This window comes from Entelurus aequoreus, linkage group LG18, assembly GCF_033978785.1.
Source record: "Entelurus aequoreus isolate RoL-2023_Sb linkage group LG18, RoL_Eaeq_v1.1, whole genome shotgun sequence".
Lineage (NCBI taxonomy): Eukaryota > Metazoa > Chordata > Actinopteri > Syngnathiformes > Syngnathidae > Entelurus > Entelurus aequoreus.
In genome coordinates, this window is record NC_084748.1 from 15,402,465 (window position 1) to 15,454,466 (window position 52,002).

Genomic DNA, 52,002 nt, shown 5'->3' on the forward strand with positions numbered 1-52,002 from the left:
TAGAGGACTGCGGCCAGGGTGACGGTGCAACATGTGCATTATTGCACGGGAGGGGGCTCCTGAGGAGGACAGCGTGGCCCCTAACAGGATTTGGGAGCGGTACCCACCAGCTGGAGGCGGGCATGCGGGGAGGGGTGACCGACGGCCGGGGGAGGAGTGAGTGATCACTTTAGGGCGGGGTTTAAAGTTGCGCTGGCTTTCAGAATGCATCATCAAACGCCGGCGACTCAGCAGGGGGCCTTGGGGTGCGCCCGTCTGAAGAGGGTGGCGCCGTATGTTAGTACGTGTCCATCTGCGGGCGGAGGATAACCAGCGGATGTGGCGAGTAAGGGAGGCTTGACTTGGTGGGTTGTGTTGAGGGGGTAGGGGGGGGGGGCTCCTTATGCTCCATATTTCCGCCCCCTTTCAAACGCAGGCATCCTCAGTGGTCCAGCCCAGAGGTCCTTTGATGCTCCTCGACACCGCTGCGTGATGATGTCATACGGCGAGAGAGCCCGGGGAGGCGAGGGAGGCATGATCAAAGCCGAGAAAGGGGAGGGATGGTAGATGGGGAGGAGAGGATATCCAAGACAACAACGGGACAAAGATGGCGCCTGTGACGGGACGTCCGCCCGCGTACCAAAACGTCCGGATCGCCCGGCGGTGGCCAGGGCGCTCGACGGTCCCCATTCATCCACCCTCCCCCCCTTTGTCCCTGCAGGATGACCGCCGACATGACACGCCGGAACCACCAGGCCTACCGCCGCCGCCACCGCCATCGCCGCCAGGCTAGCACGGTAAGCCTCTCCTCTTCTACCGTCGCGTGGAACCATCAAACAACCACTTCCAAGCGTCCCCGTCTTTCTAATAACACATTTTCTCTCCTTTTCTTTTGCCAATCTCTTTCATGCGGCTCTTTGGCCGCTAATATCGGCCTCTCTGTGCCATCAAAGGCAGCACATCAATTGCCTTGACTCCCAAGTGTATGTGTGAGGGCGAAGGAGAGGAAGGGGGGGGGATAAGAAAAAAACCCAGATCAACGCCATGTTATCAAAGATCAAGGCTCGCTTTCATGCCCGGCCTCGCTCGGGTTCTGCTTTCCGTCATATCCCGTCCAGAGGCGGCGCGGTGCGGCGCTCCTTGCCATCCCGCGCCGTCCCTGGACGAAAACCTCCAGAATTAGCTCGGACACCTTTGTCTGGTTTCGTTTCTTTTCTGATTTTCCCCTGGAATATTTCCCGTGCAGGCCCCGCCGGGCCCGATGATGACAATACGTGAAACAATATTTGAATAAGCAGCAGGAGGGCGGCCGGCTAATCCAGTGTGGCTAATCCAGCATTGGTGCCGGCCATATTGGTGGCTGCGGTATTCAGCGGCGTCACAATGCACATCAGCGGGACGCCATAGCAGATATACTGACACTCTCAGTGGTGGTCCGCGCTGGGAACGGCCCAGCGGACGGACGCCACGACAGCGGAGAAATAGACGGGCGGATCGTCGTCGGAATCGTCGTAGGATTCCCGGGGATCGACTCGTGTGTTTCTAGTCAAGCCTTCCACCGACTAAATGTCAACGTCGACAATTGGGCACATCCTCCCGGTCTTTTGTGGAGGCTAAAGCAAAGCAAATACTGAAGGAGCCAGAGGTCCGCTGCTCTTTTAAGCACCATATAATGAAGATTTTACTCTAAATGGCTCTTTGTGCCGGGGAGGGCCCCAAAGAGATAAGCCTGCTTCTGACAGGCCTCCGTACGGACGGCCCAAATCTGCAGTGGCAGCTGGAACAAAGGAGCCCCCCACCCCAACGCCGCAGCCATCTCCGCACTTTTCGGGCTGCCTGACTCAATTCCAGGATTCCGACGTCTGTCTTCATCGGGACGTGTCGCTTGTGCTCTCGCTTAATTCACGGGGGTTGAAAAACACCAACAAACTAGTTCGAAGGCGACACCTTTATGAGTCCAGTTCTTCTCAAATAGTGGCGCCGCGCGATACCGCGTGGTAAACATGCTTTATCAGTATCATACATCGAAAAGCTGTGCACTGCAAAAACTTGCTCATTGTAGCCATTAATCTGGACTTCCTCATTTGGATTTAAAAAAAAATCAACAAACAGTTTTATTCATTTTTGTTCTGTTGGTTAAAGTGTTTTATATATTGTGCTCCTGAATTAATCATTTTGAATTTGTTATTATTTATTGAGTTTTTACAAATTATTTTTTCAGTCAAAAATGAGTCCAAAAATGTTAATAGTTAAAATAAGGATTTTTTTTTTGGTAATTTCAGGTAAATTGATGCACTTTAAACATTTTATTATTATTATTAAAATAATAATAATAATAATACAGTTATTAATTGTTGTAAGTTGATTTATATTTCTCTCGTCTTTTATTATTTTCTTTAATGTTAATAAAGGATACAATGTGATGCAGAGGTGTACTCATAACAATTTTGCAGACACATGATACTATTTATAGTCGCGGCAAACAGTGGGGGTGGGGCACAAAATGTTTTCTTCTTTCTGGAAGTGGGGTGGGGGGTAACAGAAACTAATTGAGAAGCATTGGCTTAGTCCGTGATTAGATATTAAAGCAGCGGAAACCGCTTAAGTCGGCTGTTTTTAGTCTTCATGTGAAGAGACTCGCCTCCCAGGCACCCGCAGTCATCGTCATGTGCACTTGTTAAATCATTGATAAGTTCAAGTTAAAGTACCAATGATTGTCACACACACACTAGGTGTGGCAAAATTATTCTCTGCATTTGACCCATCACCCTTGATCACCCCCTGGGAGGTGAGGGGAGCAGTGGGCAGCAGCGGTGGCCACGCCCGGGAATCATTTTTGGTGATTTAACCCCCAATTCCAACCCTTGATGCTGAGTGCCAAGCAGGGAGGTAATGGGTCCCATTTTTATAGTCTTTGGTATGGCTCGGCCGGGGTTGGAACTCACAACCTACCGATCTCACATTGTAACACTTCAGGGTTTAGAGTGCTTCCAATTAGAGATTGGCGACAGGGCCTAAAATATATATTGCGATATACATTGCAGCCACCTGCGATAACGATGTATCATTTGGCATACAGTGCAGCTGTGCTTCATTTTTGCCACATTTTGTTATGTTACAGCCTTATTCCAAAATGGAATACGTTTAAATTTTGTCCTAAGAATTATACACTCAATAACCCATGATGACAATGTGAAAAAGTTTATTTATTTATTTTTTCCAATTTAAAAAAATAAAAAATAAAAAATCACATATACATAAGGACATTAACGTAATTGTCCTGAAGCCATTCCTTTGTTGTCCTGCTGAAAGATGAACTGTCGCCCCAGTCTCAGTTCAAGTGCGCTCTGGAGCAAGTTTTCATCCAGGATGTCTCCGTATATTGCTGCATTCATCTTTCCCTCTGTCCCGACTAGTCTCCCAGTTCCGAAAAACCATCTCCACAGCATGATGCTGCCACCACCATGCTTCACTGTAGGGGTGGTATTGGCCTGGTTTCCTCCAAACATGACGCCTGGCATTGACGCTAAAGACTTCAAACCTTGTCTCATCAGACAAGAGAATTTAGCTTCTCATTGTCTGAGAGTCTTCCAGATGCATTTTGGCCAACTTTGTCTCTCTGGAAGGTTCTCTTCTCTCCACAGGGGAATGCTGTAGCTCTGACAGAGTGACCATCGGGTTTTGGGTCACGTCCTTGACTAGGGCCCTTCTTCCCCGATCGCTCAGTTTACTAGGAAGAATCCTGGCTATTCCAAACATCTTCCATTTACGGATGATGGAGGCCATTGTGCTCATTGGGACCTTCAAGGCAGCAGATATTTTTCTGTACCCATCCTCAGGTGTGTACCTCGAGACATCCTGTCTCAGAGGCCTACAGACAATTCCCTGGACTTCCTTCTTGGTTTGTGCTCTGTCATGCACTGTCAAGTGTGGGACCTTACATATAGACAGGTTTTAGCCTTTCCAAATCATGTCCAAACAACTGAATTCATCTCAGGTGAACTCCAGTTAGGCTGTAAGAACATCTGAAGGGATGATTTGTTAAAACAGGATGCACCTGTACTCACTTTTGAGCTTCATGGCAAAGGCTGTGAATACTTATGTGATTTCTTAGTTTTTTATATCTAATACATTTGCAACATTTTCTAAAAATATTTTTTTTACATTGTCATTATGGGGGGGTTTGGTAATGTAATAATTTCCGGACCCGTATAAATGATAATAAAATCATTACGAAAGCTGATATGCAGTAACATCGTGGTAATATTTTCTTAAAACTGTTAAACTACTTGTTAATTTACTCTTAATGCTTTATGTTTTCATGTGGTTCTATCTACACTTTAGTTAAAATCTAATAAGCAGATATTCTTCTGTTGTTTGGATATTTGACATAAGTTTTGTGCGATACTACAAATGTAGGTATCGATCCAATACCAAGTAGTTACAGGGACAGTCTTGATCATACCAGTACTGATACTGACAAGTTCATTAAATTATTACATTTTTTAACACAGTTATAATCAGACAAAAAAATTATTATTTCATGATTATAAACAATTTTAGTAAAAAAATATCTATCTATAGTAGTATCGACCATATGCTGATACTATACTCGCTATCGTTACTGTCGATTTTTATATCGATCCACCCACCCACCATCCATCCACCTAGTTCAAGATCTCTAGCTCAGTAATTAGCATATCTGTCACTGTTACTTTGCTGAGTAACTAATTACGCTCACAATGAGATAACTGAGTTACTAACTCAGTTACTTTTTGGGAGAAGTAATTTGTAACTGTAACTAATTACATTTAAAGGCCTACTGAAATGAATTATTTTTATTTAAACGGGGAGAGCAGATCCATTCTATGTGTCATACTTGATCATTTTGCGATATTGCCATATTTTTGCTGAAAGGATTTAGTAGAGAACATTGACAATAAAGTTTTGGTCGCTGATAAAAAAACCCTTGCCTGTACCAGAAGTAGCGTGACGTCACAGGTTGAAGGGCTCCTCACATTTCCCCATTGTTTACACCAGCAGCGAGAGCGATTCGGACCGAGAAAGCGACGATTACCCCATTAATTTGAGCGAGGATGAAAGATTCGTGGATGAGGAACGTCAGAGTGAAGGACTAGATTGCAGTGCAGGACGTATCTTTTTTCGCTCTGACCTTAACTTAGGTACAAGGGTTCATTGGATTCCACACTCTCTCCTTTTTCTATTGTGGATCACGGATTTGTATTTTAAACCACCTCGGATACTATATCCTCTTGAAAATGAGAGTCGAGAACGCGAAATGGACATTCACAGTGACTTTTATCTCCACGACAATACATCGGCGAAGCACTTTAGCCATGGAGCTAACGTGATAGCATCGGGCTTAACTGCATATAGAAACAAAAGAAATGAACCCCTGACTGGAAGGATGGACAGAAAATCAACAATACTATTAAACCATGGACCTGTAACCACACGGTTAATGCTTTCCAGCCTGGCGAAGCTTAACAATGCTGTTGCTAACGACGCCATTGAAGCTAACTTAGTTACGGGACCTCACAGAGCTGTGCTAAAAACATTAGCTATCCACCTACGCCAGCCAGCCCTCATCTGCTCATCAACACCCGTGCTCACCTGCGTTCCAGCGATCGACGGAGCGACGAAGGACTTCACCCGATCATCGATGCGGTCGGCGGCTAGCGTCGGATAGCGTCGGATAGCGCCTCTGCTATCCATCTCAAAGTCCTCCTGGTTGTGTTGCTGCAGCCAGCCGCTAATACACTGATCCCACCTACAGCTTTCTTCTTTGCAGTCTTCATTGTTCATTAAACAAATTGCAAAAGATTCACCAACACAGATGTCCAGAATACTGTGGAATTTTGCGATGAAAACAGAGCTTTTTGTATTGGATACAATGGTGTCCGAATACTTCGGTTTCAACGATTGACGTCACGCACATACGTCATCATACATAGACGTTTTCAACCGGAAGTTTCGCGGGAAATCTAAAATTGCACTTTATAAGTTAACCCGGCCGTATTGGCATGTGTTGCAATGTTAAGATTTCATCATTGATATATAAACTATCAGACTGCGTGGTCGGTAGTAGTGGCTTTCAGTAGGCCTTTAATAACTAATATTACCAAAAAAAACATAAACAAGTGGAATAAAAGAGCAAACAGGTGTAATGTAATTAGAAAATGTTGCACTATTGACTCTAATAACACAAAGCTGCCATGTAAGAAGGTTTTACTTTAAAACTGTCATTGCTATAAAAAAAAAAAGTATAAAAACCTGTTATCGACGGATAGCTCTGAACGTGATCTCGAGATTTCAGCGCTGAATGTGAAAATTATATACTGTATTTTGGGAAAGGGACAAGCGGTAGAAAATGGAATGATGGATATATGACTTATTTTTAACATGTTTACAAGTGGGAGCCTTTTCGATCCCCGAGACCTTTAGTCTGATTTTTTTTCTAAAATAATCAACCAAAAGCAATGTTGGAATGAAATATTTTTCCATTTAAGGATCGAAATACTTCACGACAAACATTACACTTTGGACATTTTTCGGGGGAAATGTTGCATGTTTTGTGTTTTTTTCTATTAATATATTAATAATAATAATGAATGGATGGATGGATAATAAATAACAGTAATAATAATGATATGGTGGTTTTATTTTTAAGATAGGGACAGTGCACAATAATGAACATCGATATTTATATAATTTTGTAAACATGCCAGATTATAGCAATGCTGCTCATTTGCAACCGTAGTTCCTAATTGATCATTAAAAAAGATTTTAAAAATTTAAAAAGACAGCAAATAAATAGATAAATACAAATACAGAGGTTATTGATAAAAAGGGCAAAAAACATAAAAGTAATTGAACATCCGAAGTTGATCTGTTTAAGCACTGATAGTACAAAACCCAAAACCTGTGAAGTTGGCACGTTGTGTAAATTGTAAATAAAAACAGAATACAATGATTTGCAAATCCCTTTCAACTTATATTCAATTGAATAGACTGCAAAGAAAATATATTTAATGTTCAAACTGAGAAACTTAATTAACTTAGAATTTAATGGCAGCAACACATTGCAAAAAAGTTGGCAGGGGGGCATTTTACCACTGTGTTACATGGCCTTTCCTTTTAACAACACTCAGTAAATGTACTTTTCAGCATTAATGGTGCCTTCACAGATGTGTAAGTTACCCATATCTTGGGCACTAATACACCCCCATACCATCACAGATGCTGGCTTTTCAACTTTGCGCCTATAACAGTACGGATGATTCTCTTCCTCTTTGGTCCGGAGGACACAACGTCCACGGTTTGCAAAAACAATTTGAAATGTGGACTCGTCAGACCGCAGAACACTTTTCCACTTTGCATCAGTCCATCTTAGATGGGCTCGGGCCCAGCAAAGCCGGTTGTGTTTCTGGGTGTTGTTGATAAATGGCTTTAGCTTTGCATAGTAGAGTTTTAACTTGCACTTACAGATGTAGCGACCAACTGTAGTTGCTGACAGTGGTTTTCTGAAGTGTTTATGAGCCCATGTGGTGATATCCTTTACACACGATGTCGCTTTTTGATGCAGTACTACCTGAGGGATCAAAGGTCACGGGCCTTGCCGCTTACGTGCATTGATTTCTCCAGATTGTCTGAACCTTTTGAAGATATTACTGACTGTAGATGGTGAAATCCCTAAGTTCCATGCAATAGATGGTTGAGAAATGTTGTTCTTAAACTTTTGGACAATTTGCTCACGCATTTGTTCACAAAGTGGTGACCCTCACCCCATCCTTGTTTGTGAATGACTGAGCATTTCATGGAAGCTGATTTTATACCCAATCATGGCACCCACCTGTTCCCAATTAGCCCGCTCACCTGTGGGATGTTACAAATAAGTGTTTGATGAGCATTCCTCAACTTTCTCAGTCTGTTTTGCCACTTGTGCCAGCTTTTTTGAAACATGTTGCAGGCATCAAATCCCAAATGAGCTAATATTTGCAAAAAATAACTAAGTTTTCCTTAGTTAGTTCAATTGAATATAGGTTGAAAAGGATTTGCAAATCATTGTATTCTGTTTTTATTTACCATTTACACAACGTGCCAACTTCACTGGTTTTGGGTTTTGTAAAAAAAACAAAAAACAAATATGAATTTTAACATTTTAATGACTGGGTCCGTTTTGTGTCCCCGGTACCTGTAACGTTCACCAAAACTGAGGGAAGCATAAGGTGTATTGGTTTTGAAAATGATAAGCATCCAAATGGCCCCCGCATGCGTTCATTTTTCAGTGTGCGGCCCACATAGGGAAAAGTTTGGATACCCCTGGACTAGACAATATCGAAAGACGAGAATGGTCCGTTACAGGGCCAAGCTGTGGCCATTGTATAAAACCTTTATTCGGGAGAAAGTTGAAGTCGCATTTTAACATTCCTACCTGTCATACAGGTGTAAAAAGAAGCCAAGTGACCTAGTTGTCACCGCCCCTTGTGCCGCAATAAAAAAGAGACAAAGTGGCGTTACAACATCATGGCCATTCAAATGGGAGGTTCCACTTCATTGTATGTATATATGGATGTATGGATGGTTGCCAGGTGTGTTCATGCCCCCTCGTGCGATGACCTTTCTTCAGCTGAGAGCTCAGACATCTACAGAACACACACACACACACACACACACACGGAGGAGGCTCATTATAGATTCATAAGTAGCAACATGCCCTCAACCCTTCCTCACCAAGACATCATAAAGGTCAAGTTCACCCTCCTCAGTATTCTGCCTTTGTCTTCTCTTCCCTCTCTCCTCCTTGTCTCCAGGGGCAACTGCAGCAAACAATAACAACACCAGCAACAGCCTGTTGCAGCCTGTGCGTGTGTGTGTGTGCGCGCGTGTGTGTGTGTGCGTGTGTGTGTGTGTAACCTCTGCCATCATTATGCGTAATATGTAAATGGAAATATTCATGTGCCTGATGAGTAACCTAATGCAATGTTGTTTTCCATATTCTAGGCTATGCTTGGACCAGATGGAGCAGCCGTCGGTCCAGGACTGGACCAGGACTCGGACTGGTGTGTGGACCTCACCTGAGCCACCGCCGCACTCTGCCTCCTCCACATACCAACAGGGAGGCATGGTGAGCGATTTGGTATTTTGATGGTTCCGTATTATAGTGGGTTTTATCCATTTTAAATAAGTCCCAGAGGTGCCACAACAGTGTATTGGAAAGGTGTTGTTTAAAAGTGGGAACTACTGGGAACTCGTGTGTGTGCGTGTGTGTATGTGTGTGTGTGTGTGTGTGTGTGGCTTTAATGCTAATGAGCTGAATGTGTGTGTTATTGTGCGCTATTGTGCACTTTCACACTGCAACTCTTCTTCAATGTAATAGATGTCATATATCACATACAACAGAACAATAAGGAGTTGGACAAAGGTTAGCAACACTAGCATAGCTATGTGATGCTAAAGTGCTGACATTACACTCACATTTTAACAGCAATGATAATGCTACCCTAAATACGCCATATGTCAAATACAACATTGTAACATTAAGGAATTGGACAGGCGCACACAAACATTAGCAACACTGGCATGGATATATGATGCTAAAGTGCTAACATTACACTCACATTTTATCAGCAATGATAATACTACCCTAAATACTCCATGAATCAAATACAACATTGTAACATTAAGGAATAGGACAGGCGCACACAAACATTAGCAACACTAGCATAGATATGTGATGGTAAAGTGCTAACATTACACTCACATTTTAACAGCAATGCTAATACTACCCTAAATACGCCATATATCAAATACAACAACGTCACATTAAGGAGTAGGACAGGAGCACACAAACGTTAGCAACACTAGCATAGATATGTGATGGTAAAGTGCTAACATTACACTTACTTTTTAACAGCAATGATAATAATAATACCCTAGATGCGGCATATACGACATACAACAATGTAACATTAAGGAGTAGGACAGGAGCACACAAATGTTAGCAACGCTAGCATAGATATGTGGTGCTAAAGTGCTATCATTACACTCACATTTTAACAGCAATGATAATAATAATACCCTAGATGCGGCATATACGACATACAACAATGTAACATTAAGGAGTAGGACAGGAGTACACAATTGTTAGCAACACTAGCATAGATATGTGATGCTAAAGTGCTAACATTACACTCCCATTTTAACAGCAATGATGACACCCTAAATACGCTATCTATCAAATACAACAACGTAACATTAAGGAGTAGGACAGGAGCATGCAAACATTAGAAACACTAGCATAGATATGTGATGCTAAAGTGCTAACATTACACTCACATTTTAACAGTAATGATTATAATAATACCCTAGAAGCGGCATATACGACATACAACAACGTAACATTAAGGAGTAGGACAGGAGCATGCAAACATTAGGAACACTAGCATAGATATGTGATGCTAAAGTGCCAACATTACACTCACATTTTACCAGCAATGATAATAATAATACCCTAGATGCGGCATATACGACATACAACAATGTAACATTAAGGAGTAGGATAGGAGTACACAAATGTTAGCAACACTAGCATAGCTAAGTGATGCTAAAGTGCTAACATTACACTCACATTTTAACAGCAATGATAATAATAATACCCTAGATGCTGCATATACGACATACAACAATGTAACATTAAGGAGTAGGATAGGAGTACACAAATGTTAGCAACACTAGCATAAATATGTGATGGTAAAGTGCCAACATTACACTCACATTTTAACAGCAATGATAATACTACCCTAAATACGCCATATATCAAATACAACATTTTAACATTAAGGAGTAAGACAGGAGCACACAAACATTAGCAACACTAGCATAGATATGTGATGCTAAAGTGCTAACATTACACTCCCATTTTAACAGCAATGATAACACCCTAAATGCGCCATATATCAAATACAACAACGTAACATTTAGGAGTAAGACAGGAGCACACAAACGTTAGCAACACTAGCATAGGTATGTGATGGTAAAGTGCCAACATTACACTCACATTTTAACAGCAATGATAATACTACCCTAAATGCGCCATATATCAGATACAACAACTTCACATTAAAAAATAGGACAGGAGCACACAAACGTTAGCAACACTAGCATAGACATGTGATGGTAAAGTGCTAACATTACACTCACATTTTAACAGCAAAGCTAATACTACCCTAAATACGCCATATATCAAATGCAACAACGTCACATTAAGGAGTAGGACAGGAGCACACAAACGTTAGCAACACTAGCATAGATATGTGATGCTAAAGTGCTAACATTACACTCACATTTTATCAGCAATGATAATACTACCCTAAATACGCCATATATCAAATACAACAACGTCACATTAAGGAGTAGGACAGGAGCACACAAACGTTAGCAACACTAGCATAGATATGTGATGCTAAAGTGCTAACATTATACTCACATTTTAACAGCTATGATGATGATAATACAGTAGATGCCATATATCACATACATATAACATGAAGAAGTAGGACAAAGAAGGCAAATGTGAGCAATGCTAGTGTAGCTATGTGAGCTACATGCTAACAATAAACCCACATTTTAAAAATCAATGATAATACAATACTATAGATGTCATATATCACATACAACAACGTAACATTAAGGGATGGGACAGGAGGAAACAAATGTTAGCAACATTACCATAGCTATGTAAGTTACATGCTAACATTATGCTCACATTTGAGGAGCAATGACAATAATAATTCAATAGATGTCATACATTATCACATACAACAACGTAACATTAAGGAGTGGAACAAGAGGTCACAAACGTTAACAACAATAGCATTGCTATGTGAGCTACATGCTAACATTAGACTCACATTTTAAGAGCAATGTTAATTATAATACAATCAATGACATACATCACATACAACACCGTAATATTTACGAGTAGGACTACACAAAAGTTAATATTACTGGCAAAGCCATGTAAGCTACAAGCTAACATCATACTCGCATTTATACAGAAAGTATACCAAAAATATAATAAATGCCTTATATCACATACAACAACGTAACATAGAGGAGTAGGACAGGAGCACACAAACGTTAGCAACACTGGCATAGCTATGTGATGCTAAATCGCTAACATTACACTCACATTTTAAAAGCAAGGATGTAATAATACAACAGATGTCATGTATAACATACAACAACGTCACGTTATGGGTGGGACAGGAGCACACAAACATTAGCAACACTGGCATAGCTATGTGATGCTAAATTGCTAACATTGCACTCACATTTTAAAAGCAAGGATATAATAATATAACAGATGTCATATATAACATACAACAACGTCACATTATGGGGTGGGACAGGAGGACACAAACGTTAAACACTAGCATAGCAGTGTTAGCTAAATGTTTACATTATACTCACATTGGAGAAGCAATGATAATAATAATACACAAAATGCCATACATCACATACAATTTGATTGAAACTTTTATTAGTAGATTGCACAGTACAGTACATATTCCGTACAATTGACCACTAAATGGTAACACCCGAATAAGTTTTTCAACTTGTTTAAGTCGGGGCCCACGTTAATCAGTTCATGGTACAAATATATACTATCAGCATAATACAGTCATCACACAAGTTCATCATCAGAGTATATACATTGAATTATTTACATTGTTTACAATCCGGGGGGTGGGATGTGGAGGGGGTTGGGGCGGGGGGGGGGGGGGGGGTTAGGTTTGGTTTATATCAGCACTTCAGTCATCAACAATAATATCATCTGAGAAATGGACATTGAAACAGTGTAGGTCTGACTTGGTAGGATATGTACAGCGAGCAGTGAACATAGAGAGATCAGAAAGCATAAGAACAAGTATATACATTTGATTATTTACAATCCGGGGAGGTGGGATGTGGTGGGGGGAGGGTGTTAGTCTAGGGTTGTAGTTGACTGGAGGTGTTCTTTTAGTGCGGTTTTGAAGGAGGATAGAGATGCACTTTCTTTTACACCTGTTGGGAGTGCATTCCATATTGATGTGGCATAGAAGGAGAATGAGTTAAGACCTTTGTTAGATCGGAATCTGGGTTTAACGTGGTTAGTGGAGCTCCCCCTGGTGTTGTGGTTATGGCGGTCATTTACGTTATGGAAGTAGTTTGACATGTACTTCGGTATCAGGGAGGTGTAGCGGATTTTATAGACTAGGAACTTTTTTCATTCAAGATGTCATGAAAAGCCTCAGCGAGAGATTGGGCACCTTTTGTACTATTAATGAAGGTTTTTTTGAAGGCCATTGTTTGACTTCGAAACAGATGATTTTGATTCGTATAATTTCTGTGAGAAACATAGTTAAAATAAATAAGTTTCAATCAGCACAATGAATAGAGTATCTGCAAAGCAGGTAACATGCATTTTATTCTAATCTCACACTCGCTCTCCTCGCCACACACACACTCTCTCTCTCTCTCTCTCTCTCTCTCTCTCTCTCTCTCTCTCTCTCTCTCTCTCTCTCTCTTTCTCTCTCTCTCTTTTTTTTTTTTGCTTACCGGTGAAGGCTGGGTGCTCCCGACTGACTGACAGCCGGCTGGAGGAGGAGGGTCACAGGCGGGACGCTCGGGCGCTGCTGCTGGTGAAGTGGACATGTGAACCACTTGACTGCAGGTTAGACACCTGAGGTAAGACTATTATCTTGCTGGATTTATTTTCATCAGAATGTATTTTTCCTTCGCTCAGCAGGCGCGCATTTAGTCCGTGTCACCGATCCTTTCTCTGTGCACTTCCAAAAAGTACTAGCAGATTGGTGAGAAGTACTCATTTATTATATCAATGCAGTGTTTTCACATCATTATCAAGCTGTCAACGGTGTAATGACCAGCATCCACCAACAGGGGCGCCATTAGGGCGTAACTTTGCTACGGGAACATAGAAATGCAACACACAGACAAAAACATTTGTATTCTTTTTAAACTAAACACAGTTTCCCTCATGATTATACATCATTTTAGGTATTGATTGCATAAGGTTTTTACGTGACAGTGACTTTTCCTGACTCGTATTAGTTATTCAAAGGAAACACTTAATTAAAACAAGTAATTTATTGTAAAATCACATTAATAATCATTGTTTTGAAAATGATGTTCAAACCTTGTTGGAATTATTTAAATGATTAGATAGTTGAAATACATTTAAAAATATGAATTCCATCCATCCATCCATCCATCCATCTTCTACCGCTTGTCCCTTTCTGGGTCGCGGTGGGTATGAATTCTATACGGTTAAATAATGATAAATAAGTATTTGTTTAAAATATATTTAATCTTACCAACCATTCAAAAATGCAATTTTTAAATGTATTTCTATTCAAAGATTTACATATTAATGTTATCAGACCAATAAAAACGTTAGAAATTACACTAAATTTTGTTTTTATTTTCTATCCTACAGAATTGTATCTTTTACTACAAATGTTACTCAAACCTATTGATAGAATTGTTTTATTATTATTATTGTTGTTGTTATTATTATTTATTTACTGCTCAATTGATCCACAAACTGTAATAATGATAAAATATTTAAAAACTTCCTGTTTTTAAAATTAAGCTAAAGCTACGTCAGAAACATTTAATGAATTATTTGTTTATTTAATTTTAAATATACATATGAATTATATACTGTACATTTTAATGATGATAAAAAAATATTTGTTTAAAATGTATTTAAATTTTACTAACCATTCAAAATGTATTTTTTCAAACATATTTATATTCAAGGATTTACATGTTTTCATACCAATAAAAATGGTAAAATTACATCCAATTTAGTGTAGATTTATTTTGATCTACAAACTGTACATTAATAATAATAACATGTTCAAAACTTCCTTTTTTGAAAATTGTATTTAAACTATTTTAGAATTATTTAATGAATTATTTAATTTCAATTAATACATTTTTTTAAATTTCATACATTTTAATATTGATAAATTAGTATGTGTTTAAAATGTATTCAAATCTTACCAATCATTCAAAAATCAATTTTTTTAAACTTATTTCTAATCCAGGATTTACATATTCATGTTTTCCGACCAATATAATAATATTTTCTATCTTACAGAATTGTACATTTTACTACAAACCTATTGATAGAATCTGTTATTATTACCATTATATTAGTATTGTTGTTATTATTATTTATTTACTGCTCAATTGATCCACAAACTCTACATTAATAATGATAAAATATTTAAAAACTTCCTGTTTGTAAAATTAATTTTAAACTACGTCAGAAACATTTAATGAATTATTTGTATTTAATTTTAAATACATTAAAACATATTAATGTTATACATTTTAATAATGATTTTAAAAAAGTATTTGTTTAAAATGTATTTAAATTTAATGAAAAAAAACAACTTCCTGTTTTGAAAATTATGTTTAAACTATGTTAGAATGATTTAAATTGGGGTTGGATACATTAATCATATTGAAAATATGTATTCTATAAATTATATTAATCATGAATAAATAGTTATTTAAAATATATTTAACTTACATTAACATCTTTATTAGTATTTGTAGTCAAAGATTTAAAAAGTATTATTTAAAAATGACATTTAGATATGTTGTTTGTATACATTTTACTAACCATTCATAATGCATTTTGTCAAACATATTTATATTCAAGGATTTACATATAAATGTCATACCAATAAAAATGGTAAAGTTACAATCAATGTAGTGTATATTCATTTTGATATATAAACTGTACATTAATAATAAAAAAAAAATTCAAAACTTCCTTTTTTGAAAATGATGCTTAAACTATTTTAGAATTATTTAATTTTAATTAATAAAAAATGTTAATTTCACACATTTTAATATTGATGAATTAGTATTTGTTTAAAATGTATTCAAATCCTACCAACTATTCAAGAATGCATTTTTTAACGTATTTTGATTGAAGGATTTACATATTAATGTTTTCATACCGATAAAACGGTAAAATTACATTGAATTTAGTTTAGATGTATTTTTATTTTTCCTTGACATTTTACTCCAAATGATGATCAAACTTACTGATAGAACATGTTACTATTTTTTTTTTACTGCTTAAATGATCCATAACTCGTACTGTACATTAATAATAGTAGGATTGAGGAAAGAAAAAAACTTCTTGTTTTGAAAATGATGTTAAAACTATGTTAGAATTAGACATGTCCGATAATATCGGACTGCCGATGTCATCGGCCGATAAATGCTTTAAAATGTGATATCGGAAATTATCGGTATCAGTTTCAAAAAGTAAAATGTATGACTTTTTAAAACGCCGCTGTACGGAGTGGTACACGGACGTAGGGAGAAGTACAGAGCAGTTGCGTCTCCCAGTCATACTTGCCAACCCTCCCGATTTTCCCGGGAGACTTCCGAATTTCAGTGCCCCACCCGAAAATCTCCCGGGGCAACCATTCTCCCAAATTTCTCCCGATTTCCACCCAGACGACCATATTGGGGGCATGCCTTAAAGGAACTGCCTTTGCGTGCCGACGCAATATATACGGCTTTTCACACACACAAGTGAATGCAAAGCATACTTGGTCAACAGCCATACAGGTCACACTGAGGGTGACCGTATAAACAACTTTAACACTGTTACAAATATGCGCCACACTGTGAACCAACACCAAACAAGAATGACAAACACATTTCGGGAGAACATCCGCACCGTAACACAACATAAACACAACAGAACAAATACCCAGAACCCCTTGCAGCACTAACTCTTCCGGGACGCTACAATATACACCCCCCGCCACCCCACAACCCCGCCCACCTCAACCTCCTCATACTCTTCAGGGAGAGCATGTCCCAAATTCCAAGCTGCTGTTTTGAGGCATGTTAAAAAAATAATGCACTTTGTGACTTCAATAATAAATATGGCAGTGCCATGTTGGCATTTTTTTCCATAACTTGAGTTTGATTTATTTTGGAAAACCTCGTTACATTGTTTAATGCATCCAGCGGGGCATCACAACAAAATTAGGAATAATAATGTGCTAATTCAACGACTGTATATATCGGTATCGGTTGATATCGGAATCAGTAATTAAGAGTTGGACAATATCGGAATATCGGATATCGGCAAAAAAGCCATTATTGGACAGCTCTAGTTAGAATGATTTAAATAGTAGTTGAATACATTAGGGATAGATGGATACGCCTACTCAGTGGCCTAGTGGTTAGAGCAGGGGTCCCCAAACTTTTTGACTCGGGGGCCGCATTGGGTTAAAACTAGGGATGTCCGATAATATCGGCCTGCCGATATTATCGGCCGATAAATGCGTTAAAATGTAATATTGGAAATTATCGGAATCGTTTTTTTTTATTATCTGTATCGGTTTTTTTTGTTTTTTTTATTTTATTTTTTTTATTAAATCAACATAAAAAACACGAGATACACTTACAATTAGTGCACCAACCCAAAAAACCTCCCTCCCCCCATTTCTTTCTGTTATCAATATTCTGGTTCCTACATTATATATCAATATATATCAATACAGTCTGCATGATTGTGCGTGCTGCTGGTCCACTAATAGTACTAACCTTTAACAGTTAATTTTACTCATTTTCATTAATTACTAGTTTCTATGTAACTGTTTTTATATTGTTTTACTTTCTTTTTTATTCAAGAATTTTTTTTAAATTTAGTTATCTTATTTTATTTTTTTTTTTAAAAAGTACCTTATCTTCACCATACATGGTTGTCCAAAATTAGGCACAATAATGTGTTAATTCCACGACTGCATATATCGGTTGATATCGGTATCGGTAATTAAAGAGTTGGACAATATCGGAATATCGGATATCGGCAAAAAGCCATTATCGGACATCCCTAGTTAAAACAATTTGGCCGGGGGCCGGGCTGTGTATATATATATATATATATATTTGAAATATATATATATATATATATATATATATATATATATATATATATATATATATATATATATATATATATATATATATATATATATATATATATTTGATATATATATATACATATATATATTTGAAATATATATTAGATATATATATATATATATTTGATATATATATACATATATATATTTGAAATATATATTAGATATATATATTATATATATATATATATATATATATATATATATTAGATATATATATAGTGCACTTTCCGCGCACGCGATGATGTCATGTTATCGATTTGAAATAGCATTTTTGACAATATGATTTGCCTGAGCGGCTAGGAGACAGCGTGAGTAGCAAGCGGTACAAATTGGATAAGAAAAGACAGGAAAAATGTTTTTATTTATTTTCTTTAAAATTAAAAAAAAAAAAAATTTATACTTGGGACTTCCCGCGGGCCTGATTTTGGACGCTGGTGGGCCGTATTCGGCCCGCGGGCCGTAGTTTGGGGACCCCTGGGTTAGAGTGTCCGCCCTGAGATCGGTAGGTCGTGAGTTCAAACCCCGGCCGAGTCATACCAAAGACTATACAAATGGGACCCATTACCTCCCTGCTTGGCACTCACCATCAAGGGATGGAATTTGGGGTTAAATCACCAAAGAAATGATTCCCGAGCGCGCCCACCGCTGCTGCTCACTACTCCCCTCACCTCCCAGAGGGTGGAACAAGTGGCTGGGTCAAATGCAGAAGTTAATTTCACCACACCTAGTGTGTGCGTGACAATCATTGGTACTTTAACTTTTTAATCAAATAAATTATATTAATCGTGAATAAATGTGTATTAAAAATGTATTTAACTTACTATTAGTATTTATAGTCAAAGTATTATTAAAACATGGAGATATGTAGCGCGTATACGCCCCCTAACGTTCCATACGTTGCAGTTGTACCCTGCGCGGCGTGCGCGTACGTGCGCGGTCACGCACGCGTATTATTGCTGTGCAGACAGAGAGCCACCATGGCGAGTTAAAAGACGTCTCCTTCACCAATTTAACCCGATCCAGCCTCCCCTATGCGGCCGCTCGGAGTACACACTCGGCGCCTGTGTCCCCAATGCGGCGCAACACGGGGGTCGGCCTCTCAGAGACGGTAGGACGCGGACTTTTTCCGAAAGCCAGAAAGAAACACACACACACACTGTGCTAGCATGCTAGCTCGTTAGCCACGCTAAGCTAAGCTAGCATGCTAGCAGGCTAAAGAGAGTGGAAAACGTGCCCTCTGTCGCTTTCTTCTTCTTTCTTTCATCTCGCTCCAGGCTGGGTTTTGGGGGGAAGTTTAGCGAGTGGCAAAGGAGCACCGGAGCTCCCCGCGCCGGTGGAAAGTACTTTTTGGAGAGTGCGTCCGTGTTTTGGAGGTGTCTTTTGCACGCTCGGGCCGTTTTATGTGGTTGTGGAGTTAGTTTGTGTAGTTGCCCATCCCCCACCTTCCTCTGCAGGCCAACATGAATGAGATGCTCACTTCAAAGCCTTCCTAGGCTAGCTGCCGAGCTTAGCTTGCACACACAACTATTAAACATTTGTAAAAGCCTCCAATGCACGACTCTTCTCCTCCCCGGCTTCTTCTGACACTTTCCAACTCCGAACTCAACAGAAAGGCGATAGTTGAACGCTGCTAACAAAGTTTGACTGCCAATAAAAAGTAAGCAACTGTCACTAGAGATGTTCGATAATGACTTTTTTTGCAGATATTGTCCAACTCTTAATTACCGATTCCGATATCGATATATACAGTCGTGTAATTAGCACATTATTATGCCTAATTTTGTTGTGATGCCCCGCTGGATGCATTAAACAATGTAACAAGGTTTTCCAAAATAAATCAACTCAAGTTATGGGAAAAAATGCCAACATGGCACTGCCATATTTATTACTGAAGTCACAAAGTGCATTATTTTTTTAACATGCCTCAAAACCGCAGCTTGCACAACTATTTAACATTTGCAAAAAGCCTCCAATGCACGACTCTTCTCCTCCCCGGCTTCTTCTGCCACTTTTTTCCACGCTATATTTCCAACTCCGAACTCAACAGAAAGGCGATAGTTGAACGCTGCTAACAAAGTTTGACTGCCAATAAAAAAGTAAGCAACTGTCACTAGAGATGTCCGATAATGGCTTTTTTGACGATATTGTCCAACTCTTAATTACCGATTCCGATATCAACTGATACCGATATATACAGTCGTGGAATTAACACATTATTATGCCTAATTTTGTTGTGATGCCCCGCTGGATGCATTAAACAATGTAACAAGGTTTTCCAAAATAAATCAACTCAAGTTATGGGAAAAAATGCCAACATGGCACTGCCATATTTATTATTGAAGTCACAAAGTGCATTATTTTTTTAACATGCCTCAAAACAGCAGCTTGCACACACAACTATTTAGCATTTGCAAAAAGCCTCCAATGCACGACTCTTCTCCTCCCCTGCTTCTTCTGCCACTTTTTTCCACGCTATCTTTTCAACTCCGAACTCAACAGAAAGGCGAGAGTTGAACGCTGCTAACAAAGTTTGACTGCCAATAAAAAAGTAAGCAACTGTCACTAGAGATGTCCCATAATGGCTTTTTTCCCGATATTGTCCAACTCTTAATTACCGATTCCGATATCAACCGATACCGACATATACAGTCGTGGAATTAACACATTATATTATGCCTAATTTTGTTGTGATGCCCCGCTGGATGCATTAAACAATGTAACAAGGTTTTCCAAAATAAATCAACTCAAGTTATGGGAAAAAATGCCAACATGGCACTGCCATATTTATTATTGAAGTCACAAAGTGCATTATTTTTTTAACATGCCTCAAAACAGCAGCTTGGAATTTTGGAAATGCTCTCCCTGAGAGAGCATGAGGAGGTTGAGGTGGGCGGGGGGTACGTGGTAGCGGGGAATGTATATTGTAGCGTCCCGGAAGAGGGGCGGTATAGCTCAGTTGGTAGAGTGGCCGTGATAGCAACTTGAGGGTTCCAGGTTCGATCCCTGCTTCCGCCATCCTAGTCACTGCCGTTGTGTCCTTGGGCAAGACACTTTACCCACCCATCGTTTGATTAGAAATGTACAAAAGTTAAGGCTTGGCGATATGGCTGAAAACTGCATCGCGATATAGGTGTTTCGTATCGGTCGATGGCGCTAATTATTTGTTTGTCATAATTTATCAAAAATGACTACAACATAAATATATAAAATATAAAAAAGTTTATTTAAAATGTAACTTTCCTCTTATTATTATTCCCTCAGCTATCAAGGCCGAAAGGAAATGTCAACACAAGCATGGAAAACAGTCAATGTAAACAAAATAGTAAAATCACATTGAACACTTGGCAATAAGCTCTTAAAATGATGGTGCAAAAATAAGGAATATGTTAGAAGTGCTTTAAGTGTAAGAAAATAGTGCAAAGTGTGACCATGTAAACAAAGAGAAACTTGAGAAGAACTATTTTCTGCAGGTTTAGTGCCAGGAAGTTACTGTTGTGCTCTAAAGGGACTCCCACTGATTAATGATCACTTCCTGCGTTGTTCGGTTACCAGAGACCAACCAACCTTGATTCACAACTTCTGGTTTCTTCCGACGAAGAAGACAAAAAATTATCAAATATTTTGTTGAAGGCCTGCGATGAGGTGGGAACCTGTCCAGGGTGTACCCCGCCTACCGCCCGAATGCAGCTGAGATAGGCTCCAGCGACCCCGAAAGGGACAAGCGGTAGAAAATGGATGGATGGATGGATTTTGTTGAACGCATGTTTTTATTGATATCGATTACGTGTCAGTTGTGATGTAAATTAATATTGTTTTATCGCCCAGCCTTAACAAAAATCGTTTCGTATAAATGACATTTTTGTAATGGAGCTGGATAGGGCCTCCCAATAAAATTCTACTTCGGGCGCTAGTGTGAACAAAGTTTGCCAGATCATAAAATGTAAGCGGCCGTCAGTTAAACTGTTGTTGTGGTGTTTGTTTGTTTAGTGGACAAAATAGTTTGTTTGAATTTGGCATCACATTTTCCCTTTAGAAGTAATGTAAATACCTGTCCCAGTGTCAAATCTGTTGCCATCATGAAAATAGATTTTTTGTTAACTGTCATAGAAATGTTAGAATAAGTTATTCCAAAACAGGGAATAGAAAAAAAGAGAGCGACAGAGTCTCACTTCAATGGTTGGCATTGCTGCAAGGCTAGTAGCTAGCTAATTAGCTTAAGCTGACAGCTAACTCATGCTAGCATGTGATTAACATTTGTTTGCTTACATTGTGAAATGTAGTCTTCAATAGCTTGTTGACTTGAAGTCCAAGCAGGTTGTTAAACACTAGTTTGAGTCAATGCTAATAAAAAGCATCTGTCACTGTAAACTGCTTGATTGCTTAGCATTGTTTTTAGTTCTCAAATCATTTTCATAATGTTCTCCCAGTGTATTTATCACAGTGTGCTGGTCCAAATAATACACCACAATAATAGACTGACGGCGTCCCTCCATTATTTCCTTTGTGACAGCGACTTCTATTCTTGTCTGCCATCACAGGGAGAATTGTTTGTCTGCAGAATCATTGCTGCAGGAGGACGTCTGACCTCTGCCGTGTGCAACCAGAGACATGAGCGTTGTCAGGGACTTACATGGGATTGGGTTCAGGGGTGGCGGCGGCGGGGTGGTGGCCTCTCTCAGCGGCCCAGCCCATTTCACGGAGGATGCGCCACGGCCGCCGGTCCCCGGCGAGGAGGGCTCTGACGTGGACCCCCCGGTCCAGTCGGCGGTCACCCGTCCAGGCGGCCTATCTCAGACACTTGGCTTCCCCCTGTCGTCGTTATCCGCCAAGATGGGGGATTCCTCAAGCTACACGCCTTCCTCCTCTTCGGCGACCCCCCGTCGCCCCGACCTGGACTTGGGCTACGAACCGGAGGGCTCGGCCTCACCCACTCCGCCTTACCTGAAGTGGGCCGAGTCCCTTCACTCGCTCCTGGACGACCAGGAAGGAATCCAGCTGTTTCGAAACTTCCTGTGCCAGGAAGGCTGCGCGGACCTCCTGGACTTCTGGTTCGCCTGCTCGGGGTTCCGTAAGACCAGCCAGGAGAAGCGGGCCAAGCTGGCCAAGGCCATCTACAGGAAGTACATTGTGGACGGAAGCGGGATCGTCTCCAGGCAGATCAAGCCGGCCACCAAGAGCTTCATCCGAGACTGCGTGGGGAAGCCGCATCCGGACCCCGCCATGTTTGAGCAGGTATGTTTACTTTTACATTGTAGCGCATTCATATCTCATTAGCCATGTGTACATGGTCAAAATTTATTTGATCTGATCCGAATTCGGATTAGAATGTTACTGTGTACGTGGACCCTGGAAAAAAAATGATCCAATTATGGCCTGCATTTTCATGCATCACACCTTAAATCAGAATACTTTATTTTGACATGCGCAGCACATACCGGAAACAGAAGTAGAAGACGAAGAAGCAGTGACTTCTGCTGTAAACAAACATGGCTCTGTGCATTTCTCCTTGTCCGACATTGTCACGTTATTTATTTATACATTTTTCCTTCTGTTCGCTACTTTTTGTTATACCTCTCTTTTTGAAACACAGCTGTTCTGTGCCCTCCATGTTGGTATACAGTATGTGCCTGAGGCTAGCAGTTAGGACTTGGAGTAGCTGTTAGGTCATGAATAAAACAACTTAAGACGTCAACTGGATCCCTTCCTTTTTTGTTACATCGAGACATGACAGTACTCCATACTTTTGTTATTGCTAGTTTCTGTTTGAGAGCAACAAACTCAACAGTATATAACGCAGCTTCTGTACATGTTGAATGGGGGGAGACAGCAGCAAGAGTGAGACTATCAAATTTAGTCCGCCCTGCACTACAGAAGTATAGCTGACATCAAACACATGCGCAGTAAGAATAATTTCCACCCGAACTTCGGAAGAAGTGTTTTCATGCGCTCCAATCGGAATAAACCACCCGTATTGTCGACCTGAATGAAATTGTGATCCGAACGTGTGTGATTGGGTCAGAATATTCCGAATGGCGCGTTTACATGAAGCATCTTTTATTCCGGTTAGGTTTTTAATCAGATTAATTGTGTATATGTGCACATAGCTACTGTTCCAAATTAAGAAACAAGTTCTCCTTTTAGGGTAAATGTCACCAGACATAATCTGTATCAGGGTCAAATTGTCACCATCATAAAACCTTTAGAGCGTAAAAGTAAGTTCATCACTGTAAATGTTTGACATATGTCGTATCAAACGTGATGAAACGATACAGCATTTAGGGGTGTGACTTTTTGGGCGCCTAACGTTTTGATCCGATTCAGATTCCTGGCGTGACGATTCGATTCAGATTTGATTCCCGATTCAACACTATTCTCGTAATGATCATCATCATTCATTTCTTTTTATTCCTTTCATGAAAATTCATATATACAAGCCACGTACAGTTGACCCTTTCATTGTTTTTTGTTTCTTATACATTTCTATGATCAGAAATGAGCAGATGGAAGAATACTATTCTTATATTTATCTGCCCCCTTTTTAAAACAAATTATTTTAGATGACTTTATTTTCCACCAACACCCGAACTGCAACATACTTTTTAATTTTCGTTTAAGCATTTTCACAATTACACGTCCAATCAAAATCAAAAATCAGTTTAATATAATTCCAGTTGTCTCTTTTTGTAATTCTTTAATTTCAAAGATATTCTTGCAACTTTTTAAGTCTTTCTTTAGAGAATTCCATGCTTTCACACCAACAGACAAGCACATTTGTTTCAAATTTGTTCGCACTCCTTGATGTTTAAAATCATACGGCCTTCTGTGATTCTCATCTTCAGACGTGAACACAAATAACTTTTTTAAGTCCTTCGGTAGAACTTTATTTCTAGCTTTGAACATCAATGCAACAGCAATGTGTTATTTGGTTTAATAGTTTTAATGAAACTTTTTCAAAACAGATTACAGGTTAGAAAATATTATTCTGGTTGCATGGAGATGGCCTAAAAAGCATTTTTTTTAAATTCATTCTTATTTCGATTTTTGGAAATTAGGAATGTATTTAGAATCGGAATATATAAGAATCACAATTTGGATATGAATCCATTTTTGGTGCACTCTTAATGAAAATGTCACTTCACGGTTATTGGGACCAAAATTATCAGGGTTATTTTTATTATCGCGGTATTGTTGACTTTCACTGAAATATTTTGACTAAGTTATTTTTTTAAACAACTAAAAAAGGCAGACTGTTATGTTAGAAAAGCCACTATTTTGCATGTTTTGTGTTTCTTTGATAGTGTCTTAGTATTTTATCTGTTTTAAGGGCCAAGCTTTTATTGTATTAAATATTGGTTTGTACTAGGGCTGCAACAACTAATCGATTAAATCGATTAAAATCGATTATTAAAATAGTTGCCGATTCATTTAGTCATCGATTCGTTGGATTTATGCTATGCGCATTTGCAGTTTTTTTTTTTTATATATAATTTTTTTATTTATTTTTTTAAATAAACCTTTATTTATAAACTGCAACATTTACAAACAGCTGAGAAACAATAATCAAAATAAGTATGGTGCCAGTATGCTGTTTTTTTTCAATAAAATACTGGATAGGATAGAATGGAGTTTGTCTCTTTTATCCGATTATTAATCGAATTAATAATCGACAGATTAATCGTTTATCAAATTAATCGTTAGTTGCAGCCCTAGTTTGTACTGTAGCACTTAATTTTATTTAAATAAAAAGTGCGTACCGTATTTTTCGGACTATAAGTCGCAGTTTTTTTTCATAGTTTGCGACTTATACTCAGGTGCGACTTATGTGTGAAATTATTAACACATTACCGTAAAATATCAAATAATATTATTTAGCTCATTCACGTAAGAGACTAGACGTATGAGATTTCATGGGATTTAGTGATTAGGAGTGACAGATTGTTTGGTAAACGTATAGCATGTTCTATATGTTATAGTTATTTGAATGACTCTTACCATAATATATTACGTTAACATACCAGGCACGTTCTCAGTTGGTTATTTATGCGTCATATAACGTACACTTATTCAGCCTGTGGTTCACTATTCTTTATTTTAAATTGCCTTTCAAATGTCTTTTCTTGGTGTTGGGTTTTATCAAATAAGTTTCCCCAAAAAATGCGACTTATACTCCAGTGCAACTTATATATGTTTTTTTCCTTCTTTATTATGCATTTTCGCCCGGTGCGACTTATACCCCGGAGCGACTTATAGTCCGAAAAATACGATAAGAAATGAAATCTGTTATTTATTATTTCTGGGGGACATTGTGGCGTCCTACTCTGTTCAGCGGTCCTTGAACGCACCACAAAAACAACTCGGTCCCGTATTCTCGTAGATCGATCACTCTGTTCTAAGAGAGCACATCTTGTATGTTCAATGTGCACAATTGAAAATGTTAGTTACTCAGACAGTAAAGTGTTTATATAGTTTTTAAATTGTCATATATAGTTTCTTAATGAGGAAAGACGTTGTCTCTTGTTTTCATGTTAGCATTAAAGGTAGCGAGCTGGCGCCTCTCATTCCGTGAGTTTAAGTGCAGTTATCAATTACGGTTTGTCCATTTTAATTTAACATAGTGATGCTAACCTGTGACAGAGTGGATGAGCTTGGTACTCGTCTCAACAGGTCTAATTCACGTCATTATGTTATTGGTTTGCTAGCATTTAAAAGAGTACTGGTTTCATTTGTATCAGATAAATGTATTAATTTAACTGTTGACAGATGTGATGGCAGCTTATCTTCGGAAATGTTTGGCACGGAGCCACCAGGTATTTCCTTGTTTTGTGAGGTTGATGATGTCATCACAGACAACATCCGATCATACCAACTCACGGGGGGTAGTTTTACTACTTAGATTAATCTTAGGTTTGGTTCAGAGAGATATGAGGGTTAGATAGCAACTGTATCTTTGGGTTCCTTTATTTTAACACTATGATGACACGCTATTGTAGGCTAACTGTTTGACGTGAAGAACTGTAAGAAAATCTATGGGTAACAGTGGCACATGCCAGGTGGTATGGGAAGTCATATAAAAGAGTGTGCGGGTGCAATTTTGTTGTGAACAATTCAGACGTGCTGATGCCAAAACACATGCTTTCCTTCCTTGATTTGAGTGAGTAGATTCTTTCCTTTGTACTTTTGATTGGTTTTACACGTGTTTAAGACATGCTTTGTCAATAAACACGCCACACTTCCAACAAACTGAAAGTCTGTCTTCGTATCATTTGGCCTGCGGACACCACGTTACAACATAACCGTTGGGAGTTTTATCATTAATCAGAATCAGAATAGTTTTTATTGCCATTGTTTGAGAACGGGTTCACAAACTAGGAATTTTTCTTGGTGCAATCGTGCAACATAAAACACATAACAGAATAGGTAATAAAATGAGCTGTAACTGAGCTATCAGATCTTGATATTACAATTATTATATGATACTATAATACAGTTTATCCATACATCCCTAGTTGAGGTACTTGGGATCCAAGTCTCAAAAGATGAGAGCTAATTTTTTGGTCTAATTTCCTTTTTTTTCCCTTCTCGTTATTGTGGATGATACATTGTTGCTTTGCACATATTGTACTCAACAGCCAGGAAATAACTCATGTGCTCATTAATGATTTTGTTGTAAATACAGTTAATGATTCTATGGCTGCCATCACTTAATTCCCTGTGTCCACTTGTGGCGTTAATCTTTGAGGATGCTCACTCTGCTGAAATCATGAAACGATACAAAATTTAGGGGTGTGACTTTTTAGGCGCCTGACGTTTCGATTCGATTCAGAATGGATTCCCGATTCAACACGATTCTCGATTCAAACCGATTCCCGCAATATATTATTTGGTTTAATAGTTTTAATCAGGGATCAAATTTAACCACGGCAAAAGCCGCGACCGCCATGTCATTTGCCGTAATGCCCTAAAAAAATTAACCAACATTCGCAGCAAGAACATGCGGTGACCGCCCTTGACTTTTTACTTGTTAATGGACGAGGGATGTAACCGTAAATGCTATAATGATAATTTGCGATAAAATTCTAGACGGTTAATAATACGTCTAATTTTTTAATTACAGAAACCCCGTCATTTATGCGCACTAGCATCGTTTGGCTTGATAATCATGGCGGACCAACGACACAGACTTTGCTCGGGAGATTTCCCCTCGGAGTAAACAGAGCCAATCACTTGGTTTAATGTAATTTTCCCTCGCCTCCCGGCATGCGGTTAAGAGCGCATTGCTGTGTTTAGATGGAGACAGGTGTGGACAATATTGGAGACAGACGCACTTGTCCCCACACTAAAAGTATACAGCGAAGGAGAAAACTATTTGATGTTACTCTTATTTTGTCAATACAGCGTCCATCAGCTGCTGTGACTGAGAGTTAATGATGTGAGAAAACATGCAGCAGGAGATGTGTCGTGAACGTTGTCACAACTCGTTTATAAAGTCTCTAGTTTGTTTACTGGGATGATCACTTGTCCTTTATTTAACTGCAAACTGTATCAGTGTCCAAATAACATCAATAATAGCTCAAATGTTTTGTCATGTAATCGAATTAAATTAAGGCTGTGAAGATTGTGTATTCGATGTGAGAGGTGTCACTGCTCTTTATTTCTGTTGGCCAAACTGTTGTACTAAACCAAGAGAGAAGAACACCGCTTTTTTATTAAGACTTCATCTTCATTTGCCAAACTACTTTGTGTTTTATATTGATATCAAAAAGTTTTACATTACTTGTGTTTTTTTCATGTCACATAGGTATTACTTCAAAAAACATTCATGTGACACAGCATTTTGTTAATGTGTTATTGTGTATAATTAATTCCTATACGACATATTTCTGCTGAAACTCTTAATGGATCTGTCCCGACACACCATCTACATGTACATATTAATGTATATAACTTTAAAAAATGTTTAAAAAAAATACCTCCCTCTATCAAAATGTAAAAATAGAGATAAAGACATCATGAAATGACAAAAAGCTGACACGTTTATATTAATAATGAATAAAAAAAACTGTTATGTATATATATACACACACACACACGTATAGACTTGTCCCGGGTGTACCCCGCCTTCCGCCCGAATGCAGCTGAGATAGGCTCCAGCACCCCCCGCGACCCCAAAAGGGACAAGCGGTAGAAAATGGATATACATGCATGCTTTGGAGCCACTGCCTCAAAATAAAATAAGCCCTTCTTTAAGGCAACACTTGCCTTGACATTAAAAAGTAAAAATTTGAGGCCTGTTTATTGAAACTTTTTCAAAACCGATTACAGGTCTGTCTTGCTTGACAGGGGTTTGTCTTTTTTCGAGTGTTGTTCTTGAAAATGGAGTGGTTCATTTCCCGATAGTACGACTAAAGGCGTATCCTAGCTGTCACGTTGAGCAAATCAAAGCAAGATTCTCTGCAGGAATGCAGCTTGAACTGATGTGGTTTTGGTCTGCTGAACGTTTGCATTGTTTTATAATACTCTTTGGCAGACATCTCAACTTTTTGTTTTGGTTGCCCTTTTGTTCAACATTAGTCATGCCGCTTTTTGAACTATGATCATTTAGAGGTTTTTATAGTTTATACATTTTTACATAAATTGTGTTTTCTGACTACGGTCAGGCCTAAAGTTGTCTACTCCGAGTTGTTCCTTTTTTTCTTTTTTTAACCAATTTTCTAAAATCTAGTAGATGAATCTGATACAAATGTTGACTATTTTTAGGTCCTTCTATGGCAAACAATACATCTTATTGTTTCATGTTGTGTTTTTTTAACATCACTGCTCAAACGTTAATTTGACCTGTTTTTTTAAAGGTGTATACCTGCAAATAGAGAGAAAATTTGATACGTAGTCAGTCTGCTACAGATATTTCAGTGTTTCCCACAGGACCACACTATGAATATGCACGTAAACAATGACATCAAATATACAGTACTTATATATAATCAGTGTTATGAAAAACGCCATTACTTTTACTAGTAATGAGTAATCTAACTAATTTTACGTAAGTGACAACGCTGTTACCAAAGAGTTTCATGTCAACAAGACGGCGTCAGAGGCACAGCAAGTTCAATGCATGAAGTATCTTATTACTAATGAACGCAACAACCAACATCACACTAAAATGGTCTTGGTATCAAATAGGAGCATGCAACATCACACAGCAAACACACAACATGTTTGTACGTACACACTGCTACTACGAGAGAATAACGAACAACAAATCAAGGATTGAAGTGACAAACTTGCAATCTCACAATACCCCATTAGTGGACAAGGAAACTACAGCCATCAAAGCACATTTAATCTCTTTATTAACCAGCGCTAACAAAATACAGGGAAATTATTCAACAGAGCTGCTGTCACTGCCATACAAATTGCTGCTGCTAAGCTAACAAACACAGCTGAGGTAATGCTGCTCTTTCTGAGCGCGCTCTCGCTGCTGTCACAGTCACTTGGCAACAAGCACCGCCTTTTAAAGGCGCACACACATACTGTTCTTGTTTTATCCACAATTTCTTGGCTCTCTGCAGCACTCATTAGTTTTTCTTCTCACTCCATGCTAGAATCAACCGCGAGACAACGAGATGGTGCAACCAAACTAGTTAATACTGTTACCTGATTAGGGTTGGGTATCGTTTGAATTTGAACGATTCCGATTCCAATTCTTTGTTCCGATTCCTGACGATTCTCGATTCCGATTCTTTTAAGAGGCAGGGTCAAAAAAAAGTTTAGGATATTTTAAATGAGCTAGCTAACCTACAGTCTTTCTGAATGAAATAGTCTTGACATTCTCCATCAATTTTAATTCTATTCACTTTTTATGAACTTTACTATAAATTCCTCACAGGGCTGTTTTCAACTAGAATATAAATATCAAATCTATGAACTTGAATATAAATATTATAAATTATTAATACATTTTCCCAGGGGTACACTTTCCTCAAGAGAGCTTTAATTTTGAAAACCTCATGAAAACACATTTACACACACAAGTGTATGATGCTGCAGGTACTTAAAAATGTTACCGTGCTCCCACTGATGGGCTAACCTGGTGCAGAAAAGCTAAGAAACAACTTGCAAAACCCAGTCCAGATTAGCAGCAGGTACAGTATAAAATCAGAGACAGTTCTTGTTTAGGAAAATGACCATATCCGCCTTCTCAGGCAGGATGCGTGAGCGTTCTGGACAGATAATGTCTCCTGCTGTGGAAAATACACGTTCGCTGGGTGTGGAAGAAGCTTGAACGCATAAATAGGAGAAAGCTAGATCTGACAGCAAAGGATAAGTCTTTTGTTGGTTCCACCGGACCACCACCATGCAGCAGGGTCGTCAGACATAAGTATCGGTGGAACGTCCTGGTACATCTGCAGCTCTCTCTCCACTCATTTCTTGATGGACATGGAGCTCTGTTATTTCGCGGTTATTTCATTTTTTTTTTGTAAAGTAAAGCCACACTTTCGACCGCCGACGCCCGCTATCCATGCTTGAGCTTGACTGACTCGCTCGGCTATGCTAACACTTCCGGCGGTGGGCGCTTCTTCGTTGGTGCTCAGCGGCTTCTTCTTCCGGTTCGGCGGACATTTTTTTTTGTTTTCCCGGTCGGCGGACTGGGTATCGAAAATAGGAATCGAAATTTAAACTTATGAACGATTCCGGGAGAATCGGAAAGTTAGTCCCGGTTCCAATCGATACTCGATACCCAACCCTATACCTGATTGGCTGTTAGCGTGTCACACCCACTTCTCAGTGATCACTTCCTGCGTTGCGTTGCATGAACAAAGTGCCTTTGTTCATGCAACCAACCTTTCTTTGCAACTTATGGTTTCTTCTAACGTAAAAGAAAAAAAAATATTGAACGTTTTATCGAACACATTTTTTGATATTGAGTACGTGTTTTTCACGATATATATATTGATATTGTTTAATCGGCCAGCCTTGGTTACAGTATATAACACTTCTCAAGATCTGCAGTCTTAAAATTTAGCGTCCACTCTTGGCCGCAGTTACGTGACGTGACTGTGATGTGTGTCACAGGCCCAGACGGAGATCCAGGCTATGATGGAGGAGAACACCTACCCTCTGTTCCTCAAGTCGGACCTGTACCTGGAATACACGCGGTCAGGAGGGGAGAGCCCCAAGCTCAACCCCAGCGACCAGAGCCCATCGTCCGGTCCTGCCAAGCCCCTCCCTGGCTGCTTACCCACCCTGACCGAAGACGAGGAGTGGAGGTAAGAGTTACTTCGTCCTCTGACGTCCTATCCCCGAAGATTGTATCAATGCTGTGCTCAAGTCTCCTAATGTGTCTGCTTTTAGGTGCGGAGGCAGTGCGATAGAAGCGGAGGAAGAGAAAGACGAGTGTGGAGACACACCGGCCGGAAGGCTGACCCAAAGCCTGCTGATGAAGACGGTGCCGCAGAGAACGTCGACTGGCAGGAGGCGGCAGGACAGCAGGGAGTACAGGTGGGATGCAAAATCATTGCGTTTATTTTGTTCAGCATCAATCAATCAATCAATGTTTACTTATGTAGCCCTAAATCATGAGTGTTTCAAAGGGCTGCACAAACCACAACGACATCCTCGGCACTGATCCCACATCAGGGCAAGAAAAAACTCAACCCAATGGGATAACAATGAGAAACCTTGGAGGGGACCGCAGATGTGGGGAACCCCCTCCCTGGGCGACCGGTGCAATGGACATCGAGTGGATCTAGCATAATATTGTGAGAGTCCAGTGCACAGTGGGGCCAGCAGGAGATCATCTTGAGTGGAGACAGGTCAGCAGCGCAGAGACGTCCCCAACTGATGCACAGATGAGTTCCACCCTGGGTCCCGACTTTGGACAGCTAGCGTCTCATCTGTGGTCACCGAATCAGAGCAGAAAAGAAACGGCAGATCAACTGGTCTAAAAGCGGGGTCTATTTAAAGGCTACAGTATACAAATGAGTTTTAGGATGGGACTTAAATACTTCTACAGCAAGACACCAACTGGTTGATCTCCATGAGTCGTCAAGGTGTCTAAACTTTTTTTGTCTTGGAATCATCCACTGTCAGACCTTGGAGAGAGCCGGTGAACCCGTACTACGCCAACGTGGGCTACGCCCGCGCCCCCGCCACCAGTGCCAACGACAGTGAGCAGCAGAGCATGTCTAGCGACGCCGACACACTGTCGCTGACCGACAGCAGCGTGTAAGTCAGCATTCACATTTCTCAACAACTTATCACTGTTTGCTCGCTCCTTGATTGTTGAATTTTCGTCCCTGTGTGCGCAGAGATGGTATTCCTCCTTACAGGTATCGGAAGCAGCATCGCAAGGAGATGCATGAAAGTGCCAAAGCTAACGGACGTGTGCCCCTACCTCATATACCTGTGAGTTCTACACGCAATGCTGGGCGATATATCGAATATACTCGATATATCGCGGGTTTGTCTCTGTGCGAAATGGAAAATGACTATCGTGATATTCGAGTACCGTATTTTTCGGAGTATAAGTCGCTCCGAAGTATAAGTCGCACCGGCCGAAAATGCATAATTAAGAAGGAATAAAACATATATAAGTCGCACTGGAGTATAAGTCGCATTTTTGGGGGAAATGTATTTGATAAAACCCAACACCAAGAATAGACATTTGAAAGGCAATTTAAAATAAATAAAGAATAGTGAACAACAGGCTGAATAAGTGTATGTTATATGACTCATAAATAACCAACTGAGAACGTGCCTGGTATGTTAACGTAACATATTATGGTAAGAGTCATTCAAATAACTATAACATATAGAACATGCTATACGTTTACCAAACAATCTGTCACTCATAATCGCTAAATCCCATGAAATCTTATACGGCTAGTCTCTTACGTGAATGAGCTAAATAATATTATTTGATATTTTACGGTAATGTGTTCATAATTTCACACATAAGTCGCTCCTGAGTATAGGTCGCACCCCCGGCCAAGCTATGAAAAAAACTGAGACTTATAGTCCGAAAAATACGGTATACGTTCTCACGCAGTTGCTTTTAGCTGCGGGCATTACACTGCAGGCTCTTCTCGCTCTTTATTGTCTCTCCTTCTCACAGACGTAGAACAAGCGCACCTTCTTACATATGTCACATACGTATACATGGGTAACGTTAGCTGTGGTGCGAGTGGTAATACGAGAGAAAGAAGGTGCGAATCTGGTAACAAATGAAGGAAGAATTAATTCCCAAGAAAAACAGCAGGGGGTCCATCGTCTGGCGGTGGTTTGGCTTCAAGCGGGAATATGTCGAACAGGCAACCGTAATTTGTCAAGTGTGGGGAAAAAGCGTTGCTATAAAAAGTAGCATTACTGCTAATATGTAGCATCATTTGAAAAGTCACCCGCTAGAGAATGAAGAGTGCTTGAAACTCCGCATGTCAACATCTCCGTTCGGTGCCACACCCACAAAATGCCCAAGCAACCATTTCCACATCAACACCGTATGAAAAAAATAGTCAACAACAGAAGGAGATAACGTCCGCAGGAACCTACCACATAGCGAAGGACATACACTATTTGATTTACTATTATGCAGCTCATTTTTATTTGATAGTTATTGAAATATCTTGTGTGAAATCATGCACAAAAGTGCACTTTATTCGTTTTAAACTATTGTAGTGGCGTTCTGTACAAAAAGTGCACTTTAATTTAGTGTTGTTTTGATATGTCATCTTAGTGACATCATGCACAAAAGTGCACTAATAGCTTGTTTTAAAATGTCTCTGACAATCTTGCACTTTCTGTTTTGAAATGACATGAATGTTTGTGCCACTGCTTAATAACTGTTTAATAAATACAGTTTTGGTAAATTGACTTAGTTGTGATTTCCCTCTCTGCATGAAAGTTTAAAATGAGCATATATTAACGCAGTATGAACAAGAATGTTTTAATGTAGACACATAGAATCATCATACTGCTGTGATTATATGCATCAAGTGTTCATTCAAGGCTAAGGCAAAATATTGAGATATATATCGTGTATCGTGACATGGCCTAAAAATATCGAGATATTAAAAAAAGGCCATATCGCCCAGCCCTACTACACGCCGTGTTTGGTATCCCAAATAGTTTCACCCAGCTAACGCAATTTGTCCTTGCGTGTGCCATGCAGCGCACGTATCGCATGCCAAAGGACATCCACGTAGAGCCTGAGAGGTTTGCAGCGGACCTCATCAGGAAGCTGGAGATGGTTCTCAGAGAAAGGGAGGCAGAGGAGCGGCTGGAAGAGAGGCTGAAGCGAGTACGACTGGTGAGTGTGAGACCGGCCTGAGACAACATGGCTGTACAAATTTAATTGGTACGGTGCCAAAAAGTACCAGAATGGGTACCCATTTGCACCTTTGCAAGTTTTCACCAGCAATGTTGTTGCTAGGGGCCGTGCTGACTTGCTGACTTGCTCCCGAAAAACACACGTGATGGCGTCACTGACTATTGCCGACGACAAATTTTATCGCGACAATGTCGACGAATTGTTGTATCCCTCGTGTACACAGCAAGTCATGTGACTTCCTGTTTTCTTCCCCCACCCCCAACAGGAAGAGGAGGGCGACGACGCCGACGTCTCCGTCATCACCTCCATGTCTTCCCACAGCATACCACTTCCCCTCCCGTCGTCGTTCCCCCCTCTCTACGGCGCTCACTACTCTGAGAACACCGCCAACACGGGAGCCGTCGCCACGTACGGCGGCCTGGTCGCCATGGAGGATTCCCTCGACGATGACCCGGAGTCCATCCTAGACGAGCACGTGCAGCGGGTGATGAAAACGCCGGGGTGCCAGTCGCCGGGGGCAACAAACAGCGGCACCTTAGGAGTGGGCGGCCGACAGACGCCTCCCAAGACGTCGCGGTCGCCTGATGGCGGAGTCGGTCCGCCTCACTACCCGCCGCACCGAGGGGGAGGTCACAGTCTGCCTGCTTCTGGGGTCAAAGGTAAGATATTACAAGGTGCCGGTTTAATTTTCTCCAGAAGTAATAATTCTATCATTACATTGCAACTAGGGATGTCCGATAATATCGGACTGCAGATATTATCGGCTGATAAATGCTTTAAAATGTAGTATCGGAAACTATCGGGATCTGTTTCAAAATTATTGGTATCGGTTTCAAAAAGTAAAATTTATGACTTTTTAAAACGCCGCTGTGTACGCGGACGTAGGGAGAAGTACAGAGCACCAATAAACCTTAAAGACACTTCCTTTGCGTGCCGGCCCAGTCACATAATATCTACGGCTTTTCACACACACAAGTGAATGCCGTCCATACTTGGTCAACGGCCATACAGGTCACACTGAGGGTGTCCGTATAAACAACTTTACCACTGTTACAAATATGCGCCACACTGTGAACCCACACCAAACAAGAATGACAAACACATTTCGGGGAGAACATCCGCACCGTAACACAGCATAAACACAACAGAACAAATACCCAGAACCCCTTGCAGCACTAACTCTTCCGGGATGCTACAATATATACACCACCACCACCCCCCTTCAACCTCCTCATGCTCTCTCAGGGAGAGCATGTCCCAAATTCCAAGCTGCTGTTTTGAGGCATGTTAAAAAAAATAATGCACTTTGTGACTTCAATAATAAATATGGCAGTGCCATGTTGGCATTTTTTTCCATAACTTGAGTTGATTTATTTTGGAAAACCTCGTTACATTGTTTAATGCATCCAGCGGGGCATCACAACAAAATTAGGCATAATAATGTGTTAATTCCACGACTGTATACATCGGAATCGGTAATTAAAGAGTTGGACAATATCGGAATATCAGATATCGGCAAAAAAGCCATTATCGGACATCTCTAATTGCAACCTTAATTTATGAACTTAATTGGTTCTTGTTCCGCTGTAGTTGTATATAGCGGTACAGACAATGCTTCAAGTAGCATTTTATTAATTGTCATGAAAGTGCATAAATAAGTCTGGATGTTTTTTGTATTTATCTTGCTACCAATGTTGTCTCAGGTATCCATCACCACAAGCAGCTGTACCACCACAGAGGAAGAGAAGGCCAGGAGGAGACGGGCTCCAGGTCGCAGCCCAACTTCATTTGGAATGGAGAGCCAGCTAGTCAGTACGCAGCGAGAAGTCGAAATTACGCCGACGGGGCCGGAGCCAGCATCCTGGATGGAATGGGTTATTGGTAGGCCATAGAAGCCGTGTGCTCTTCCCCCTCTCGCCAGAAACCATTGTGTGACGCTAATGGTTTCCTGTTTGCCTTGCAGTAGTAAAGGGAGCACGCTGTCACGACGTGGTAAGAAGCCATTGGAGACGTCGGGCAAGGGCGATGAGGGCGGGCGGGGCGTGGATACCCAGGTACCTCTAGATGACTTGGAGAGGAACCAGAAGATCCTCCAGTGGATGATGGAGGGCGACAGGCAGAGGAAAAGCTCACATGGGTAAGCATTGCAAAAATATTTCTAGAAAGATGCTGAATGGTCATCCATTGGAATAAAATAAAACACCACACTTGAAATAAAGTTCGTTACTATAAACTATCACTACGGAAAAAATTATATAAAATGCTTGCAGACATGGCACCTGTAAATCTAAAGATACTCTTTGGAAGAAAAAAGGAGGTAAATTAGGGCAAAGGGTTAACTTAACCCTAATTTTTGTTTGATGAAAAAAAAAATACACCTTCCACCCTCTTTTTGGGGTCTTCCAAAATATAGAGCCGATACAGTATGAGCATGAATCATTTATACATACATGTGGTGTTATGAATTTTTTGTAAAATTACTCAGAACAATGTTCGGTATGATAAGCACCAACGCATTTATTAACAACCGTCTAGAATGTGCTTAGGCTTTCATTAAGTTGAAGTGAAGTGGTAATTGTTTTTTTTTGTTTTTGTTACTGAATACTTTGTAATATGCTACTGCCTTGGAGACGTTGTGTAAGTAATATGCAACTATAATTATTTCATATTTGTTTATTTTGACAAATGTGCTGTTTTAGACTGCAATAATGTTCAATTAAGTAAGGACACTTATTACATGTCTAGCTTGTGTGCCTAGCTGTTGTGTAGCTGCCAGTTCCTAGGAGCCTCTAACCAACCATGTTTACCTTTTGTAAATAACTTGACTAAAATAGAAGAAAAGACCGACCTTGTGTGTTTATTGGAGGACATTTAGATGTTAACTGGCTGTCCAGCTTAGCACAAGTGAACACGCTGCAGGAGCACTTTTAGATGTAAGACAAAATGGTCTGATACTTTTTGCTGTGCTGTGCTCGAATTGAACGTTAATATCAGTATTGGATTGGCAAACCTTAATTAATAACAGTTTTTTTATTACGTAGCACTTCCAAGAGTGACCGTTCTTTCCCCTCCGCCCTTGTAGTGGCAGCACCAGCAGCTCCAGGCGGACGGGAGCCAGCAGCGAGGCGCCGCGTCCCACCTCTGTGGAGCGACCCGGCGCCGTCCATCCGTGGGTCTCGGCCCAGCTGCGCAACAACCCCTCCTCAGCGTCACCCGCCATCGTCCCACACTCGGTGGCGGCGGCCCAGGTGCAGCCCTTGCACCCTTTCATCCAGGACCCCGCCATGCCCCCCAACCCGGCTCCCAACCCCCTCACCCAGCTGGAGGAGACTCGACGCAGGCTGGAGGAAGAGCGAAGGAGGGCGGCGCTTCAGCAGGCTAAGCCAAGGTGGGCAACAAGGTGGCGCCGTCATGCCTCTTGGCTTCATTCGAACATATTGCTGATTAATCACATTTTGAATTTGATTTTGTTTATGGCTTCTCGCGATCATAACAAATAACAAAAAAAAAAGATTACTAGGCCGTGCAACGTGCGTGCAAATTCCCGAGTGTTTGACGGTGAAACGGATGAGTGAGCGAATTAGTGAAAATAAGAAGTTTGGGATCTCATCATGTTTGTTACTTTTGATTTGACACAGCTCTAGTATGCCTAATCAGCAATCTCTAAACTTAACAAAAAAAGGAGGGCATTTTCACATTTACGTAACCGTGGACGAAATCATATAATTAGCCAATTACCGGTAAACGGAATCAGTGGTTAAACGCAGATTATCAGAGAAATTGGCATAAATGTGCGTGAAAGGCTGTTATTGTGAGAAGTAACATTTATCTGGGGAAAATATACCATACTCATTCATACCCGAAACACCCAACTGCCCCGTCCTAAACCAAACAGTCATTATGTAAGACAAGAATTCAGATTTTTTTAATGCATTCCAACTCGTACATAAGTCCACTTACAATGGAGCCCATTAGAGGTTCTCTATTCCGCACATAAAACACAATAAACAACCATCCAAAAAGCGCCAACAATACTCCATTTGCATTTTGTGACTTGACTATTTACCAAGTATTAGTGATATTGTTATTATAAGCACTAACACATACAAACTATAGCGGCACTGTGATCATAGAGAGCTAACAAGCGTGTGTGGCTATGTTGACGTCATCGGCTGGTGAGCTGCTTTCTCACCTCGGTGCTGGGGAAAGATTATTCTCAGTCATGAATAATGCCTCTCACCTATCGACGTGAAATGGGTCTGAAATTGCATTCTTTATGGTGTTGGAAAAAGTCTTGAATTTGACTTGTTGAAACCTGCAAACCTGCTGATACATTTACCATAAATATTATGCTTTGAATTAAAATCCTGGTCAAAACTGTCAAAAAGATGCGAGGGTTTTTGCATTTAGTTAGAGAACATTTTATTAAATTGTATTCTTGACACAAAAAGCACGCACACTATGGTGGTAAAAATACGTTTAAAAGGTAAACGAAATTCTAAATTAAAACAGAAAAACTGAATTGTATTGTTATTTATTTTGCTATTCTTGTTTTATTTTTTTATGCTGTACTATTATTATTATTTGACTTGTTTGTTTCTAATTTATATCGGTTGTTCTCTTAAAAAATATTTAAAGTTGAGTTGTGGTAAAATAAATAATCATGTTTTCAAATTATTTAATAATTGTATTAATATTAGAGATGTCCGATAATATCGGACTGCGGATACTATCGGCTGATAAATGCTTTAAAATGTAATATCGGAAATTATCGGTATCGGTTTCAAAAAGTAATATGTATGACTTTTTAAAACGCCGCTGTACGGAGTGGTACACGGACGTAGGGGGAAGTACAGAGCACCAATAAACCTTAAAGCAGTGGTTCTTAACCTTGTTGGAGGTACCGAACCCCACAAGTTTCATATGCGCAATCACAGAACCCTTCTTTAGTGAAAAATAAAATTATATTTTTGGTAACACTTTAGTATGGGGAACATATTCTAAGTAACAAAGACATAATTTAGAGTTTTTTGGACACTAGGGGAAGATATTCTAAGTAACAAAGACTTAATTTAGAGTTATTTGGTTACGGTTAGGGGGTTAGGACCAGGGTTAGAGGGTTAGGGTTATAATAAGGCCATGCCGATTAAGGCAAGTTAATAATGACTAGTTAAGAGCCAATATGTTACTAATTTGCATGTTAATAAGCAACTAAGTAATGGTGAATATGTTCCCCATACTAAAGTGTTACCATGTTTTTTTACTGGTGCACAAAATGAAGCGCGCATGAACATCACCTTGTTCAAACAACAAAACCAACACAGCGCATAACAGCAAATTACACACCTGCAAATCAGTGTGACTTCTGCTGTTGCCGTATCCGCAATACACCGATAGGGAGAAGTTTTAATTTACACGATGAGTCGGGTGTGTCTTGACCTCCGCCGAACCCCTGAGCCCGACTCACCGAACCCCTAGGGTTCGATTGAACCCAGGTTAAGAACCACTGCCTTTGCGTGCCGGCCCAATCACGTGATATCTACGGCTTTTCACACACACAAGTGAATGCAAGCCATACTTGGTCAACAGCCATACAGGTCAGACTGAGGGTAGCTGTATAAACAACTGTTACAAATATGCGCCACACTGTGAACCCACACCAAACAAGAATGACAACCACATTTCGGGAGACCACACGCACCGTAACACAACAGAAACACAAGAGAACAAATACCCAGAACCCCTTGCAGCACTAACTCTTCCGGGACACTACAATATTACCCCCCCCCCCCCCCCCCCCCCCCCCCCCCCCCGCCCCAAGCTACTGTTTTGAGGCATGTTAAAAAAATAATGCACTTTGTGACTTCAATATTGAATATGGCAGTGCCATGTTGGCATTTTTTTTCCATAACTTGAGTTGATTTATTTTGGAAAACCTTGTTACATTGTTTAATGCAGGGGTCACCAACGCGGTGCCCGCGGGCACCAGGTCGCCCGTAAGGACCAGATGAGTCGCCCGCGGGCCTGTTCTAAAAAAAAAAAAAAAAATTTTTTTTTTTTTTTTTTTAAATTAAATCTACATAGAAAAAACACAAGATACACTTTCAATCAGTGCATCAACCCAAACAACCTCCCCCATGCACACTCATCCACACCCACTCACACAAAAGGGGTTATTTCTTTCTGCTACCAATATTCTGGTTCCCACAACATAGACAACACATCTGCAAGGGACACAGTCCCTGAACACAACATAGACAACACATCTGCAAGGGACACAGTCCCTGAAGCACACATGATTGTATAGGCTGCTGGTCCACTAAAATGTTCATTAATTACTATTTTTTATGTAATGATTTTTATATTGTTTTACTTTCTTTTTTATCCAAGAAAATGTTTTTTATTTATTTATCTTATTTTATTTTATTTTTTAAAAAAGGGCCTTATCTTCAACAGACCAGGTTGTCAATGAAATTAGATTCGTTTAAAGGGTTTTTTAAACCAGGCCCAGTCCAGATAATGTCCAAGTCGGACTCAGCAACACACACCTTCATTCATGTACACAGAAAAAAATTAGGGAACACAACAGATTGCATATAATTTATAAACAAAATTACATTTTCAAAATAAGCATTTATGTACAGTCCAGATTATGTCCAGGTCACTCAAATTAGGAAACACAACAACAGATATCATATAATCTATAAACATAATTATACTTTCAAAATAAGCCTTTGAGGACTTCTCATCTTTTTTTTAATGTTTTTTGGCATTATCGTTTTCAACCATGTAACTTTCTAAAGTTAGAAAATACTGAATAAATGTTTTAAAGAAAGTAATACTAAGTGAATATCTGTTTTTGGCCTTAAAAATAAACATTTTACCGAGTACTATAATTAAATTGACTAAATCATGATTGTCAATGAACTCTCCTAAAATAACAGAAACCACATTAAGCTTCATAAACAAACCAATCCTTAAACACATTTTTTCAACTTCCACCCAAAACAAAGACACAATATGACAATACCAAAACAAATGCAGGGTGGATTCAGGCTCCTGACAACAAAATCGGCAATCATCTGACTCTGTCATATTCCATAATTTTAACATTTTCCCTGTGGGTAAAAAGTTATAAATAATTTTAATTTGAAAATAACGATTTTGCACATCGATAGTGGTTTTATAGATTAGTTTGAATATGGCATCCCATGGCAACGGGCAGTCAAAAAAGTCCTCCCATTTTACATTTGTGTTGTATGATGCAGCCTTCAAAGATTTCTTTATTAAATAAAAATTATATATTTTTCTATTTATTTTAGTTCCTTTTTGCCAACTAGAATTTCTTATTAGAGGTTTACAAACTAATAATTTAGTAGTTCCATAATTAATTATTTGTTTCCATCTTTTCCCAATTACTCCAGTTAGTTGATAAAATGAAAAGCTTGAGCAAGCATCACCATACATAGCTCTAAATTCATCATACTTCATAATTTTACCATTCTCATTGATAATATCATTGACAAAAATGATTCCTCTTTCAAACATATTTTTCCAAAAGAAAGGCTTTCCATCTATTACAATATTAGAGTTCATCCGTATTAACTGCTGCAAAATATCGTCTCTTTTTTCTGGCACATAAAATTGAAAACACCACTGTGAGTGGATTGTTTCCTTTATGTTTCCCAGCAGACTCTCTGGGAGGGGATCACTCGTAAAAAAGGATACAATTTCTTTTGATATAGTACATGTTTTTTGTCCAACAGGACATTTGTGTACCACTCAATGTTTAAATACATCTTTGGAACAATTGATGCTTTTAAAGACAGACACATAGCTTCAAGGTTGAGAAGTTTCAGGCCCCCATATTCATACTCTTTGTACAAAACCTTTCTTTTAATCTTTTCTGGTTTGCCGTTCCAGACAAAATCGAAGACCCTCCGCTCATAAATCTTAAAAAAGTTTTGTGATGGAGCTGGTAATGACAAAAACAAATAAATAAATTGAGGAATAATTAACGAGTTGGCAATAGACATTTTACCATACAAGGTTAGGGATTTCCCTTTCCATAATTGCATAATTTTGTCCAGCTTTCTTAGTCGATTATCATAATTTACTGAGCCTAGATCTTCCAGATTTTCTGGGACAACAACACCAAGTATGTTAACTGGTCCATCTGTCCACAAAACAGGCACGTTGCATTCCATTCGAAAGGACGTTCCCTTTAGATTTCCGATCCTTAACATTTTACATTCATCATAATTAAGCTTAAGGCCAGATTGCTGTGAAAATATGTCCAAAAGATTAAGAAGGTTCCGCAAACAATGAGGAAAAATCTTATCTTTGTGAATCAGCCTTTTCTGACATGAACTTCATCAAGAACAAACACAGAACACGCCTCACTGATGCACATCTGCAAGACTCACTCAGAGTTGCAGTGTCAAGTTACACACCAGAGTACAACACACTAGTTAACAGCATGCAATGCCAGGCTTCCCACTAACTGACAAAGAAACAGATAACAGATTTGGTGTCCAGTTCAAAGTGTGACATGATTTAAAAATTTGAGAGTTTACTTTTGTATTTTACATGAGTTATTATTTGTACAAACATGGTGCAAAGTAATTCATGATTTGTTAAAAAATGTTAGTGGCTGGCTAGTTAAAATGGGATATTGTGATTTCACAAGACTGTCTTAGAAGTGATCATTTGAAAATGTTAAATTTGAAAAATTTGCACTTAGAGAAAATATAAAAATAAAGTGTTGCATATTGATATTTATCTGTTTCTATATATATTTATTGTGAGAAATCATTAAGATGATCAGTGTTTCCACAAAGATAAATATCATTAATTATTAATAATAACAGAGTTAAAGGTAAATTGAGCAAATTGGCTACTTCTGGCAATTTATTTAAGTGTGTATGTAACTGGTAGCCCTTCGCATTAATCAGTACCCAAGAAGTAGCCCTTGGTTTCAAAAAGGTTGGTGACCCCTGGTTTAATGCATCCAAAATTATTCATAATAATGTGTTAATTCCACGACTGTATATATCGGTATCGGTTGTTATCGAAATCAGTAATTAAGAGTTGGACAATATCGGATATCGGCAAAAAAGCCATTATCGGACATCTCTAGTTAATATCAATCAAAGCAATTGTGACTACTATTTTTGCCATAATTTTTTTTTTGTCCCCTGAAGGCACAAGTCTGGAAAGCGCCAAGTGTGTGAGAACATGACGGTCGCCTACTACTTCTGTGGCGAACCGATCCCCTACCGGACCTCGGTCAAGGGCCGCGTGGTGACTTTGGGCCAGTTCAAGGAGCTGCTGACCAAAAAGGGCCACTACAGGTGAGGTGAAAGGTCACGGGGGGGGATGCACAAACAAACGGGAATACCTCAACGCCTCGCCTGCTTCCCGCCCGCAGGTTCTACTTCAAGAAAGTCAGCGACGAGTTTGACTGCGGCGTGGTGTTCGAGGAGGTCCGAGACGACGACGCCATCCTGCCCATCTTCGAGGAGAAGATCATCGGCAAGGTGGAGAAGGTGGACTGAAGCGGCGGCGAAAGTGAGGCGACCGTTGCCACGCGGAGTACGTTTGCAGATGAAGAAAAAGCAAAGAAAGTGGGATGAATGGAAGGAGCAGCGTGTGTAGGATGTTTGGATCAAAGACAGGCCGGAAGATCACGTCTTATCTTGCTTTCATTGCGGACCTTTCAAACCTCCTGTCTGTCCACTCTGACGCCGCCATGGAGGGAAAAGGGCGGAGCTAAAGTCTTCCACTTGTTCTCCGGAGGAGACCGCGACCATGCTGCTACACGACCACAGGATCTCTTCAGTCGGTGCTCAGAGACGCCCCCCCACCCTTTCCCGTCTCCGTTCCTCACCAGCTTGCCACGAGATTACGAGGACGGATGATGAAAAGGAAGCTGGTCCTCTCGGAGAGACGGATTCCTGTGACGTCACGTTGCCATCTCTCCAATTCAACAGTTCTCTACACAAGGTGTTTACCAAAGCTACTCTTTTATTTTGACGGGACAAGTATGCTTCTGACACGGCAGGTACTATGACTTATTCATGTGGTATTATTATGACTATTGTTCCTTTTCCATATCAGGATCTCTTTGTTCGTCTTACCCAACAACTTCCTCCCGTCTTTTTAATTCTTACACACTCGCCAGCCAGCCAACGCTTGGCAATGTGACGCCCGCTGATATTTATCTGCCTGAACTAGCCAAAGAACACGACCACGCGTCCCCCCTCCCCCACCCCTCATATTTGAGTACCACAGACCACAACGAGGAATGTTGTTCAAATCCACACACTTGTTGTGGTTTTTCTCTTCGTTTTGAGCGTTTTAACCAAGACGTGGAGAAAACAAAGTCCTTCTTTTTATCGGGAAGCCACATGGCAGCGAGTCGCATGAAAAGAAATGCCAGCTAGTTGACGGACTGTGAAAGCTAAACCATCAAATAAAAAGTCATCACACTAAATGATCCGTTATGCTTAAATTAACGATTTGTTTTAGTACTAATTTATTCAAAAAAAAAAGTGTATACAATTGTACTTTTTTTTTTTTTATCGAAAAAAACACATTTTAACATTTGGAGATGCACACTTTGTTGCAGGGGTGTCCAAACTTTTTCCCACTGTGGGCTGAAAGAAAGCATGCAGGGGCCATTTTAATATTTTTAATTTTCAATAACAATGCAATATTGTGACCCCTATAGCTTCCCTCAACCAAAGGGTCTCAATCATTAAAGTGTTAAAAATAAGTCATGTATATATTAGGTCTGTCCAAAAAATGGATTCTCGTATTAATCGCGATTCTTATTTGTAACGATTTTTAATCGATTAAAAACATTTAAAAAAAAAATAAAAAATTCTCCCCAGAAATCAGTCCTTTCCAACCACTTTATTAAATGTTTGGGTAGAATTTTATTAAACAAAACCAGTTTTCGTTTAAGTAATATAGAAATGTATCAGAGCTGTTTATACATTTTATGGAGGAATGTAGTTAATCATAGAACTGGCACCCAATGTTATTAAAGTATTGACTTTGAATCGAATCGTTGCCCCTAAGAATCAAATCGAATCGTGTGGTGCCCAAAGATTCAAAACCCCATTCTATAAATATATATACATATATTTTTATTTTTTATTTCAACACTTAAATATCTAGAGATGAACTTAAGATGTATCCGTTGACATCAAGTTTAAACTATTTTTATGTGTCATGCCCTATTTGTCAAAACCCAACCCTAATAGGAAAAACAAAGTATGCAATATTAGTGGAATATTTGATGTGAAATAATTCATAACAATATTGATTGATTGAAACTTGTATTAGTAGATTGCACAGTACAGTACATATTCCGTAAAATTGACCACTAAATGGTAAGACCCGAATAAGTTTTTCAACTTGTTTAAGTCGGGGTCCACGTATATTGCTTTTGGTTTATTATTTTTGGAACAATGACATTTTAAAGAATAAAACGGACTAAAGGTCCCGGGAAAGGCCCTCCACTAATAAAAGTGTTAAAAGTAAGACATCTCAATATAATTTTTATTTTCAATGCTGACATCGCTAGAACCAAATTCAAGAAGTTTTTTGTCGATTACAACTTTTTATTTATTGAGCAATGACAGTTTTAAAGTAAAGAACATGGCAGCTTTATTAGAGCCAATATTGCAACATTTTCTCTTCACGTTTCAACCGTTTTCTCTTTTATTCCACTTTTTAATGTTTGTTTTGTAACACTTTTAAAATGGCCGCACTTTGGACACCCCTGCTTTAGCCTGACAGCGACGTTTTTATTCTTCTTCATACAGCAAACTCGTCCAGACTGGATCGGCAGCGCCTCTGCTGGTTGCAGCCATGAATTGCGCTCAAAATCCTTTTTTTTAATTTTTTTTTTTTATTCTGGCATTTGGAGTTCGTTAACCGAGCGATATGTTTTGAAGAAGTGAGTTTAATCGCTAAGTTGTGCCAACTCGAGGAATATTGGTAACGTTTGCAAAATATTACCTAAATGGTCAATTCCCAGTCGTCCCATCGTAATCTGAATGCCAAGTGGTCTGTTGGGACGTGAATGTAACTCTCGCCAGCACAGAGGAGTGTTTGTGTGCGTGAGTGTGCGCGCGATAAGGTTTCATGTTAAACTGTTGGCAGTTGAATGTGCTTCTCCAACCAAGAAGTGGACCTCTGGTGACTTCTTATTTTTGTCCCGGGGAGGGAAACAAACGGAACCCAAACTGACTTCAAAACCCATCCTTGGATATGACACTTTTTAAACTGATTTGTTTATATAAAAAAAAATAATAACTTCAATAATCACCAAGCATGTTCTTTGTAAGGAATGTTTTCCAGATGTCCATGTTGATGTATTGTTTGTCTGCAAACTGCAACATGTTGTGTTGTCAGTTTGTGTAAAACACAGTGCCTTTTTATCTTAGCTTTTTTTCTCCCCTCTTTTCTTTATCGTGTTGTTTATTTTCCCCCTCACTTAGGCCTATTGTAATTATTATATATATTTTTTAGCTTTCAGACATGCTCGGTCACCTCCTCCTTGTCGTCGCCTGATGACGGTCTGCTGTAAATATGTACATTTATCATTTCATACACACGCCTTTCTCACCCGCGCCGCACATCCACGGTGTCACTGATGTGCTGCTTCCACTTGTACATTTCTTTGCAAAAGGTACTTCATAATAAAGATGATGGATAAACACTGCTGTGTTGGACCCACGTATTGCAGTACATGGTAACGAGTTCAATAACATTTAACAAAGTAGTATATGTTTTTCAAAAAATTAGGTTTTTATACCTATGTTGAAGTTAAAATCTCCCCATTTTTTTTTTTTTATTGCTTGTGCTGCAAACATTTTCATTCGTGCCGTTGCCGTTTTTAAGGTAATAAAAAAAACTAATGTTCTGACTAGTGATGTCATCCAGCCCCCCACCATCTTGTCGAAATCTCCCCAACTTGTCCATTTGTTTGTGCTGCAAATTTTTTGTGTGAAACTTAATAGTGGTTTTGAGTGTCCGCCCTGAGATTGGTAGGTCGTGAGCAGTGTTGGATTAGTTACTGAAAACCAGTAACTACCGTATTTTTCTGACTATAAGTCACAGTTTTTTTTCATAGTTTGGCCGGGGGTGCGACTTATACTCAGGAGCGACTTATGTGTGAAATTATTAACACATTACCGTAAAATATTAAATAATATTATGTAGCTCATTCACGTAAGAGACTAGACGTATAAGATTTAATGGGATTTAGCGATCAGGAGTGACAGATTGTTTGGTGAACGTATAGCATGTTCTACAAACCCCGTTTCCATATGAGTTGGGAAACTGTTAGATGTAAATATAAACGGAATACAATGATTTGCAAATCATTTTCAACCCATATTCAGTTGAATATGCTACAAAGACAACATATTTGATGTTCAAACTGATCAACTTTTTTTTTTTTGCAAATCATTAACTTTAGAATTTGATGCCAGCAACACGTGACAAAGAAGTTGGGAAAGGTGGCAATAAATACTGATAAAGTTGAGGAATGCTCATCAAACACTTATTTGGAACATCCCACAGGTGAACAGGCAAATTGGGAACAGGTGGGTGCCATGATTGGGTATAAAAGTGGATTCCATGAAATGCTCAGTCATTCACAAACAAGGATGGGGCGAGGGTCACCACTTTGTCAACAAATGCGTGAGCAAATTGTTGAACAGTTTAAGAAAAACCTTTCTCAACCAGTTATTGCAAAGAATTTAGGGATTTCACCATCTACGCTCCGTAATATCATCAAAGGGTTCAGAGAATCTGGAGAAATCACTGCAAGTAAGCAGCCAAGCCCGTGACCTTCGATTCCTCAGGCGGTACTGCATCAACAAGCGACATCAGTGTGCAAAGGATATCACCACATGGGCTCAGGAACACTTCAGAAACCCACTGTCAGTAACTACAGTTGGTCGCTACATCTGTAAGTGCAAGTTAAAACTCTCCTATGCAAGGCGAAAACCGTTTATCAACAACACCCAGAAACGCCGTCGGCTTCGCTTGGCCTGAGCTCATCTAAGATGGACTGATACAAAGTGGAAAAGTGTTTTGTGGTCTGACGAGTCCACATTTCAAGTTGTTTTTGGAAACTCTGGATGTTGTGTCCTCCGGACCAAAGAGGAAAAGAACCATCCGGATTGTTATAGGCGCAAAGTTGAAAAGCCAGCATCTGTGATGGTATGGGGGTGTATTAGTGCCCAAGACATGGGTAACTTACACATCTGTGAAGGCGCCATTAATGCTGAAAGGTACATACAGGTTTTGGAGCAACATATGTTGTCATCCAAGCAACGTTACCATGGACGCCCCTGCTTATTTCAGCAAGACAATGCCAAGCCACGTGTTACATCAACGTGGTTTCATAGTAAAAGTGCGGGTACTAGACTGGCCTGCCTGTAGTCCAGACCTGTCTCCCATTGAAAATGTGTGGCGCATTATGAAGCCTAAAATACCACAACGGAGACCCCCGGACTGTTGAACAACTTAATCTGTACATCAAGCAAAAATGGGAAAGAATTCCACCTGAGAAGCTTAAAAAATGTGTCTGCTCAGTTCCCAAACGTTTACTGAGTGTTGTTAAAAGGAAAGGCCATGTAACACAGTGGTGAACATGCCCTTTCCCAACTACTTTGGCACGTGTTGCAGCCATGAAATTCTAAGTTAATTATTATTTGCAAAAAAAAAAAAACATCAAATATGTTGTCTTTGTAGTGCATTCAATTGAACATGGGTTGAAAAGGATTTGCAAATCATTGTATTCCGTTTATATTTACATCTAACACAATTTCCCAACTCATATGGAAATGGGGTTTGTATATGTTATAGTTATTTGAATGACTCTTACCATAATATGTTACGTTAACATACCAGGCACGTTCTCAGGTGGTTATTTATGCCTCATATAACGTACACTTATTCAGCCTGTTGTTCACTATTCTTTATTTTAAATTGCCTTTCAAATGTCTATTCTTGGTGTTGGCTTTTATCAAATAAATTTCCCCAAAAAATGCGACTTATACTCCAGTGCGACATATGTTTTTTTCCTTCTTTATTATGCATTTTCGGCCGGTGCGACTTATACTCCGAAAAATACGGTAGTTACAGTTACTTTATTTAAAAAGTAACTCAGTTACTTACACCAAAAAGTAATGTTACTGTGAAAAGTAACTAGTTACTTATACTTTATTTTTATTTTTTTTAAAGCTCCCATTAATGCCCTTTTAGCCTTCATTTCAGTACTGTTATTGCACTGGAGAATAATACAATGTGTTGATCAACTTGACATGCATTTGCATCACTGAACTCTGCTAAGCAATGTGGTCTACATACAACACACAAAGACAAAGATATGCCAATTTATTTCAGGCCAGAACAAATTGACAGAACTATTTTAAATAGCTGCAACATAACATACATAAGTAACACACAGCATAATAACAACATAGCTGTAAACCAAGGAAGGCACACACTACATACACACGCCTAACCAGGTGTGTGTATTTCAGGAATTGTGAAATAAAATCATGTCTGAAGCCCAGAACACTCTACTCATTTCCCCAGTTTTAGTTTCGAGATAAGGAAAGATTGGCCTGGCCCACTAGGATCCCTCTTTATGTTTGTGAACTTTATAGTCTATACATTTAGAGTGATGTGATAGTCAAACACTCTAGAAGTCTAGAATGAAAGAGTATATAATAGAATTGACAGAGTGTGTACCTTCAGTGCTGAATGATGAGCAGAGGCAGAGTTTGGAGTGTTTTCTTTAGCTCGCTTTCCATGTTTATGTACTCACTGTCCACTGTGTCCAGGTACGTGGAAAATGTTTTCCGTGCTATTTGCTGTTTGATGCCCGATATCATGCTAATTAGCTGCCTGAAAGCAGGTGACTCCACTGTGAGAAATAGCCTGCATGTCTTCTAGCACATACGCTGCAATGGCTCTATCAATGTTGTCCTGGCTAGCAGTGCCTCCATTAAAATCCAGCCGCTGTTGCTTAGATGGTGTTGGAGGTGAAGTGTCTCTCTCTTTACGAGCTTCGTCGAAGCATGTTGCTTTTGTAGCTGTTTCAGCAGATTTTAATTGCTGTTTTGGGCAGTAGATAGGATCGTTGATCCAAGACACAACTTACATTGAACTAAAATGTTCTTTTCTATGTGCTCCACAAAAGAAAAGTAGTGAGAATATCTCCATGTTAAGAAACTCGACTTTGGCTCCGCCATGATGTCTTGTTAATTAACACAGACACGCCCCCCCCCCCTCCACTCCCACACACAGAGCGCGCCTCTTCTGCAGCTCTCCAATAAAACACTCTCAGATCTTCTCAGTTGATAGCCGATACTACATAAAAAATAACGTCAAATAACGCAGTGACGCACCATGTAGTAACGGTAACTGAGTTACTGAATATAAAAAATAACACGTTAGACCAGTGGTTCTCAACCTTTGTTCAGTGCTGTATACCTTGTGAATTTTTTTTTTAATTCAAGTACTCCCTAATCAGAGCAAAGCATTTTTGGTTGAAAAAAAGAGATAAAGAAGTAAAATACAGCACTATGTCATCAGTTTCTGATT

The 52,002-nt window shown here is 39.6% G+C and overlaps 1 protein-coding gene across 4 annotated transcripts; it reads left to right on the forward strand.

The window, feature by feature from the left end:
- The first annotated feature begins 485 nt into the window (after positions 1-485).
- On the forward strand, positions 486-48,097 carry LOC133633849 (axin-1-like). Of its 4 annotated transcripts, none has more exons than XM_062026591.1 (15): positions 486-776; positions 9,004-9,127; positions 13,611-13,731; positions 22,577-23,270; positions 32,112-32,305; positions 32,391-32,537; positions 33,129-33,263; positions 33,347-33,443; positions 35,206-35,343; positions 35,630-36,023; positions 37,068-37,245; positions 37,328-37,501; positions 38,447-38,752; positions 44,568-44,717; positions 44,795-48,097. In XM_062026591.1, exons 4-15 carry the CDS (start codon positions 22,647-22,649, stop codon positions 44,919-44,921), a joined length of 2,664 nt encoding a protein of 887 aa, XP_061882575.1. In that variant the 5' UTR covers positions 486-776; positions 9,004-9,127; positions 13,611-13,731; positions 22,577-22,646; the 3' UTR covers positions 44,922-48,097. The 4 variants fall into 4 exon arrangements, with proteins under 4 accessions (XP_061882575.1, XP_061882576.1, XP_061882577.1 ...); XM_062026592.1 differs by having other exon boundaries at positions 22,597-23,270; XM_062026593.1 differs by lacking the exons at positions 486-776; positions 9,004-9,127; positions 13,611-13,731 and adding an exon at positions 18,963-19,146 and having other exon boundaries at positions 22,597-23,270.
- The last annotated feature ends 3,905 nt before the right edge of the window (positions 48,098-52,002 follow it).

What these genes read in the sequence shown, in the direction of transcription:
- LOC133633849 (XM_062026591.1), top strand. Translation starts at nt 22,647, where the DNA reads ATGAGCGTTGTCAGGGACTTACATGGGATTGGGTTCAGGGGTGGCGGC. An exon ending in ACCGAAGACGAGGAGTGGAG is followed by an intron (nt 32,306 to 32,390) that starts GTAAGAGTTACT and finishes GTCTGCTTTTAG; the next exon opens with GTGCGGAGGCAGTGCGATAG. An exon ending in TCGCTGACCGACAGCAGCGT is followed by an intron (nt 33,264 to 33,346) that starts GTAAGTCAGCAT and finishes CTGTGTGCGCAG; the next exon opens with AGATGGTATTCCTCCTTACA.